Source organism: Homo sapiens, chromosome 20 (assembly GCF_000001405.40).
Source record: "Homo sapiens chromosome 20, GRCh38.p14 Primary Assembly".
NCBI lineage: Eukaryota > Metazoa > Chordata > Mammalia > Primates > Hominidae > Homo > Homo sapiens.
Genome location: NC_000020.11, coordinates 10,859,992 through 10,932,080, shown reverse-complemented (window position 1 = coordinate 10,932,080; position 72,089 = coordinate 10,859,992). Strand labels below are relative to the sequence as shown.

The window sequence follows — 72,089 nt, the reverse complement described above, 5'->3', positions numbered from 1 at the left end:
TACTGTAGCCTTGTAGTATAATTTGAAGTCAGGTAGAGTGATGCCTCCAGCTTTGTTCTTTTTGCTTAGGATTGTCTTGGATACACGGGCTCTTTTTTGATTCCATATGAAATTTAAAGTCGTTTTTCTAATTCTGTGAAGAAAGTCAATGGTAGCTTGATGGGAATTGCATTGAATCTATAAGTTACTTTGGGCAGTATGACCATTTTCATGATATTGATTCTTCCTATCCATGAGCATGAAATGTTTTTCCATTTGTTTGTGTCCTCTCTTATTTCCTCGAGCAGTGGTTTGTAGTTCTCCTTAAATAGGTCCTTCACATCTCTTGTGAGTTGTATTCCTAGGTATTTTATTCTCTTTGTAGCAATTGTGAATGGGACTTCACTCATGATTTGGCTCTCTGTTTGTCTATTATTGGTGTATAGGAAGGCTTGTGATTTTTGCACATTGATTTTGTATCCTAACACTTTGCTTAAGCTGCTTATCGACTTAAGGAGCTTTTGGGCTGACATGATAGGGTTTTCTAAATATACAATCATGTCATCTGCAAAAAGAGACAATTTGACTTCCTCTCTTCCTATTTGAATACTCTTTATTTCTTTCTCTTGCCTGATTGCCCTGGCCAGGACTTAGGAGTGGTGAGAGAGGGCATCCTTGTCTTGTGCCGGTTTTCAAAGGGAATGCTTCCAGTTTTTGCCTATTCCATACGATAATGGCTGTGGGTTTGTCATAAGTAGCTCTAATTATTTTGAGATATGTTCCATCAATACCTAGTTTATTGAGTGTTTTTAGCATGAGTGGATGTTGAATTTTATCGAAGGCCTTTTCTGCATCTGCTGAGATAACCATGTGGTTTTTGTCATTGGTTCTGCTTATGTAATGGATTATGTTTCTTGATTTATGTATATTGAACTAGCCTTGGGTTTCAGGGATGAACCTAACTTGATCATGGTGGATAAGCTTTTTGATGTTCTGCTGGATTCGGTTTGCGAGTATTTTATTGAGGATTTTCACATAGATGTTCATCAGGAATATTGGAAAAAGAAATTTTCTTTTTGTGTTGTGTCTTTGCCAGGTTTTGGTATCAGGATGATGCTGGCCTCATAAAATGAGTTAGGGAGGATTCTCTCTTTTTCTATTGTTTGGAATAGTTTCAGAAGGAATGGAACCAGCTCCTTTTTGTACCTTTGGTAGAATTTGGCTGTGAAGCTGTCTGGTCCTGGGCTTTTTTTTTTGGTTGGTAGGCTATTAATTACTGCCTCAATTTCAGAACTTGCTATTGGTCTATTCAGGGATTCGAATTCTTCCTGGTTTAGTCTTTGGAGGGTGTATGTATCCCGGAATGTATTCATTTCTTCTAGGTCTTCTAGTTTATTTGCATACAGGTGTTTATACTATTCTCCGATGGTAGTTTGTATTTCTGTGGAATCAGTGGTGATATCCCCTTTATCATTTTTTATTGTGTCTATTTGATTCTTCTCTCTTTTCTTCTTTATTAGTCTGGCTAGCAGTCTATCTATTTTGTTAATCTTTTCAAAAAAGCCAGCTCCTGGACTTATTGATTTTTGAAGGGTTTTTCGTGTCTCTATCTCCTTCAGTTCTGCTCTGATATTAGTTATTTCATGTCTTCTGCTTGCTTTTGAATTTGTTTGGTCTTGCTTCTCTAGTTCTTTTCATTGTGATCTTAGGGTGTTGGTTTCAGATCTTTCCCACTTTCTCATGTGGGCATTTAGTGCCATAAATTTCCCTCTGAATACTGCTTTACCTGTGTCCCAGAGATTCTGGTACGTTGTATCTTTGTTCTCACGGGTTTCAAAGAACTTACTTATTTCTGCCTTAGTTTTGTTATTTACTCACTAGTCATTCAGGAGCAGGCTGTTCAGTTTTCATGTAGTTGTGCAGTTTTGAGTGAGTTTCTTAATCCTGAATTCTAATTTGATGGCACTGTGGTCTAAGAGAGTGTTTGTTATAATTTCTGCTCCTTTGCATTTGCTGAGGAGTGTTTTACTTTGGATTATGTGGTCAATTTTATAGTAAGTGTGATGTGGTATTGAGAAGAATGTATATTCTGTTGATTTGGAGTGGACAGTTCTGTAGATGTCTACTAGGTCCACTTGGTCCAGAGCTGAGTTCAAGTCCTGAATATCCTTATTAATTATCTGTCGCATTGATCTGTCTAATACTGACAGTGGTGTGTTAAAGTATACCACTCTTATTGTGTGAGAGTCTAAGTCTCTTTGTACATCTCTAAGAACTTGCTTTATGAATCTGAGTGCTCCTGTATTGGGTGCATATACATTTAGGATAGTTAGCTCTTCTTGTTGCATTGATCCCTTTACCATTATGTAATGCCCTTCTTTGTCTTTTTTTTTTTTTGTCTTTGTTGGTTTGAAGTCTGTTTTATCAGAGACTAGTTGGAAATCCTAAGATATATAATATTTGACTGTTTTCTCAGAGTTCTACCTCTTACACCCAGAATGTTTTCATGTGAACTATAGGATACCTTCCAGGACATTGCAGAGCCCTGAAAGCCAAAGATGACACTGAGCCTGTAATTAAGTCTCCAAGAAGGAGTAAGATTAGATACCCCAGAGCTGGAGGCCAATTTCTAGAACCCAGATGGCTCCCATGAAGAGTCCAGTTCATCTACACGAGACAATAACTTTGCTCCTCAAAAGACCATCGGGGAGGTGTATAGTCTGCTGTCCCCTAGAATCAGGCCCTCAAGGGCTGGCTCAACTTTCAATATGACTTAGAATTACACAGTACTTTGCATCTTCAAAGAACTATGCAGACTTTAACCAATTATCCTGTTCTTGGCCCAATGCCGGGTTCCACTATCAAGATTTGACAAACTCTTTGTACTCTCTGTAGTTCTGTAGGAACATAGGTTTGTCTATTTCAATCAAAACTGAAGCCAAGCTGGGACCTTCAGCTGAAGGAAGCCTTGAGGATTTAATATTTAATACAAACATCCTGTTCTCATAAACCAATGCTCTTTAACAGAAAAAAAAAAGTCATTAGAACACAGCTGAGCAAAAGGGGAAAAGGTTATAAACTTTGAAAACAACAAAATAGTTAATGTTTGGAGCTTTTAAAGTGTTTTCAACAGATAGTTGTGCAGATGTGGTAACTTGGGAGGTGGTGGAGGAGATTTCACTTCATCTGCTTTCATCTGCCTATGGGTGCCTATTATTAAAGTTTTACATTTTGTTTATGCTTTCTGTGATATGCAGATATTTTCTTTCCCTTATGAATTTCCTCTTTCTTTTCCTCTGTGACTTTCTTGCCTTTCAAGCACTGGGCTGATGAAGAGCAAGAGAGAAATTAGTCCTACAAAATAAGGCTGTCTGCTTAAAACAATATCCAGCACTATATAGGAAGCTGCAGCCCAAATCGCCCCACCCTGCCCTTTCTCTAGCCTAATCGCTGACCCAAGGGGACCACCCTCTCATTGGAGCTTTTCCTCACGGCCTCCTCTGTGAGTCATGCTTCAAAACGAGCCTTTCATGATGGAAATCAAGGCAAGTGGCTACAAATGCCAGAATTTCACTGTGGCAAAAATATCTCCACTTATCTTCAGACTTCTGAGCATTAGACAACTGGGGAAGAACCAAGACCTACCAAATACTGTTTGCCATCTGGTTTTAATTTAAAAGCCACATGGCATTTGCACTTCTCTTTGAACGACAAGTTCGATCACAACCCAGCCCTGGCTTTCCCAACCCACTTGTCCCTAGGACTCTATATAATTTAGTAATTTTGGCATTGAATGTGCTCCTAAATATCCTACCGTGGAATGGAGCTATATGATCATTTCTAAAATATAAGGGGTCAACCCTAATAAAATTGTGTCACAATCAAAGATAGAAAAAAATGAAAACAACTTGGGTTTCACATAGCATTGGCAGTCAGCGAGTCATTATTTCATGGTGGGCACTTGGTGATTAAAGTTTCCACTAGATACTTCAGCACTGTTAATGGCTGACATTTAGTAAAGCATAAAAAAACAGAGGTTTGTAAGAATCCCAGAAAAATTCCCTCCCACAGATTCCCATGCCCAGAATTCCGTTTAACAATGTATTGAAATCATATTCTCACTTAAAGGCTTGACTCCAGCGACCCCAGTGTTTTTAGCGTTTTCTTGTTTCTTAAATCCCTGTATTAGCTGTTATATATGGTGTGTATACATATGTATCTGTCCTTCATGTCCTACTGTCTCATAATATTGTATTACCATATTATTCATGATTTTATTTGTAAGAATATGTTTTGTTTTTTCTGTCTTAGCTGTGGGAAAGCAGAACCTGAAACAAGATGTGAACTTAGTTGGCTTTTTGGGGAAAAGGCCTTGGAATCAGGAGACAGAGAACAGAGAGAATGAGATAGGGAGGGAGGAAAAGCTAACACAAGAATGCATTATCAAGGTTGCTGCTGTAGACACCAAGGCTCAGTTCTATGAGATACACTAAGAAGCAGGCAAATACCTCCCAGAATTGTCAGAGTAAAAGGTAGGCCGCCGGAGTATCTACTCACCAGATCTCATCCCTCACTGGTTGAGCATCACCTCCTAGGGTATTGATTCCACAGGTCTTCTGAGTGGCACTTAAAAGCCAAATGAGCTCAAGTTGCCATGGCTTGGCAGAAAGCCCTGGGACAGAAAAGAGAAAGCCACTCAGCATACCCTTGAAATGAGAAGCTGACAGCTGGAGTTGAGCCTTTAGTTCATGGAACTGTCCCCCTCATGTGGGCTGAAATCAGAGGTGAGCTGGGAGTCTGAGATGCCAATACCAGAGTCATTTGCCCTGTGTCTTTTCACATCAACTTCGACAGCAAGTTTCTCAGGACAAAGCTGGTTTCCACAACTCATGCCAGTCAACAAACCCAGCACAGTGCCAGACATTTGGAAATAGCTGAGATAAATATTTCTTGACAGGAACAAGTTTAGAATAAATCGATCACTTGGCATGTATCCCCAATGCCTCTTTTCTCTTTTTTCATCTTTCTTATTCCGAATTTCACTTGCCATGCTTCTTCTTCTTCTTCTTCTTCTTCTTCTTTTTTTTTTGTATGACAACGAAAAAGCAGAGTTTAGTATGGAAAGAGCATTGGAATGTAAAATGTACAAGCCTGGGTTTGAGTCTTAGATCGACCTTAAACTGACATTGGGCAGATGAAAAACCTCTCTGAGATCTGATTTCCAAATCTATAAGACATTTTCCTCATGAGACTGATGTAAAAATGAGCATATACCTGTGTGAAGCACTTAGAAGCCATGGAAGTGAATGCATACGTAAGGGACATTCCTCCCCCTCATCCCCATGGACAGCTGCTTTCTAAGTATCTACTCTTCCAGTCAAAAAGTCATGAGCATTCCTACCTGCTGGGGAGTCACAAAGCACAGGGAAGTAATATAGTCTGGTAAGGGTCCTCTGCTTGCAGATAAACCCTGAGCCATTTCACAACTTCTGGTCAAAATTCTTCCTCCCAGAAAAGTAGATCTCATCAGTACCCTTTAGTAAGAAAACACTGTTATGCAAAGAAGCCCAAATCAGCCACTTCATTCTTGGAATCTTCACTTATTTCCCAAAATAAGCTTTCTTTTATATTATGTCATTGGTATCAGTTACCTACTACCAAAAATAATTCTTGTATAACAAATCATCCCCAAATTTAGTAGCTTAAAACAATGATCACCATGAAAAAAGGAAATGGATTGATAGATGAAAGGAAGGATGGTGGTGGATGGATGGATATGTGATTTAAAAAAATAAACAGTAAAATATTAGGTATATGGTTGTTCACTCTACAATTCTTTTAATTTTTCTGTATGTTTGAAATTTCTCATTAAGAAATGTTGAAAGAAAAACCAAGAATTTATTTAGTTCACAAATATATGAGTTCCTCTGCTCTTGGATGGGCTAAACTGATCTTCACGGGACTTGCTCACATATCTGCCCCATTGCAGGATAGACCTACTGGGGCCTGAGTAGTCTATGATGGACTTAACTGGGATGGCTATTCTCCATGATTCATCTTCCTGCAGGAAGTTTACATGATGGTCACAGGAGTCCCGGAGAACAAGTGGAAGTGTTCAAGGCTTCTTGTATCCTTGGCTTAGACATGTCACACTATCACTTTCACTAGACTTTTGGCCAAAGCAACTCATAAGGCCAGCTCAGATTCAAGAGATGGGAGAACAAACAGGAAGGGTGAATAATTCGGGCCATTTTTGCAATCTTCCACATCCACTCTGCTGGTTGCTAATCATTGTTTCTACAAAGCAATGGGGCCTCTACAGTCAGACTTACTGACTTCCTACATTTTTATCACTCACCAGCAGTCATATGCTTAGGACCCTCAGAGTCTAGAAGTCCTCAGATGGTGCCTTAAGATCTATATATTGGTCAGGTAGGACTTCAGACCAGGTAAAGTTAGTAATTGCCCTCCTGAAACAATAACCAGGAAGTGAAGATACTACTATTCATATTCAGGTTTGGGGTCCCATTATCCCCAGCCATCTCTATTATTCAATCCTATGGCTTGCCCTAAACCCATATATCTCCCTCTGCCATCCCTTGAAGAACACACCATCTCCCTATTTCCCTTCATCTACTGCTGTGGGCTACCCTTTATAAACTATGATGAGGTAACTGACCCATGTTTCCCAGCACATGGGTCTTCTTTCTGCCCAGCAGAGGTTTCAGGGTCCATCAAGCCAGCCATCTGCTCTCTCTCCTGGACCTCCTTATGTTCAAGGAAATTAGGCCATCATGAGCTGTGCGGTCTTAGGTCAGAGAATAAACTGTCTTTTTGTATGGAGTCCTACACACATGTCTGGGGTGAAGCCTCCAACATCATTAGCATCATACTCATAGACAACTGGCTCTGACAGCTGACAGTGAGTTATAGCAAATACAAGACTAAAAACTGGGAAACCTAGTAAGCATGGCCCTCTTCAAAGCTGAGCCATGTGGCAGTTCTTTCAACAACTGTACAAGTCTCAGTAAAGAGAAGCAGACAGTGAGAGCTACTTCCTAATAAGGACCATTGAGTTCTTAGTAAGCAGGCTGTGGAATCAACCCTTTCTTCTTAGCCACTCACCAAACTCAAAAGACTGTGAGATTTATGAGTTTTTAATTAGCTTTCATTGCATCATTAGTACCTTCTCCACTACTGCAAAGCAGAAAGGTATAATTTTATAGTGTTTACTGATCATGTTATTTGATTGAGGATGACAGCTAGCCTGCCTAGCATTCTTAAGAGCTGAGGAAAGGATTGTGAAAGCTCAGAGTCAGGAGGGGTGGGAAGGGAGACATCAGGGAAAAGCAAACACTTTTAGCTCCATATGCATGAAATCACTGACTCCTAGCCCATTCTGTTTGGAATAAAAGATATTAGCATGGCCTGTCATAGGACTGCCTTCGTTTATTAAAATAAATAAATAAATAAAGGGGGGTGGAGAAAGAGCAGGGAAGTGAAACATTTGCAACAATGATTCATTTTATATCAAATCATAGGTCAGATGTTGCCAGAGACTCAAGTCACACCCACCATAAATACAAACCAGACACCTCTGTCCACTGGACCTCTATTTAGACTCAAAGAGCAGGCACAGTTGTCATGTCTTACTGAGCCCATACACACACCTTGCTTTCTTCACCTGTGAAATGAGGGGTTAAAACTAGGTCCTTCCTCAGATGTTTTCCATCACTAATCACTAAGATTCTGGGATCCCAAAGCCAATATCCAATACTTGTCTTCTCCATGCCAGTGCCTGTGCCAGGAACTCTTACCAGTGCCATGAGTCCCAATAACCCTGGAAGGTTGGCATCATTCTAAACCCCGTGTTATTAAAGAAGAAACTGAGACTTACGTGGGTTAGGAGCCTTGCCAGGTTCTCTATTTCTCACAGCCAGGTGCAAGATGACCAGGGTGGGCAGCCTTAGGCCCCACCCACACCTACTGAATCAGAATCTGCATTTAACAAACCCCCCAGGTGATATGTACCCATGTTAATGTCTAAGAAGCAGTGCCCTAGGTCACAAAGCCACTGAATGTCAAAGCCAGAAGGCACATTCGAATCCTCTGATGCTGCATCTTGTACTTTTTCTACCCATACCACATCCATGATATCTCCTTCCAGAAGAAACTTATCCATTTAGCTCTTCTTATCAACCCTGGTCAGGATGTCATGCAAATCTCAGGATACCCTCTGCAGTCTTTCTCTTGGTATTATTTAAATCCATCAGGCACTACCAGAATAATTCCCTGGATGGTTTGCATTCTGCTGCCACTCCTGCATAATTAAATTAAACTTTTTAAAAATAGATTTAGGGGGTACAAATGCAATTTTGTTACATGGCTATATTACATAGTGCTGAAATCTGGGCTTTCAATATAACCATCACCTAACCATGGAATACTACTTAGCCATAAACTAATCATTAATCAAAAATGATAGCATTGCCAGTGGCCTTGGAAATAATAGATAAACCAACTTTTCAATGACATCAAGAATAAGGCCTAAGGATACAACCTAAAAGAGAAGCAAAGATTTTTTTATGTCTCTTTTGCTGATGATAAAGCAGCAAAGAACCACTGTGGGTACCAGGAAGATCTTTCTTTAATGAGGCTTGTCTTTGGCTTCTCTCTTGATACTTTGGCTTAAAAGACATCAGAGGGGACCTCCACTGTTAACAGTGATGGTCTCGAGACCCCCAGGCAGACCAGCCCCCCATTAGTTGGGTTACTCTGGAGTTGTAAACACGGTGCTCTCCCAATCTGTTTTCCAAGATGAACTGTATATAAAGCATGTGTGTGGCAGGAGATGATAGCACACTTGAGGCTTTCAGCAATCGATGTTTACAGACTATAATGGAAACCACAAGTTTCTTCTTTAACTCAAGTCAGTATACATTCCTTCAAGCCGCAGGCAAATTGGAGCAGGGAAGGGGGTTGGGAAGGCTTCACAGTGAGTCATCATTTCACATTTTTTAACAGCTTAATGAACATCCAGAAATGCCGCATTAGCCAGCAAAAATACAGTCCTTTTTTTCTCCCATCAAATTCAGCAATGACCGTATTTGGACGTGGGATTCCTTGAGCATCTACATTAAGTGACTTCCCTTACAGAAGGTAAGTGACTAAATGTCTAGTCTGCCACACAGTTACAAGCAAAAGCATATGAAGAGCCCATAACTAAGTTAATAACCTGCCTTGAAGTTAATAACCTGCCCTTGTTTTGCCCCAAGTTTGGGAGCAGGGAAACATTACTTCTAGGTTCCATTAATCCCCTGAAAAACTCAGCCCAGAGTGCTTGGAAAAGAAGACAGAATTCTCAGATCTGCAGAGCAGCTCTCAGCCAAGATTCATGGTGCTAACAGACAGATGGTAAATAAAGCTGGGTTCTAAGGCTACAGCTGTGTGCCTCTGCATCTCTCAGATCTATGTGTGCGATCATTAAAATTTTTTAGATCATCTAAAATAGCAGTCTCTGTGTAACCTTGGCAACTTTGCTATTTCTGACATTCTTTTATATTTTATGTACAGAGGTCACATGCATAATGTGGGTAAAATAATGAAAAATGTGTGTGTTTGTGCATGGATATTTTAATGCTATATTATGTAGTCATTAGTCTTTTAATGGCTGTTTGAATTAAGAAGGTAGAAACTGAGTTTTTTTCCAAGTTTCGTCCTGAGGCTCGCATAAATTGTCTTTTGTCTTTTCACGCTTTTTTCTCCATTTCGCCTTAATACTATAGGCCATATGCTAGCACTCAAGCCAACTACAAGATCTGAAGGATTCTACTTGTCCCATGAATCAAAATTTGCATTTTTAGATCACCTGTGAGAATTTTGCATGAGCCTGAAAGGAAAGAGGTTTTGAATCACTCAGTCTCATAAGAATTTTGTAAGATTTTCTTGAATTTACAAAAAATAAACTGCAAGCATACTATTTCTGGAATGATAGTAGGATATGTAACCTTGAAATTTCATGGACACTTCCTCATATCCCTACAGATTGTCTTTTCAGCTACCTGCTATTTCAAAGTAGTAATTCATTAAAAGATTGAATTATAACTCCTGTAATATTTGTGACAATGGATAAAAACATTCCCGTTACATAATTTTATATGAATTAAATTGAAGTCCTGCTCAAAAGAATCTGAAATTCTTTTGATAGGTGCTGATAGAATTAGAGATTTTAAAAGTAAACACATTTTTAGTCTGCTTTTACTTCATAAATTACTCTAAATAAAGCTGATTCAACCTTTTTTAATTCACCTAACAAAAAAAAGGTTGTCTTTGTATATTTATCACTCAGTCTTGTTAGAACATGTTACTAGTTAGCATAGTTTTCTGAGGACTACTTCAAGATAATTTCATAACTTTTAGCTCAGTTTTCACATTTTTTTCATTTTTCTTGAGCAAGAAGAAAAGAATCAAGTCAGGAGTCCTATGCATTATGGGGCCCAAAAGGGAGGTTTTAAATATACACAAGTGATATACAAACATATTTGTCCTTTCATTCATTATTTATTCTTTCAGTAGATACTTACCGAGGATCTAGCACCTGAGTGCTACACCAGGTGCTGGGAGACTCTGATGTACGAAATTGACAGAGACTGGGTAGCACTCAGGTAACTTCCATTTTCATGGGGCTTTAAAGGGTGCATACAGATGATTAACAAACTAATTAACAAAACAATAAACAAATTAAGTAATAAAAATATTAAATGTCTTTATAGAAAATTAAAGATATATGGACTTTATTTGGATTCTGATTGGAAAGCCAACTGTAAAAGACATTTTTGAGACAATCAAGGAAAACTGAACACCAACTGCATATTCGATGATGCTAAAGAATTAATATTAATTGTGTTATGTGATAGTGTTTTTGTGCTGATGCTAAAAAGAACATATAAATAATGTCCACCAGCTTCATCCATATTGTTGCAAATGGCAGGATATTCTTTCTTAAGGTCTAATAATATTCCATTGCATATACATACCAAAATTTCTTTGTCCTTGAGGACTATAGTTAATAATATTGTATTATACACTGAAAACTTGCTAAAGGGGTAGATTTTATAGTAGATTTTATGTTGTTACCACAAAAAGAAAAAGGCAACCTGAGGTAATGGATTTGTTAATTCGCTTGACTGATGCTTGAGCATCCTTCCTGCTTCCTGACACCTCTCTTTCCCTCTCGAGCATCCCATGCTTTTTAGGAAACAAACTGGACTCTTGGGTTACTAGTCATGCTGATGTTCTTTCCTATCCACCCACCTTTCCAAACAGAATGAAATGAAATGAAACACTCCATGATATAGAAAGGCAGAAAGAACTGAAAACCAGCTGGCTCATTATTTCCCTCCACAAACCAGGGAAGGGCACAAATAAACAAACACAATATTGCTGATGGGAAGCCAATGTAGCCTGGGCCTGGTTTTCTCCAAGAAGTGACCTCCTCTAGCAAATTAAATGCCCGGAGCCTCCCAATCTCATCTGGTCCTGATTTTCAATCAACAGTAAACTGATATCTTTTTTTTTCACTTTCATTATAGCTTGTTTTCATCTAGTTTATATTTCCAAACGTACTGGTTTTCAAGCCTGAACTGTCATATTAAACACACACACACACACACTCAAAAAAAGTGCAGGCTAGGTGACCCAGTGGCACCAGGGACGGGGCCCAGCCCTTGGCTTGTGGGAACTCCTTGGAGGTTTTCTTTTCTCTGAGCTAATCTAATTGGGAGCCACCAAGTTGTTGGATAGGATGGAAACTGAAGGAGCCCGAACTCCCTTTCTTACCCCTGTATGGGGTGCCATGCTGAGAAGGGAGAGAAGAGGATGGAAGAATCCCTAGAGATCTCTGCACACTGTGCACTCAGGCCTATTCTAGCAAGGGCACCAAGGAACTTTGAGGGAGTGGAAGGTTGGACAGAGGGGTGGCCAGTCTTACAGCAGAGATTTGTAAACCTGCCTGATGATGGAGAAAAGGGCTGACTCTCCCAGCTAGTGAGAGTGGAGGCTCATGTTTTGTGCACAGAAGGGAACAGCCAAAACCCTTCCCTCTGACTAAGTCTCAAAATAATTAGTCAGCAAATGGAATGAACACAATCGGGAATGAGTTATGAATATTCTCAGCACCCACCCGAGGTGCTTGGACAACACACCCTTCAGCACGACAAAAGCCCTTGATGGTGACCCTCATGGACCTCCGCCAGGCCTCCAGCTGCACCATTATCAGAGGATCTGAGCTCATTCCCTTGGGCAGGTGCCTCCCTCCTCTGAGCTCTCTGCAACTGGGTCAAGGCAGTCTTTCCTCCCCACTGCAAAGGGTATGACATTAGCATGGGTTGCGGGGAGTGGTAGGCACAGGGGCCCAGGCAGCCCTCAAGTCTGGAAGAAGATGTGGTGAATTTGGATTCATCATCACACAGCCTCCATTTGCTTTAGCTCCTATGTACAGTTCCAAGATGGCTTTTTCCTTTGCAGAAATGATTCAGAACATTCTTTTCTTCCAAGTTTAACTTTTCATGTAGCAGCATAAAAACATAAATCTTTGAAGTGTTGGCCTTCACGGTGTTTCTCTGAATTTTCTTTCCTCCTGGTTGATTCCAAGGCTCATTCTTTCTTCTTCTCTCCACCTCTTTTGCCAAGGTTCTTTCCATCCCTGGATGGCAGCCCTCTCCCTTCTAAGGATGCTTCAGATCTTCGCTTCCTGGTCTCTTCTTGAAGCTTCCATTTCCGTCTGGTATCAAGTTCAGAGGTCACAAAATTTTCTCCAGTTGCCATCTTTTAGTAAATGCCTTTGGTAATCTGACCATTCTCTCTTGCTCTATTTTCTCCATTTTCATACACACACACACACACACACACACACACACCCCTCCCTTTACCAATCTCTCTCCCTGCATTTTTCCCTCCTCTCCCCTTGATCTTCAGAAACACAGGGCAGCACATGCCATGCAGAATAGACCTAAATATCATGTAAGAGAAATTTGTCTCATCATGAAATAGTGGAAAAAAATAATACCAGACATCAAGAATATGAGTTCTTTATAATAAGTAGTAAAACTAAGTTTTCAGCCTCTGTTAGATATTGTGCTTTAGAGGAATTATCTGTTTCTCAAGTAATTCTGTGGGCAAGAAACCATATCATGTCCATTTGGGGATTCAGAGAGGTTAAGCAATTAGGCTGAAGTCACATGGATAGCAGGTGATGCAGTCAGAATTCCAATCCCAGCAGCCAAACTTCAGGTTCTTACTTTAAAGACACGTTATGTTAACACATTTTATGTTAACTCCTCCTCCCTCTCGAAAGTTTGGGAAAGGAGCTGGTAAACTTTCCTCTGGAGCTGAGCATAAGTTGCCTATGACCACAATTTGGCTTAGTGCTTGTGATCTGAGAAACGTTTAGAGTTCTGTTGCACAGAGGTACCCTGTTCTGTAAGGAATCCAGACATCTGCCTCCTAATAGAGAAGCCATTCTTGGCTGCATTTGGGCATGGGGCTTTTAAGAATCCCAATGCCCAGTTCACACCCCAGTTAGATTACATCAGAATGCCTGGGGTTGGGAGAGGCAGAACCTAGGCATCAGTATTTCTTAAATCTTCTCTGGTGATTCCAATGTGCTGCCAAGAATGAGAATCACTAACTTAGTGAAACATCAGGCAACATCAAGCAAATTAAGAAGCTTCTTTTCATGAGTGGCAGAGCTATCCCTAAATCTCTGAAGTCATAGTATTAAGTAATCAAATTCATGATCTTCCTCTATAACAAGTAAGCTAGGGAGAAACCTGCCTCACAGTATCCAAAATTGTACATGGCTGTAAAAAATATAATTTTGATCTTGAAATCCAGAAGACATGGGTTTGGGTTCTGTCTTGGTCTGTTTAGGCCACTGCGAGGAAATAACATAAACTGGGTAGCTTATAAACAACAGAGATGTGTTGCTCAGACTTCTGAAGACTGGGAAGCCCAAGATCAAGGCGTCAGCAGATTTCGTGCCTGGTGAGGGCCCACTTTCTGACTCATAGATGGTGCTTTCTTGCTGTGTCCTCACACAGTGGAAGGGACAAAGAGGGCATTAATCCCATTCATGAGGGCTCTGCCCTCATGACCTAACCACTTCCGAAAAGCCCCACCTCCAAATACTATCACATTGGTGATTGGTTTCAACATTTAATTTTGGAGGGACACAAACATTCAGACCACATCAGGTTCCATCACTCTTGTCATGCGTTAGCTGTGTGACTTTTTAAAATTGCAGCAAAATACACGTAACCCAAAATTTACCATCTTAACTATTTTTAACCGTATAGTTCAGTGGTATTAATTACACTCACATTTTTGTGCAACCATCACCACCTTCCATCTCTAGAACTCTTTTTATCTACAAAATTAAAACTCTATATCCATTAAACAACCCCCTATTTTTCCTCTCTCCAGTCCCTGGCAACCACTATTCTATTTTCTGTCTCCATGAGTTTGACTACTATAGGTTTCTCATATAAGGAGAATCATGTAGTATTTGACCTTTTGTGACTGGCTTATTTCACTTAGCATCATGTCCTCAAGTTTTATCTGTGTTGTAGCATATGTCAGAATTTTCTTCCTTTTTAAGGCTGCGTAATATTCCATTGTTTTCATACACTATATTTTGTCAATCTATTCATCTATTGATGGGCATTTAGGTTGCTTCCACATTTCGGCTGTCGTGAATAATGCTGCTATGAACATGAGTGTACAAATATCTCCCTGAGACCCTATTCTTAATTATGTTGTATATATATTCAGAAGTAGAATTATTGGGTCATGGGCTGTATGATTTTAGGCTATGCATTTAAATCTCTCTGGGCATCTATTTCTTCATCAGTAAAATGTATGTTTATTAAACGTGGTTCTAGGTGATAGGGATACCACAATGAACAAGACAGGCAACGTTCCTGTCTAGAAGGAACAATTTCTACTTCCAGGTACCATAAAATGAATGAGATGATTAAGGTTTTCTGACTTTCATTGAAGATTTGACCCACAAAGGTTTGATCTTCTCACTAGGTGTTAAGGACTTTTATATCAAGAAACAAAAAGTAGTTCAACTGGGAGTTTAAGAGTGATGAGGCCGGGTGTGGTGGCTCACACCTGTAATCCCAGCAATTTGGGAGGCTGAGACAGGTGGATCTCCTGAGTTACCTGAATTCAGGAGTTCTAGACCAGCCTGGCCAGCCTGGTCAACATGGTGAAACCCCGTCTCTACTAAAAATACAAAAAAAAAATTAGCCAGGCATGGTAGTGGGCACCTGTAATCCCAGCTACTCAGGAGGCTGAGACAGGAGAATCTCTTGAACCCGGGAGGCGGAGGTTGCAGTGAGCCAAGATTGCACCATCGCACTCTCTAGCCTGTGCAACAAGAGTGAAACTCCATCTCAAAAAGAAAACCAAAAAAAAGTGGTGAATGCAGAAGGAAGAAGGGCTACTGTTTTATCTTTGAAGAAGGAAAACCTGGGTCCTGGAGTTGTGGCTGGATGAGGAAACTGCCAGTCCCAGCCATGTTTTCCCATGGGCTTGGCTTAGCAAGAATTCATTCCAGGACTTAATTAGACATTTCAAAAACCTTTTCTCAAGGAGAAAGATAAAAAAAAAAAAAAAATCCCAAGCTTCACCCACACACAAATATCCTGCACTCTTAGATGCATTTTGGAAAAACTTCTGAGACAGCCTACAACAATATAAATCTATGAACTCTGCAAGCCAAAAATCACTATGTAACCAAAAATGAATGGGCTCCAAATGATTTTTTTTAAAGTCGCTCTTTCACTCATACATCCAAATTCAAGTTGATTATTTTCTAAAGCAACAAAAAAGGAGGGTGAAATATGAGGGTAAGAGATAAACCTGTCAGTAAACTCCAGGCAGGCACCTTTTAAGGAAAAATTATTCTTTTAAAAATACAGAAAAATACTGGGATACTATAACAAACATCCATGATCCAATCATTCTCATTGTTGGTTTTTCATACACCTAACTGGAGTGCAAATTACATATAATAAAATGCACATTTTGCATTTTTGATAAATATGCACACCTGTGTAACAGCCTACCTCAATCAAGATACAAAATATTTCCATCATTCCAGAAAGTTATCTCATTTTCCTTTGTGGTCAGCCGGCTCTTGGCTCCAGGAAAAAACAGATCTGACTTCCATCACTGTAGATTAATTTTGCATATACTGGAATTTCAATTAAATGGAGTGTGCAGCACATACTATTTTCTGTATGGTTTCCTTCCCTCGTATAATGCCTGACTGATCCATCTGTATTACTGCACGTATCAGAAGTTCCTTTTTTTGATTTCTGAGTTGTATTCCCTCATCCAGAGGAAATTTCTGTATCCATTATTTTAGTTTGTTTTCAGTGCTTGACTATTACAAATAAAGCCACCATAAATGTAAACAAATTGTTTGGTTTGTATAAATTTATGGAATACAAGGGCATTTTTTTTCTTTCTTTTCTTTTTCTTTCTTTCTTTTTTTTTTTTTTTTTTTTTTTGAGATGGAGTCTCACTCTGTTGCCCAGGCTGGAGGGTGCAGTGGCTCAATCTCAGCTTACTGCAACCTCTGCCTCCGAGGTTCAAACAATTCTCCTGCCTCAGCCTCCCGAGTAGTTGGGGCTACAGGCGCGTGCCACCATGCCCAGCTAAATTTTTTTTTATTTTTATTACAGATGGGGTTTCACCATGTTGGCCAGGATGGTCTCCATCTCTTGACCTCGTGACGCACCCGCCTCGGCTTCCCAAAGTGCTGGAATTACAGATGTGAGCCACCACGCCCGGCCCGGCATTTTTTTACATACACAGATTACATAGTGGTCAAGTCAGGGCGTTTAGAGTATTCATCGCCCAGAGAGCATACATTACACCTACTAAGTAATTTCTCGTCATCCAATCCCCTACCACCCCCTCACCCTTCCAAGTCTCCATTGTCTATCATTCCACTCTATGTCCGCGTGTACACATTTTTTAGCTCCCACTTATGAGTGAGAAGATGGGATATTTGTCTTTGTCTGACTTGTTTCACTTAAGATAATGGCCTCCAGTTCCATTCATGTTGCTGCAAAAGACATGATTTCATTCATTTTATGACTGAATAGTATTCCACTGTGGGTATACAAATCTTTTCTGTGAACTTAAGTTTTAATTTATCTTGGGGAAATATCCAAGAGAAGAATTGCTGGATCATGGGTTAAATGGATAATTTAAATTTATAATAAACTCTTAAACTGTTTTCCTAAAGAGCTGCACAATTTTACACTCATATCAACAATATATGAGATATCCAGTTGCTCCAGATCCATGTTGAAACTTGGTATTTTCAATTTTTAAAAATTTACTGTTCTGATGTATGTATATATATTGATACCTCATTATGTTTTTAATTTGCGTTTCCTTCATGACTAACAACATTGACCATCTTTTCATGGGCTTACTGGCTAAATCACTCAGCTTGGGCTGCCATAACAAAATACCATAGGCTGGATGGCTTAAACAACAGAATTTTATTCTACTTTTTACAGTTCTGAAGGCTGAATGTCTGGATCAGGGTACTAGCATGGTTGGGATCTGCTGAAGGTTTCTTCCTGGCTTGCAGTTGGCCACTCTCTTGCTGTGTCTTCACATAGTAGAGAAAGACAGAGAGAGAGAGAGAGACAGAGGAGAGAGAAGCGTTCTCTAGTGCCTCCTGTTATAAGGGTTTGTCCCATCAAACCAAGGCCCTACCCTCATGACCTTGCCTAATCCTAATTACCTCCTAAGAGCTCCATCTCCAAATACAGTCACACTGAGGGTTAGGGCTTCAACATATAAATTTTTGAAGGACATAGATATTTAGTCCATACCATTAACCACTCCTATAATCTCTTTTTTGAAGTGTCTATTTTTGTATTGGGTTGTCTGTCATTTTATTATTGAATTTAAGGGTTATTTATATATTTTGATAAAAGTTCTTCATCAGACATATTATTGCAAATATTTTCTCTTAAGAGAATTATGAGGCATTTTCTTAATAACATATTTTGAAAAGCAGAGGTTTTAGTTTTGATCACATACAGTAATCATTTTTTTCTTTTAAAATTAGTGCTTTTGAGTTATGTCTAAGAAATCTTTGCCCATCCCAATGTTGTGAAGACTTTCTCCTATAGCTCCTTGCAGAAGTTTTATATTTTTAGCTTATATGTTTAGTTTTACATTTTTAGCTTTTATGTTTAGGTCTAGAATCCAATTTGAGTTAGTTGTTATATGTGTCATGAGATGAGGTTTAATGTCCATTTTTTTCTATGAAGATATTCAGTTGTTCCAGAAGGATTTGTTGTAAAATCTATTCTTTTTCCCCTAAATTATGTAGTCACTTTGTCAAAAATCAATTGACTGTATACACATGGGCCCATTTCTAGACTCTCTATTCCATTCAATTGATTGGCATGCCTGCCTTTACAACAATACTACAATGTCACTTATTGTAACTTCAGAATAAATTTTCAAATCAATAGGGAAAGTCCTGCAATTTTGTTCCTTGTCAAGATTCTTTTGGCTATTCTAGGTCTTTTGCTTTTCCATCCAAATCTTAGTTTTTAAATTTCTAGTGAAGAGCCTGCTGGTATTCTGATTAAATTAGAACAATTTGGGGGATATTTAATAGATATTTTACATTATTGAGTCTTCCAAAACCATAAACGTGGTATATATTACCATTTGTTCAGATCTTTCTTAATTTCTCTCAGCAATGTTTTGTAGATGTTACCTGGAAATACAGTCATCTAAAGATTTGGCTGGGAGCTAGAGAATTTACTTCCAGGTAACTTGCTGCATTGTTGGCAGGTTAGTGCTGGGGCCGGCAGGAGTCCTTAGATCCTTACCATACGGGCCTTTCCACATGGCTGCTTGAGCATCCTCTTGACATGGCAGCTGGCTTCCACAGCATGAACAAACCAAGAGGCTACAATGCTTCCTCAGAAGCCACATGTTGTTGCGTCTACAGTATTCTATTGATCACTCAGGCCAGCCCTGTACTGTAAGAGAGGATTGTACAATGGTTAGAGTATCAGGAGATTAGGACCAGGAAAGACCATCTTGGAGGCTGGCTACCATATCAGTCATTATACCCACCCAGAATATCCTGTATATAGCTGGAAATACAGCTTATCCCAATTTGGTGGTGGCAATGTTGAGTTTTCATAGTTAAATCTTGGACTTTGAATTGAGATGAACCTGGGTTCAAATCCTGACCCTGTCCTTTGGGAAATGTAACCTCTCTGAGCCTGTTTTCTTGTTGGCAAAACCTGGATAAGAATGCCTATATCATAGGGTTGTTGTAAGAATTAAATAAGTCAATGCATTTGACATAGGGTGAGCACTCAATAAATGATAAATTCTATAATTATTACTTCTCTTAGAAATTAAGGAAATTAAAGGCTATAGTTACCTAGTTATTCCAAAACACTGGGAAGAGTTACATGAAGGAAAGGAAAAAAGTGAAAAAATATTGGGCGCTTATCAAAAATAAGGGCTTTGGCCTTGGCCAGGAGGCTGCCTTAACGGTCAGAGATGGTGGTTATATCTGATGCTCCCAGGTTCCTACCAAAATTCACGTGGCCAAGAGAGCCTGCAAGGAGTTCCTGTTCAGATTGACCATTTCTCTCTGTCTCAGTCTGTCCAAGGCTCGTCTTAGGTTATGGGAGGATGCTCTATCAACCTAAGGCAGGCTGAAAAGTCTCAGCTAGAAGGTTAACAACTCAGGAGCAGCCCTCTACACAAAAGGGACCAGAGTTGGTGGCTAAGTGCCTGAGCTGCTCTATCCCACAATGGATAATTTTCAGTTGTGTTTTGCACAGTGGCCCAGAGGGGTCCACCAGGACTGAGCCTTAAGGAGTCAATCGTTTCTTTGCAACCCCTTATTGGCTTTCTCTATTTGCTCTCTCACTTTTCCCACTCCTTCAATATGCTTCCTGGGATCCACTCCCAAATAATCTTCTTACACCAAATTATTATCAGGATCTGTGTTTGTGGCAACCCACACTAAAACACAGGCTGGCCTCAAAAATGCAATGTTTTAGACACATATGGGTGCCCTGAGTGAAAAGTGACCCTCTCCAGAGAAGGAAGTAAAGAAAGGAGATGTGCAATTTATCCCAAACCAAGAGCCCAGGTTAGAAATAAAGTTGAGAAATAGTCACTCAAGGTAGTTTTGATGCCCTGCCCTCTCCACAGTATCACACCCATAGGGTTCAAAAGTATTTGTTCTGGAGATTTCTCAGCCAATGTTCCAAAGCCCTTGGCAAAAACACCTTGCTCAAGGTAGAAGTCACATGAAATAGCAGAGTAATGTCTGCTTTTTCTATGAGAAGCAAGCCACAAGCCACAGCAGAGAAGCCACCATCCCAAACACAATTTGTCAATACTGAGGGTTTTCTTTGAAAGGACTGTACAAATACATTTCTTTCACTGGGAACTTCAATTGAAGATAATTATTCTTTTCTGCCTCATAATATATATTAAAAATGTTCACATGTGGCTTTCCAGGGAATTCTGCCAAATATTTTCAGGCACCACATCCAACTTTACTAATTTTATATGGCCTGCTTAGTCTATTATAGAATATCCTTTCGTGCAGTATGAATTTGCTAAAGAGGCTAAAATATATTCTTATATTAAACAACTAGTTTAAAAAAAGTTTTCAAGATTGGGGACTTACGCTCTTCTTACTTATCTCACAATGAGATAACCACAGAAAATAAATTAAGGCCCTTCTGAAAAATTGTACGTTTTTCTAGACTTTTACTACCATCAAGAAACAAAATAAAATAGACTATCACCTTCAGGAAATGCAAAGCACACTGACATGAAGGTTGTTTTCAGATAAACAGTGTATTTCATTACCACCAGGGCATGCAATATCTCAACCACTACCCTTCATGGCCTTTTTCTGTTTTTATGAGTTCATGCCAACAACAAGCAATGAGCACAAAGGCTGTGCGAAATGCTGCATTTGTTGGAGTGTTTGTGTTGGCTTCCTTCAAATCGGCTGATTTCCAAATCTCCTTCTCCACCCCACCTTAGTTATATTTATACTGTTGTGCAGAAGAAACTTGGATCCATATTTAAATATGAAATGCTTTGTGGCCATTCGTGCAAATCTCTTTATCGGGGTCTCGCACATTAACGCCCTTCACAATTGACCCACAGGCCAATTGTTTAACATAACGTTTCCACAGGGCTGCTTCCACGGAGTCACAGCCTTGTTTTTACTTTTCTTAGCTTTCCTGGACAATCAAAAGGAAGTGGAACAGAGCCGGCTTGCTGAAAGCTGGAGCTGCCCCAGTGTCTCCTCCTACCTTCTGTCTCGGGTTTTGTTTTTCTGCTTCTTTTTCTTTTTCTTTTTCCCATCATTTTTCACGGTAGAGAAGCCTGAGCCAGACTATGTAGCTAGAGCCTCTCAGTCCTCGTGTCTGCTGCTTTTTCCCTCCCTGCTCAAAGTTAATGTGAAGGCTGACTACGACCAGTCTCAGGAAGCTAAATTGTGCCACCTTGATTTTAGCAAAATTGGGTTCTCTGTTGATTCACAAAAGTATTAAAGTAATACAAAGGTGTGTGTGTATATGTGTTGGAGGTGGGAAGTGGAGAGACGGAACTCTCAATGGGAACTCTCAGCTTATGAAATGTAAATTTCTTCATTCCTCTTTAACTTAGGGGTCGCTTTAACCTAGAGAAGTCACACTACTTTCCCCCTTTTTAATTTTTTTTCTTTAGAAGAGAAGGGATGCAATCTGTAAAAACTGAAATGGAAAGACTCATGACACCCAAGTCACTTTTTTTAAAAGAACATTCCCACAGGTGCTATAGTCAGTAATTTAGTCTCTAAATTGCAGCTTTCTCTTCTGTAAGCTGAAGATTGATTTATATTTATGGAGTGCTTACTGTAACTACTAGATACACTAGGTATACATATAACAGACAGTAATATGCCTGTCTCATATGATGATTGTGAAGACTTTTAATAAGCTATCTCACATACAGCACAGAGCACAGAGCAGTAGTGAGTGAGTATACAGAAATGTCAATCATCACTGATAATTATCATCATGAATCATGGTGAGACTTAAGAGGTCTAAGGACTGAGAATTAATGTCTCTATTATGGTTAATAAAGTGATTGAGAGCCCAAGTTTTAGAGCCTAGTATGCTTTGACTCCAAGCTCCATTCCACTATTTCCACATATGTAACTTTTAGTAAGTTATTTAAGCTCTTTAAGCCTCAGTGTCCTCATCTGTAAAATGGAGTTAATAAAGCATTTACCTCAAAGCATTGCTATAAGAGTTGTGCTTATATATGTGTACTTAGCACAGTGTTTTACATATCAATATATGCTTTACAGATCATTATATGGTATTATTAATTATTAATATTACCTGCTTATTTAATGTATTTTTATTTTAAAGATATAAAATTGGCCCAAAGCACAAATGTATACCTACTCCTTCACATACCTTAAAAATACAGATTATTTTCATAATCAGTTGGTTTGATAATAAACATATTCTTCAGTCCTTGGAAATGTTTCAACCAAAGTGTCACCAACTCATATAAGAGTTGAACATGAAGAGAGCAATCAAGCAGAGAAACTAAGCCTGGGAGAACATTGCATGGTGCATTAATCAAGGACAGCAATCTTTGCAGTTGTAACAAACAGCCCCACATCATAGTGGCTTAACACAAAGTATAGTTACTTACTGCCCACGTTATAGTTCAGTGCAGGTCTGCAGGAAGGGCCTGCCTCCACTCATGCAGGTACCTGGGATCACCTGTCCATTGGCTACACTGCCCTTTAGGGCCTCCAAATCCCCAGCTGAATTATTCCCATCCATCTAGTAGGAAAGGAAAAAAGAATGTTGAAGGATCATGCAAAATGTTTTAGGGGCCAGTCCTGGACGTAAAATATGTTACATTGGCTAGAATGCTGTTACACATTGCCACCTATTTCAAGAGATGCTGAGATTTGGAGTCTTCTTGGGTGCCCAGAGATTTGAGTATCACCTAGCACTGTTTCTGCTTCAGGTGAGTAGAAGGAGCTCACTTTACATCCATCAACCTGATTTAAATAACTAAACAAACAGCTACAAGCTTCAATGAAAATGCCTTACCCAGACGGAGTATTTCATCCTTGCAAAAGGTGCTCCCATAATATATGGTCCAACCTAGAACAATTTTAAGAGAGAAACAAAGTGGTTAAGAGTGGTAATAAATCTAAATGATATTTTGAAATTTTAAAAATTAATTATTGATTTTAATTTGTTGGTGGAACTATAAAATAGTTCTAGTCAAAACTATTTTTGAAAAATAATATTTTTTAATCAACATAGAATATATCCATATATATTAAAATTATTTTAAATACAATGTTTATTATATGAACATTAAAAATAACGTAAGCAAAACAGTTTTTCTTGGTATATATTTATATATATTAATTGGGGTTTTTTTAGCCACATGGGACTCATACCATATTACTGGTATTTTAATATGTCTTCAATATTATTATTTTTCTTATTTTTATAAAATGCCTGAGATCTTTTCAAAATCACATGATTAAAGTATGTGAATTTCTCTATTGTTTTAAAGAAAAAATATCCCTTGACATTGGCTGTGATACCTACCAACCTGGTAATATGTCTTCAATATTATCTTATTATTTTTCTTATTTTTATAAAATACCTGAGATCTTTTCAAAATCGCATGATTAAAGTATGTGAATTTCTCTATTGTTTTAAAGAAAAAATATCCCTTGACATTGGCTGTGATACCTACCAAGCTCACAGTAAGTTTTGCTAAATGAATATTGTACAAGTCAGTTCAAGCTTATATAACAAAACACCACAGATTGGGTATTATTTCTTATAATTCTAGAGACTGAGAAGTCCAAGATCAAGGTGCTAGTGGATTCAGTTTCTCATGAAGGCTCTCTTTCTGGTTTATAGACAGCCACTTCTTGCTGTGTCCAAAGGGAGAGAGGAAGAGAAAGCTCCCTTCCTTTGGGTCAGAGCTCCACTCTTATGACCTCATTTAACTTTTATTACCTCCGAAAAGTTCTATCTCTAAATACAGTGACACTGTGGGGTAGAGCTTCAAAATATAAATCTGGGGAACACACAACTCAATCCATAGCAATGCTATTATTCTTTACTAAAATATAAAAATGTTGTTTCAGCCCTAAAATATGTACTGTATATGTACTGACTTTTTGCCTGTCCTCAGAGTGCTTGTATTAGGCAAATATTTTACAAGCAAAACTTATCAAAAAAAACTTTATGATACTTTTGAATGTTTCGCTAAACATAAATGTAACAGAATCACAGACCTTCTCAATTTTATTTTATTTCAGTATATGCAATGCAACTTTATTCTGTTAAAAACAGGAGGTCTATCAATAGTTTCTTACCACAAGGTGAGTTTTTCCATAGCATAATTATAGACTTTCAAATGGAAATTGTACACGCCATTTGAGCTTTCACTGTTTAATATGTATATTGTGTAGAAATAAATTTGAATATCTTCCTGCCTGCAAGCTTTGTTGTCAACAATTGCAGGTCCCTAAGAGTTTCAACTGCTGACTTCTTGACACTTAGTCCATTGAATACTTTGATTTAAATATTCCCAACTGATTTTGAGCAAGAAGCTCATTTACAAAAATATAGTTTTTCTTTGTCAGAGTGAACTTCTAAAACCTTTACTTAAATTCCATGAACTAGGTGAGAAAAAAAACCATTCAACCCATTAATGGAGCCACCTTAACTAATCTCTTTGAAGCATGCCTTGCGAGCATCATACAGTCAGCCTCAGGAGAACCATGGCATAACTGGTTGGAAACTGAATGTCCAATAGGGACAGAGCCTTGAGCTCTTCTCCCACCACTATATCCAGAAAAAGTTACCCAACAGTAGCTACTTCTGCCTGACTACACAATGCATGCTTCCCTTGAAAGGGATATGTTGATTTTGATGCATCTGGAAAGAGTTAGGAAGAGAAAAATGGATCATCTCTGTTTCTTTTCAGATTTGACCACTTGTTGAAATGAAAACTCTGTTTATTTCATGTGCGTCTCACTCACTTTTAGGCAAGGTCATGGAAGAAGTGAAAGCACAATGCAGAGGTCTTCCAAGTCTATCCCAGGTTATTTTAACACAAATACTGATAATAATTTTTCACTTAAGGGGAAATATCTTGGACAAATGCTAACCTGGATAGATAACAGGACAAAAGATGTAGAGCTGAATGTCCCAGACAAACTAGTACATACAGTTGATATGGTCACTCTACCTTTGTACCCCTTCCCAATTAATGCCTTAGAGGTTTCTGCATGAAAATCAAAAAGTGTATCTATCATCCAGGCATTCCAAATGGGATCTTTTTTGCACACAGCATCTGCTATGTCCTGATGAAAACTCAGTTGCTTCACGAGGGCTTTGCTAGTCATTCTCTGTCCTCTTCCTGTGATCTTTTAGATTCCAAGTGGATAGCGGAGGACACAGCACAAACTGGACAAACTGGCTAAAATTACCCAGAGCCCTCTAGTGTGGAAAAATACAGCAGAGAGGGCGAAAAAATCATTTTTAACACTCAAAAAGCAAGGGGGTGCTGGGTGTGATGGCAGGGGTGTGGGTGGGGGCCATGGTGGTCCTGAGCATAGGATCTCAGTTATGCTGCTTTAATCCCCACCTATATTCCTAATGCACTTTGGGATTCCACTGGCAAAGCTACCATTGACCTGTACACCAAATCTTAATTTTAAAGACAAGGAGATACACTCCCTGCATGTAATCCCCAAAGCTCAAAACAGCTAGTTTTAGAACAAATTAATAAAATTCAGCTTTCCACCCCAGATGGCAAACCCCAGTATTATTTATTTCAAGAGCTAGTTGAGACTGAAAAGATAAACAGGCTGAAGAAAGAGAAATAAAGCAAACAGGCAGTTTTGTTATAGTTTACATCTGCAATTCTATCCCTGAAATATCTCTTCTAGCAGCTTTCCAAGATAGATTATTGTCTGCACTTAATCAAGACATTTCTTTTTTTTTTTTTAAACTGTCACCAGGAAACTAAGACATTACACCAAATCATTCATTTACCTATTCATTCACTCTCAAATGTTCATTCAACACACATTTGTCAAACACTTTCAGAAACAAATGCTACCTCAGGTTCCACAAAGCCACAGTACTTCCCAGAAGAAGAAAACAAAATTTGTTAAGGTTGTGGGGTGTTTCTTAGATACAGTCGTGGGGATATTCACAATATTTAACAATCATTGCAGCATGGGCTCCAGTCAATCAGAATGACAGCCCTGCCACATAACCAATAAGGAAGGATAAAGCTTATGGATACAATGTGGCCACTGAAACAGCCCTGGAGCAAACCCAATTCCTGAGAATGGTAAAGACAGATCTTAGTGAATAACACTTCTAAATGCTGTGAAAGCAAAAGTAGGTTGAGCCTTAGTGTCAAAGTTATCATGCCTTATTTTCAAAAGAACCAAAAGGAAAAACTGTTTAGAATAGACACATCTCCCTTCATTTCCTTGTGTCAATTCGAGGTGAAAACTTGAGAAGTTAGTGGATGCCACTTATATATAAACATGGTACATGTCCCTTCCTTTTATAATCTCTAATTATCACGACTTTGTCAGTAAATATTACTTAACCCGTCATGCAGATGACAAAGTAGTCCTAAGAGTTTCTGTGTTTTGCTCAGGTCTCACATCTAGATAATGATGGTGGGTTTCAAAATCAGATCTACCTACCTTACTCAGAACATCTCGCGCTTCATTCTAATTTCCTTATGGGAACTAACTTCTCCCACATTCAGCTCACTCTTAGGAGGAGTATGAAATTGGCCAGCCCGCCCCTACTCAAGGAGTAAACCTATGATCCAAGCAAGGTTTAATGAATTGCAAAAATGGCCACCATTCTTCTCCACCACTGCCCCACATCTATTCCACTTTGCAACATGAATCTGGCAGCTCCTCTCATCAAGAGGTGGGGTTCCCACTCTTTAAATCTGGGCTGGCCTTGTAACTTGCTTTCGCCAATAGAATATAGCAGAAGTGACATTGTGAAGGTTCTGAGCATGGGCCTCATGAGACCTTGCACACTTCTACACCCCTCTTGGATCCCTGCTCACTTGCTGTGTGAACAAGTCCTTGCTCACCTGATGGAAGTTGAGAGACCACATGGAGCAAAAACAAACCATCCATTTGGGCCGTCTTAGATGGACCAGCCTTCACTGACCTGGCAGGGGATGGCAGATGCATGAGTGAACCTGGCTTGATCTGGCCCAGATCTGTAGAAAACTTCAGCTAAGTCCAGCCCAAATTTTCGACCTACAAAACCATGAGCTATTAAAAGGTAGTGGTATTAAGCCACAAAGTTTTTTTACATAGCAAAATTTAACCAAAAGGCAAGAATAGAAAATACTTATGATAAATCTCAGAGGCAGCCCGCGACAAGATTTTTAAGTACCTCTTGCTTCCTGGATTCCTGGATCTTCCCTAATTCTTGCCCTCTCTGAGCCTGGTTCTCTAACAGCATTTTTCATACCATGAGCCACCTGTGTCCTCATGACAAATTCCTTTGGCTTAAGTTTGTCAGAGTTTCTGTCAACCAAAAAAACCTCTAAACTCTAACTAATCTTAAAGGCTTTGGTGCAAACTCTACATTTTGCTGCTGAAAAACTAACAGGCAGAGGCCAGGACCAGAATCTAGACAACCTCACATAGAGAACAGGATCATTATCATCAAACAAGGCCATCACCCTAGTCATGACATAAACCAATCCAGTATTAATAAAGTAAGGCTAGCTGCTATGAAAAGCAATCCCTAAATCTCAGGGACTTGACATGATAATGCTTTAATTACCATGCCTGTCACTGGCCAGTAATGGACTTTTCTGGTGGGGTAGGCTTCCATGTGATCATCCAGGGTCTTGGGCACCTTCCGATTGTGAGTCTGTCCTCTCTTAGGTCTTAGGGACCCTCATCATTCAGTCAGATGGGAAAGGAGATGGCACATGAGAGGGCTTTATAAGCCAGTCCTGGAAGTACCACCCATCACTTTTGCACACCTTGCATTGCACAGACCTCAGGCACATGACCACATCAAGCTATCAGAGAAATATGGTCTAGTAATATAAACCCAAGGATGAAGTAAGAGCAAAAATAGGGTCAGATCTTTCCCACAGACTCTTAGCTGATTTTATTATACAGAATTGTATTATTGAAATTAAGCTTTTTGCATTAGAATACCCAGAAACTGAAATTCTTACATTCACTGAAACTCGCTAAAGGGAAAGCTCTGTTAGAGACAGGAAACCCGGCTCAGAGGACACCATTGTCCCGCCACAGTATTCTTTACTATTTTCATTCCTTCCACAAAATAAGCCTGAGATTTGGGGGCAGGGATTCTACAAGCAATCATTTGCTTTCCTTTGTCTGATGAATAGCAACTACAGCAGTTTATTAACCACTAGATTACTCTTAAGATTTTGGCATATCCTCAGAATCATGCAGACACAGTTAGGGAAAAAAATATTTCTCTCTTTCTCCCCTCCCCAGTGGATTTCTTTTCCCCTTCCAATTTCATAAGAAAGTCCCCAGGAAAAATATACTTATAACAGTATCAAATTAATGGATGGATTGAGCTTACATTTTTCTTTTCCCATGATGCATTCTAAATACCAAAAAAAAAGACTAGACAGACAGTGGGACCCATCCCTCCACATTCCAAGACATGCTCCAGTTACCCAGTCATTACAGAGCACTGCCAGGAGGCAGAGGCTATGATTTAACTAGAATTCAGCTATTTTCAATATATTCTAGTTACTTAGTTGATACTGAAGGCTATGATCAGTTTGTAGCCAATGAGCTTTTCTAAAGAAACTGCACAGTGGCATCTGACTTGCTGTAAGTTGTACCAATTTGCACCACAGAGCGTGCCTCTGAACAGCTGAGATTACAAAACAAAGCCTTGGAATTCATATGCCTTCATTCACTGTTTTCACATTTCTCTGTTCCAAAATGTTTGGCTAGTGTTTCTGCCTCCCTCCACCCTCAGCTCTTTCTTAAGGACAGAGAAGAAATCTAATTCTCATGAAACAATTGGTTTTTAAAGTATGCTAAGTATTTGGAGATTTATTAGAAACAGTTTTAGTTCCTCATTACTCTAGAGCAAATTATTATTGATTTACAACAGATAGCTCATCTGATATCCTTCAGGCAGTCATAAAAAATAGTCAGAACATTAAAAATGGTTGATGTCTTTCTGGCAAAAGCAGCTAAACTCAGCCAATGACAGCCCCTTCCAACTGAAGGAAAAATAGCCCATTCTCACTGTGTGTTCTGTTCACTTTTGTGTAAGTATTCCAAAGAACCTGAATTCATATGCATTTATTTTCATATTAAACTCTTTTATCAGAAAGATCTCTTCTAGATACCCCATTCACACCAGAATGATTTTCAAAGTCAGAAAGAACATTTGCTAGGATTACCATGTACTTAAAGCTGGGCATGTTTTATTATAGAGCATTTAGAGTAAGGGTTTTTATTATCATTAAGCAATCCCACTAACAACAGGTCAAAGTTTTGCTGTGAACATGCTATCTAAGAGCATCAGCTCCTTAACAGACTGCCAAGTTTATGTCCTGGCTCCATCCCTGGAGCAACTCTCCTACCTTAGCAAGCAAGCCTCAGCCTTCTCCCCTGCAAAACGGAGCTATCAAGAGCATCCATTTCAATGGTAATTGATTTAGGGGAGGATTTTAATTTTATCACAGCACCAGGCATATAGAAGATTCTCTATTGATATAAGCTACTGGCATGGGACCAAGGCTATTAATAGATGACTAGTAGCAGATTTGCCCACTACCTGCCAGCTAAGAGGATTACACTTTGCCAGCTTAGTTTCTTCTTCTCCTCTGGTTTCCCCAGAAGGGTCTGGACTAACCAGACTAGATCTTTGGGGCTTATGTATTGCAGAATAAACATAAACAAAGCAGAGGAAAAAAAACCAAAAAGAAGCGTACAGGCCAAGGCAGATTTAGGAACTTTAAGAGGTCCTGAGGAGAAAGGATCTGGTCTGGTATGTGAGGAAATTTGTTGAAGTTGGTTGAAAGGAAAAAGGAGATTTGTAGTTATGTTCTCATAGTATTTTTTTTTATTCTTCATGGAATTCAAGAAATGTAAGTAAAGAACTGTATTATTTCCAATTTTTTGTTTTTTTCAGCTTTATTGAGGTTCAGTTGACAAATAAAAATTATATATATGTACAATGTATGACATGATGTTTTGATATATGTATGCATTGTGAAATGATTACCACAAGCAAGCTAATTAACACATCCATCACTTCACATAGTTACCTTTGTTTGTGTGTGTGGTGGGAACAGTCAAGATCTACTCTCTTAGTAAATTTCAAGTACACAATGTTCCATTGTTTACCATAGTCACCATGCTGTACATTAGAGCCCCAAAACTCATTCATTCTGCACAATTCAAATTTTGTACCTTTCAATCAACAACTCTCGATTCCCCTCCATCTTATCCCCACTGGAAACCACCATTCGACTCTCTGCTTCTATGACTTCAACTGTTTTCTATTACATATACAGTCAGTCCTCTGTACCCCTGAGTTCCCCATCCATGGATTCAACCAACCACAGATTGAAAATATTTGGAAAAAAAGATGGTTGTATCTGTACTGACTATGTTCAGACTTTTTTATCTTGTATTATTCCCTGAACAATACAGTAAAACAACTACTTATGTAACATTTACATTCTATTAAGTATTATAATAAATCTAGGGATTACTTAAGTTATACAAGAGGATGTATAGGTTATATGCAAATACTACACCATCTTTATATAAGGGACTTGAGCATCCATGGATTTTGGTATCTGCAGGAAATTCTGGAACCAATCTTCCATGGATACCGAGGGACGATTATATAAGTGAGATTATAAAGCATTTGTCTTTCTGTGCCTGATTTATTTACCTTAGCATAATGTCCTCCAGGTTCATCCATGTTGTGACAAATGACAAATCTCCTTTTTAAAAGACTGAGCACTATATATACACACAATGGAATATTATTTTAAATATCATATTTTCTTTATCCATTCATCTGTTGATGGACACTTAGGTGGATTCCATGTCTTGGCTGTTGTAAATAACGGCATATCTTTTAGACACTGGAGTGTGTATGTGTGTGTGTGCACACGTATGCATATGCGTGTGTGTGTGCGTGTGCATGTGTGTGTGTGTGTGACTATATCCTTATTGGACTGGACCAATTGGATTATGGAATTATGCATTATCACTACACTTCTACTATTACTACTCTTATGGTTATCAAATGTTCTGGTTTAAACTGGCTGCCCTGCCCTTCGTCATGTAGCACCTGCTTTCATTTTCAAAAATATCCCAGTTTGTGCAAATGAATTTTATGGTCACCGTCCTACTGTTGCTCCTGTCACTGCTGCTGTTGCTGCTATTTTTTCGTCTGCAATAGAAATAATCAATGCAAATATTTAAAGTTTACATCATTCTATGTACACTTGGAAAAATATTTCCCATAGATCTTAGTAGCAAATACATTAATTCCTCAGCCAATTAAAGAACTTTTTAGCAACTTGCTCCATAAATGCCAGCTTCTGGGTGAAAGTAAGATTTTTACTATGTGACCCTAACTTATCCAATAAACTCATCATAAACCCAAATGATATCTTCAAATAGTCTTTCCACTAAAGTGTACTCTCCTCTTTAGATTTCCAGCATTGAGGACAAGGTAACAGACAAAGGACAGGTACAAGGGCAAGGGCAAGTAAGGCTATATCAGGTTTCTATTGTGTGCACTTTGTCCCTAAGAACAGGGATATCTAATTTAATATGACAAAGCCATTATTACTTCCAGATCTTCAGATACAGCAAGCATCTTAGCAGCAGGAGCAGACATCTTCTCTAAGCTTAATCATCATCAACCTCATATTATTCACTTTAGTGCCTTATTCCTTAAATATTCTTCAAAAATTATAATAGGCATAAACTGGTCAGACTATTCTACCAAGGAAAAAAGCAAAAATAATATTTTAAGTCAGAAATAGGCTGGGCGCTGTAATCCCAGCACTTTGGGAGGCCGAGGCTGGCAGATCACCTAAGGTCAGGTGTTTGAGTCCAGCCTGCCCAACATGCTCAAACCCTGTCTCTACTAAAAATACAAAAATTAGCCAGGTGTGGTGGTGAGCGCCTGTAATCCCAACTATTCAGGAGGCTGAGGCAGGAGAATCCCTTGAACCCAAGAGGCGGAGGTTGCAGTGAGCCGAGATCGCCACTGCACTCCAGCCTGGGCAACAAGTGTGAAACTCCGTCTCAAAAAAGAAAGAAAGAAAAAGAAAGAAAGAAAAGAAAGAAAGAAAGAAAGAAAGAAAGAAAGAAAGAAAGAAAGAAAGAAAGAAAGAAAGAAAGAAAGGAAGAAAGAAAAAAGAGAAATAGTAGTTCTTGTAAACTTGATATCAAATATGTTAGTTTTTCCTTCCCAAAAAGACGTTTGAAAAAATTCAAATGGCTGTATTTACATTTTGTATTGAGCATCTTAAGATGCCAGTTAAAGATTGTTTATTTTCAGGCCCTTGAATTTAATGATTTTACAGAAATATATGTGAAGCACATGAAGAGGGCATTACGAATTTAATTTTGAAGGTGAGAGAGAGGAAGAAAACACTATGAAACTCTGAAGGCAATTATAGTAAAACATTTATTGTTCTATACCCGGGAATTACTATAAGGATTTTTTGCAAAAATATTCCTTACAAAGGAAATGATTTAGGATGTAATATGGACATCTTTCCAGCCAAATGGGCATGTTTCTATCTTCAAGGGGAGGGAAATGAAATATGGAAACAAAAAAACAATTCTGCTTTTGCTAAATAAGTTACCATCAAAGGTCAGGTCCATGGCAATGCATTTCGGCAGCTTTTTCTACTGCTCAGAGTCTCCTCCATTTTCTAGGGATATCTGAACCACATCTCTCTCTCCATCTCTCTCTCTCTCAGCCTCTCTCTACTTAAGTTTCCAGAATGTTTCCTTGGCTCAGTCCTCTAACACCACTCAATAATGTGTTCAGTACCTTGGGAGTATCTGTGGTCATGTAATTCCACAATCATATTCCTAGATGATATGTCACAATTTGTTTAAGTTGGACTTAGAACTCAGTATGAGCTCACAAAGATGTCCATGAGAGGGGTCAACGATGACTTCATTATCTTAGGATGAACTCACCAGCTTTTCAGTGTCAGCACAGCCTGTCCCATTTCAATGACAAACAGAACCTTAAGGTATGAAGAAATCCTAAGAAATCAGGCACCTCTAAAATGTGAAAATAACTCATTGCATGAATGAGTATGGAGCAGGGAACTGAAAATGCTTCTTTGGCTGGCATTGCCATGGAAAAACAAGAATAAAGACACCACTTTTTTCAAGTTACGATGAATTCCCAGGGCAACACAACAGAATGAAAGCAAAGTGTGCAAAGCTGTGTGAAGGAGACTGATGAAAAGTTTCAACTTCTGATATGTACATAATCTATCAAATATGATCAGATCTATTAAATACACAAATTTATCTGTATACATGTGTCCAATTCTATGACCATTTTTATCTTTACCTAAACTATACCTGACTTCTCTCTTCTTATGTCATGTCCAGGTAAGTTTTGTTAAATTATTTTGTTGTCAGATGCGATTACTATATTTTCTACTATGCGATTACTTTATTTTCTGCTATTTTTAATTTTAGACTTGTCATGACAATATTTGGAGGATGATTCTACTTTGCTAAGCTGCATTTTTTATTGCAAAGTTTTTCTCTCTGTAATTTGTCTTCCAAAAGCTTTAAAATCATTCTTAGGCTATTGTAATAAAATCACATCATTTGCCTGACATTCTCTGACATTATTGTATTTCCTCCCATTTATCTAAGAAGGACAACTGGAACACCCATGCCAAATCAAGCAAACATTGCAGAATCAAACTCTTAAGAACATCGTTCTGGAAAAGTATCTAGTAGCCTTCAGGCTACCTGTCAAAGGGAAATAACCAAACATTTGGTTCAGTTCTCTTTTGTGCTCCCTAAAAGCTCACCTGGCAAGATAAATATTATGGAATGAAGAAGGGGGAAATGTTAGGCAATAGAAAGACATTATCTAAGAGAAAGAGTGCTAAGGCCATGTCAGAATATGGCGGCCTCAGATGGGAATTACCATAAAATTCTAGCCTTGGGTTGGGTAGAGAAAAATAAAGTGTCAATAAGAAAAAATTATTGTCAAAAGAAAAAAATGTGGTACCACAGGGAGTGGGGCATTAGGAAAATTGCTTGAGGGTGTAACCACAAATGGCAGATGGACAAAGTTAGGTGGAGCCCAGAAATAAAGTGAAGCCTTTATTAGCAGACTTGCTGATATATAGATCTCATTGTTATGTAAGACCCAAGGAATTTCTCCCATGCTCCACACCCTTCTTAACAATCAGCCTGGTACCTGGTTAAGATGCAGGTCTTTTCAGGTTCTTTGAACTTACAATCATGCCCATCGTAGACCTAGCTGTGTTAGAAGCTTAGCCAATAACTCCTTGCTCCTGACACCCTCCCTACAGTGGAAATTAAAACAGAATAAATATTCTTTTCAGTCATTATGTTGATAGGGAAACTGGACACTGCCCCATGAAACTTTACTGAGACTCCCAAACATGGGTTAGATGTAGAACCAACACCCTGTCCTCAATGAATTTTCTCTAAACGAAGTTTCTTCATTTAGGGAAATGGAAGTAGAACTCTGAAGCTAAATCAGAGGACTCCAAGCAAATGAAGTGACTGAAAGTAAGCATGTTCCTAACTCATGAGCTTTTAGGAAAACAGCAAGTCTTACTGTTTACCATTTGCTACTTTCTGTAATAACCCATGCAGCTATTCTGTGATTTAAAATATGTCATTTATGGAAAATCAAAAGGCAACTATTACAAGAATCCAAATTGCTTGTAGAACCAGGCAAATTATTCCATTCAATTATCTCTGTAATATAATAGAAACACATTTAGAAACAAAAAGAAGTAGAATCTGAATATCTTTGGGATCTGCATAGCTGATTTCAATTTGAGCTAAAATATAACCACATGCATCGTATTAAGACTGTCTGTTTCTTCGGAGTTTGGGGGTTTATTTTTGTTTTTTGTTTTTTAGTTTAAGGAGAATACTGTGAGGTTAGAGTAGTGCTATGTTCTCCTCCTTGTCTATATCCCAAGGCTCCAGGAGGGTGGGGTAACATGGATTATAAAAGCTACAAATCAAAGGCCTTGGCTTTCCCAAGAAAATTCCAAAATGTGGCATTGCAATAGATATTTGTTCAGCAAAGAACAAGCAACAGAATTTCACACAGGCACTTAGAACTTCAGAGAAAACAGGCAGGCCTGGCCTACAGCAGAGGAATGAGGTAGTATAGAGGACATCTTCTTCCTTCTATTCTTTCTTTCAGCTTCCATTCCTAGAAAAGAATTGGCACTCACTGTTCTCCTTTAAATATTTTAGGCAAGAATGGCTCATTGCCCTTGAGCTACACAGAAATGTATAGGTGGGTGTATTGGGTCGGTTCCCTGGAAGCACAACCTCAGATGGGGATTCTTGTGCAAAAGATACACGGAGGAAGAGCTCAAGGAAGTAACTTGCAATGAAGCAAGGGGAGCAAGCTGGAGCAGGAGAAAAGATCAGGCAAAGGCATGCTTTCAGAAGTCTAGCCTCGGCCTCATCCACAGGGAGCTCCAGAGAGTGAATGGTACCATGCAGCTGGTCAACCTTCTTGGAGGAGGGAGCTGCTGATAGCCTTCAGTAGACAGCACTTGCACTAGCCAAGGGATGAGTGCACCAGCCCAGTGGAGGGGATCTGGGTAGAGCACCTATGCCATCTGCTATAATAGGTAGGTGTACCCATTGTAGAAACATGGAACATCTTCCAAGACAATCAATTTTGCTCAATATTTGAGAAGTCATGGTTTGTTGAATTTTTTTGTATTGGCAAAAACTTGTTCTTTGTATCAGGGCAAAATGATGTATTTTTAAAGACATAACAAGCTTTGCAGTACCAAATCAATCATGTCACATCTTTCATCAAAATTTTCCTAAGTTTCTTCTCGTAGACATATTTATGATCTCCTCAAAGTTTCACAGTTCAGTGCCCAATTTCCATATCAAAATTATTACAAAAAGAATATTTATTCTCTTGTAATTTCTACTGCAGGGAGGGTGTCAGGACCTGGGAGTAATTGACTAAGCTTCCAACACAGCTATCCAGTATCTCCTTGGGGAAATGCCCATGGAATTTAAGTGGAGCTCACTTCACCAGTTCCAGGGATGACCGTATGACCTGTCAATCAAAGTTGACATTCCTTTGGCTTCAGTGATTGGTTCAGATGAAGGAACATGATCCAAGCGGAGTCAATGAGAATTCTCCCTGGGATTTTTATGCAGAGATGTTACAAAAAATGTTACTTTTTTTTTTTTGTAGAGATTGCCAGATATAAGCCTAGAATTTTAGTTGTGATATTTGCCTAAGAATGAAGCTGATCCAGAAGAATCACTGTTAAGTTTAGAAGCAACTCGATATAGCTATCATTTAAGTCAGACACAACCCTGGACTTCCTAGGTGCCAATAAATGACTTTGCAATTACTTTCAGCTAAAATAATATAGATCACTAGAGTTACTCATCAGCTGCAGGATAAAACCTAAACTCCTTTGTTAAAATAATATGGCCCTCTATTGACCCACAAAAATCCTGCACCTATCAATTCTTCCCATTCCAATTCATGTCCTAAAAATACTGAAAAGCTCAGCATTCTTCAGTCTCACACAGTATCATTTCACGCCACAAGGCCTTTGAGATAGGTTTCCCCATTGTCCAGAATGTCCATCCCCTATTTACCCATCCTTCAGACCTCTGCTAGATTACTACCTCCTCTACACAAACTTTTCTGAAGGTCTCAGCCTCCTTCAAGGCTCTTTTGCTCCATGCTCCCTCCCCTCGTTGGGTTTTATCACAATGACTGTCTGACCCTATTGTCTCCTCATCAGACTCTACGTGTCTTCTAGGAAGGACATGCTTTTCCTTTTCGTATCCTCTACCTGAAGCAATATATCACGTACTCAGCAGACGCTCAATAAGTGTTTGAGAAATGAAGAAACAAAAAGACAGAGGGAAGGAGAGAAGAAAAGAAACAAGATTACAGAAAATTCTAAAATACTCTTGGGCTCCAAGAAATGCATCTTCAAATAAGGAACTTCACATACTTATGCTGAGCAATGAGAGAGATATTTTGAGGTAGGGGTTTCTCTTTTCCCTCACACATCACATTCTTTAAATACTGGTTTTATCTATTTATAAATTAGATTATACCTCCCTACAAAATGCTTTTATATTAATTTTTATTTCTACCACAAAAAAAGCCTATGAGGCCAGCACCTAAAGCTTGATATCACTCTCCCAAAAGCTCAGAATACATTGCATTCCACTGACGTTAACAAAATTGGCCAACATAAAGGAGAGTCATAAAGTGCTTAGCTTGGACTCAAGTTCCTTCACAGTCTGGCCTGGTACTTAAATTCTCTCATCTTTAGGGTTTTGTCTATGAAATTAAGAATGACATGACTTTCCTATAATGTTGTTATGAAGAACTCGATGAGATGGTGACACATAGTAGGACTTAATATTGACATTATCTTCACTAGCATTTGTATATGTTGTTGGATGTTAGACGGTGCATCCGTCCCTGCCTCCCCTACTTGGAGTGTCAGTTCCAAGTACCACTTTTCTCATTTCCTGTCCTTCTACATAAACCAGTCTTATAACACACCACCTTAAGGTACCTTCATGACAATCAGCATGGCTTTGAATAAATCTCTTTTTCAATCCTTAGAAACCTGAAAAAATAAGAGAACTTTGAGTTTTCAGTGCTCTGGAAATGGCAAAAAGGTAGGATATTTTAGTCATGCATTGGAAATTAAAAGATTGCCTCCCATCTACACGTGGTTATGTTCTTTTCTCAGGTCCTGCCTGCTAATATTCCATGTGATTTTCACCACTGATATCTAATGCAATATGTTGGATCCTCTTTTATCCAAAAGCCAATCCACCAAGAATTCAAAAAGCTAAATTTCCCCCCATGGACTCTAATCATTAAAATGATTCCCATAGGTTTATAAAGGCCTTGGGAAAGGTCAGAAAACTTAGTTTTCTAAAATCACCTCAGTATATTCTAAGCCTTTAGCCTGGGAAAACCAGATACGGTAACAGGATGAGTCCTGGTTAACTGAATAGTTAACAATTTACCATAATGCCCCCTGTTCCTTAACTATTCTTAAATGGGATTTTCCCATAAATCCTTACCTTTTCCCCAGGTTTAGTGAGAAAGTTATGGTGCTCAAGTCATTGTGTGACAAATCCCTTCCATTCACACTGGCAATGTTAATTATCTGCCAGGTTTCTGTAATCCTTCTCCACACTCCTGGGAGAGGGGAATTGCAAAGTGACAAGTGACTATGAGGTGTCTCCCGCACTAACCTCAGGAGAAAGGGGCCCCTTTTCACTCACATCGCTTCCTCTCACCCTTGGGGTAACAGGAGTGTCAGGGAGCTGTGGAAGAAATAGTCCAGACCCGAAAAGTTCAAGTCAAGGCCCACCGGGAGGAATTTGCTGAAGCCTTCCAACCCTTCTTGCTGTTGCTGAGTAATTTTGCCCTGGAAATTATTGCATACCAAATCGAACATTCATATAGAAACACTTTGTGCAATCCAAAGACTCCAAGTGAGGGTCTGTAATCCTATGGATTCCTTTTGGGAGAGCAAAAAGCTTGACTTACAAGAGTCAATTGGGTGGTCCCTCCAACTCTGATCTTTGAACTTCTACTGATTCTAAGACAATAGTCTCTGAGTTGACTCTCAAATTCCAAATAGCTGCTTTGTCCCCAAATACTACCAAATGGAAAGTAATAGAAAATATTTACGAACTATATTACTTCTGAACACTTCTATTTGTACTACAAGATGCTGATAATTAAGATCATGATGATCACTTATTTTGTCTATTTATTGAAGACTTATTATGTACTAGTCATTTTATGGAGAACTCTATAGGCATTTTCTCCTTGCTTTCCCTGAAATATTATTTCACATGAAAGTCTAAATGACCTTTGAAAAACACAATTCTGATGATGTCAACACCTTCTAATATCTTTCACAGCCTCCCATTATTATTCATACACTAAAATTTAAAGCTGAGCATCATGGTATCAGCTACTGGGGAGGCTGAAATAGGAGGATCACCTGAGTCCAGGAATTTAAGGATGCAGTGCTTTATAATCACACCTATGAATAGCCACTGTACTCCAGCCTGGGCAACATAGAGAGACCCCCGTCTCTAAAAATTAATAAGCCAATTTTTAAAATATTAATAATAACAATAATATAGCTAACACTTGGTGAGTACCTACCTACTATGTATACCAGACACTATGCTACAAGATTAACATGTGTTAACTCATTTAATCTTTATTAAAATTACATGAGTTAAATACTATAATTATTGAATCCCCATTTTACAATGAAGAAGCCAAGGCTGAGAAGTTTAGCAATTTGCCTAAGGATGCATAATGCAAATAATAGTAAACCACTTACTTGACTCCAGAAAATCTGGGTCCAGAGTCATCATTCTTAACCACAAGACTTTATGGTGAGTCTTTGAATATAAATGCCTATGATATGGCCCATAAGAGTGACCACATAGTTCCTAATCCAAATCAGAACACTTTCTGACAATAAAAGAGGGTGCTACTAATAATTACAGCAGATCACACAGGTAGACCAGAAATCCCCCAGGCAAAGCAGGACTTATAGTTGCCCTACACAGAAGGTTCTACTGCTCTGGCTACCTGCCTGCCAGCCCCACTACATACGGTTCTCCAGTTATTCTCTGGGTCCCTCTTTCTGTCTCTTCAATATGCCATGTTGCCTTTGGATTCATTATTATTTCTGCACAAAATGAAATGCTCTCCCCATCTACTCTCTTCCCTTTCCTCTGCTGTTTAGCATGTATTCATCCTGTAGCCCCACAGCTCATGGTGGTCCCCTGAACTAACTTAGGAAAACGTTTATATACTCTATGAGACAGCATTGCTGTGATTTTAGTTATTATTCTCTGCTACATCCTGGTATACTCCACATGGACAGTGTCAAGATCTATTTCCCCTCCCCTGGTTATCCTTATACCTGGCATAGGTTAAGTGCCTAACAAATATTTGCCAAAAAAAAAAAAAAAAAAAAAAGGAAAAGAAAGAGGAAGGAACATAAATGGCAAGACACTGGTTTTTGTTCAGATCATATAGATATGAATTTATTCACTAATTTATTCAACAAATATATATACCAAGTACCTTTTCTATTCCAGGTACCATTTTAGGTGTTGATAATATAGCTGGAAATAAAATGGGAAAAGTTTCTGAGAGTATCCATTCTGGATAACAATCATTAATCCATTAACAAATAAGCAAGATAGTTATAGATAATTCAGAAAGCAATAAAAAGTAAAAGAGAATGATATGGTATGTATGGTTTAATTGGAGGTATATTTAAATTTGGTAGCTGCTGTGGTCTATATGTCCTTCCAAGCTCATGTGTTGAAACTTAATCCCCACTGTAGTGGTAATAAGAGATGGAGCCAGTTGGGCATGGTGGCTCACGCCTGTAATCCCAGCACTTTGGGAGGCTGAGGCAGACAGATGACCTGAGGTCAGGAGTTCGAGACCAGCCTGGAAAACATGGTGAAACACCATCTCTACTAAAAATACAAAAATTAGCTGGGCATGGTGGCTCATGCCTGTAATCCCAGCTACTTGGATGCTGAGGCAAAAGAATCACTTGAACCCAGGAGGTGAATGTTGTAGTGAGCAGAGATCAGGCCACTGCATTCCAGCCTGGGCAACAGAGTGAGATTCCATCTCAAAAAAAAAGAAGATGGAGCCTTTGGGGAAGTGATTAAGTAATGAGAGCTCTACCTTCATGGATGAATTAATGCCATACTAAATGGCTGGTGGAAACTCACTTAGGCCCCTCCCATTTGCCTTTCTGCCCTTCCGCCATGTGAGGACACAGCATTCCTCCACTCTGGAGGATGCAGCAACAAGGTACTGTCTTGGAAGCAGAGAGCAGCCCTCACCAGACACCAAACATGTCAGTGCCTTGATCTTGGACTTCCCAGCCTCCAGAATTGTGCAGAAATACATTTTGGTTCTTTGTAAATTACCTGGTTTCAGGTATTTTGTTATAACAGCACAAACCAACTAAGATGGTAGCCAAGAAGAATTCTCTAGGTAGGTGACATTTGTAATAAATCTGATGACCAAAAGCCATGAGAAGTCCTGCCAAAGAACACCAAACAAAGAGAAAGCTCGTGCAGGCTGAAATAGATAAAGACCAGCTTGGCTAAAGAACAGACCAGGAAGAATGGTTGAGAGGGGTTGGGAAGATGAGCCACTTCATATGGGACTCTTAAGTGATGGCAAGTTCAGATATTCATGTGCAGTGCAGAGCTTTGGGTTTTAAAGAGCAGTGTAAATTGATTTCAGTAATTTTTCTTTTTCTTTCTTTTTTTTTTTTTTTGAAGACCACTCTGGTAACTGAATTGAAAATAGGCTAAAGGAGGACAAGAGCAGAAGGGAGGAAAGAATTGCAATAAACCAGGCAAGAGATGGCAGTGAATAAAGAGGTATTTCATGGAGGGGCTTCTCCAAGTTTAATGTGCACAAGAATCACTGGGAAGCTTGCTGAAGAGCAGATTGTAATTCTGCAAGTCAGGGACGGGGCCTGAGATTCTGAATTTCTAACAAATTTTCAGGTGATGCTAATATTGCTGATTTGATGACCACAGTTGAGAAGGAAGACTTCTTGAACTTGCTGATAGGTTGCATTTGGAAAGCATAAAAAGAAAAGAATCAAGTGTTGTTCTGGATTTTTTTTTCTTTGAAAACCTACATAGATAGTAGTGGCATTCATTGAGATGAAGGTTCATCACATCCCTGCTTTCCAAGTCACCCCACTGCAGCCTGGTGAGGCTAGAAAACTTTTTAGGAGGATTGTATAAACACTGGCTTTGGAAAAATTGGCCAAACTTGGGATGATGATAGTGGAGCACATTTCTGGCCTTAGTAGAAAAATGACACTCGAGCCAGGAAGAGTCCAAGCTCTTAGCAATAAAATGACCCATTTCTGATGAGCGTGCATGCATTGCCAAGTACTTGGCTTAAATGAGTGGTTTATATATCATTCTTTTCCCAGAGACATCAGGTGCCCTCAAAGCCTGCTTAAAAAAGGTCATAGCACAGCTGAAATAAATGGGACAAAGAAAATTATTCTTATACTTTTGCACACACTGTCCAGCGATTGTTCATGTGTCCCTAACGAGCCCACAGTCTTCATATTCTTAGTAGAACTTGTTTAACTCTGTAATCAACAATTTTTCATCTTTACACTTTATTGTGCTCTTTAGAAAATGAAGGCCGGGTGCAGTGGCTCATGCCTGTAATCCCAGCACTTTGGGAGGCTGAGGCAGGTAAATTGCCTGAGGTCAGGAGTTTGAGACCAGCCTGGACAACATGATGAAATCCCATCTCTACTAAAAATACAAAACTTAGCCAGGCGTGGTGGCGGGCACCTGTAATCTCAGCTATTTGGGAGGCTGAGGCAAGAGAATTGCTTGAACCCAGGAGGCAGAGGTTGCAGTGAGCCGAGATCATGCCATGACACTCCAGCCTGGGCGACAGAGCAAAACTCCGTCAAAAAAAAAAATAAAAAAAGAGGTTCATGTGACTGTAATTGCAGAAAATTTGCACAGTCCTGCTTTTCTTCAGAATGAATATGAAGTGAAACTAGCTGAAAACGCTCCGCTACATACCCTGGTGATAGGGGTTAAAACTACGGATGGGGGTTTTGGTATTTATGGTCACGTTACTTAACATATTGTAAATGACTTTGCCAAAGACAGATTTTATATAAATGAGAGAGGACAGATACTTACTCTGGAAAAACTTGATCGAGAAACCCCAGCGGAGAAAGTGATCTCAGTCGGTTTAATGGCTAAGGATGCTGGTGGGAAAGTTGCTTTCCGCACAGTTAATGTCATCCTTACAGATGACAATGATAATACACCACAATTTCGAGTGACCAAATATGAAGTGAATATCAGACCCAGTGCTGCTACGGGGACTTTAGTCATTAAAGTTCTTGCAAGTGATGCTGATGAGGGCTCCAATGCCTATGTCACCTATGCCATTGAAGCAGACTCTGAAAGTGTAAAAGAGAATTTACACCAAAAACAGACAAGCAGAGAGCCAAATCATGAGTGAACTCTTATTCACAATTGCTATGAAGAGAATAAAATACCTAGGAATACAACTTACAAGGGATGTGAAGGACCTCTTCAAGGAGAACTACAAACCACTGCTCAAGGAAATAAGACAGGACATAAACAAATGGAAAAACATTCCACGCTCATGGATAAGAAGAACCAATATCGTCAAAATGGCCTTAATGCCCAAAGTAATTTATACATTCAATGCTATCCGCATCAAGCTACCACTAACTTTCTTCACAGAATTGGAAAAAACTACTTTAAACTTCATATGGAACCAAAAAAGAGCCACATAGCCAAGACAATAATGGGCAAGAAGAACAAAGCTGGAGGCATCACACTACCTGACTTCAAACTATACTACAAGGCCTCAGTAACCAAAACAGCATGGTACTGGTACCAAAACAGATATATAGACCAATGGAACAGAATAGAGGCCTCAGAAATAACACCACACATCTACCACCATCTGATCTTTGACAGACACAAGCAATGGGGAAAGGATTCCCTATTTAATAAATAGTGTTGGAAAAACTGGCTAGCCATATGCAGAAAACTGAAACTGGACCCCTTCCTTACACCTTATACAAAAATCAACTCAAGATGGACTAAAGACTTAAACATAAGACCTAGGACCATAAAAATTCTAGAAGTAAATCTGGGCAATACCATTCAGGACATAGGCATGGGCAAAGACTTCATGTCTAAAACATCAAAAGCAATGGCAACAGGAGCCAAAATTGACAAATGGGATCTAATTAAACTAAAGAGCTTCTGCACAGCAAAAGAAACTATCATCAGAGTGAACAGGCAACCTATAGAATGGGAGAAAATTTTTGCAAGCTATCCATCTGGCAAAAGGCTAATATCCAGAATCTACAAAGAATTTAAACAAATTTACAAGAAAAAAGCAAATGACCTCATCAAAAAATGGGCAAAGGATATGAACAGACACTTCTCAAAAGAAGACATTTATGCAGCCAACAGACATATGATAAAATCGTCATCATACTGGTCATTAGAGAAATGCAAATTAAAACCACAATGAGATACCATCTCACACCAGTTAGAATGGTGATCATTAAAAAGTCAGGAAACAACAAATGCTGGAGACTTTGTGGAAAAATAGGAACGCTTTTACACTGTTGGTGGGACTGTAAATTAGCTCAACCATTGTGGAAGACAGTGTGGTGATTCCTCAAGGATCTAGAACTAGAAATACCATTTGACCCAGCAATCCCATTATTAGGCATGTATCCAAAGGATTATAAATCATTCTACTAAAAAGACACATGCACACGTATGTTTATTGCAGCACTATTCACAATAGCAAAGACTTGGAACCAACCCAAATGTGCATCAGTGATAGACTGGATTAAGAAAATGTGGCATATATACACCATGGAATACTATGCAGCCATAAAAAAGAATGAGTTCATGTCCTTTACAGGGACATGGGTGAAGCTGGAAACCATCATTCTCAGCAAACTATCACAAGATCAGAAAACTAAACACCCCATGTTCTCACTCATAAGTGGGTGTTGAACAATGAGAACACATGGACACAAGGAAGGGAACATCACACCCAGGGCCTGTAAGGGTGCGGGTCAAGGAGAGGGATAACATTAGGAGAAATACCTAATATAGGTGATGGGTTGATGGGTGCAGCAAACTACCATGGCACGTGTATACCTATGCAACAAAACTGCATGTTCTGCACATGTAACCCAGCCCTTAAAGTGTAATAAAAAAAAAAAATGAAGACTGGTCACTGAACAGTGCTGAGCAACAGTGAAGTGCACTTACAAATGAAGCCTTATGCTATTTACAAATCTGAAAGCTGTCCTAGCATTCTCTGACTTGCTCAGAGATGCTATACAAAGTTGATTGACAATCATTTGGCTTTAGATATGCTTCATAGATTGAATCTGACTTTATAGGTTGTGGAACTTCCCTGGTTGCTCTTCAGAAATGGAAAAACATGGCAGGTCCAAGAATCCTTACACTATTCGGGTTCTTTTTGTGTCCCTTTTCCTGTGCTTCTCCCACCTCTCAGGGGCTATTTATCTGCTACCTGCTGCACAGCTCACAACTGGGGTGGGACACACATACACAAATGCCTGAGTTTAAGACTCCCTCAAAGCACCATTTCCAATAAGCCAGAGTTTTTTTCTGATTTTGAGGATCACCTTAAGCCTGAAAAGATGATTTTCTGTCTCCAAGAAAAATTCTTAAAGGCTTATAAAAGTTATCATAAGACTCTTCGTACATCAACTAGGCCTTCCCAAAGAACATCGAGCAAATGAATCAGAAATATATGGATTTAAGTTCCCCCTAAATTAAACGTGGGTTTCACAGAAGGGCGTAAAGGCAGGGGTTGATGTGGGAAAGAATATGACAAAATGATTGTGAATCTTTGATAAATCAAAACTATTTGAAAAATCCATTTTTAGAAAGAATAAAAATGCTGCTTATATTTCCAGTTCATTCTGGTTTGAGATGTTAAGTTTGCTTCGGTTTAGAGAGCTGTTCTCTGATCTTGATCTTCAATGATGATCTGATAGATCAGACCAAAAACACAGTTTTCCTGGGCCTCTTTTATACAGGTTCAGTGGGTTTCATTCACCAGCTTTGATGGAGGCTGATAGTCTGCAAGTATTATCCTCTTCAGGAATAAAGTCTAGGAAACATTTTCCGTGATGTTGATCTAGTAGCATTTGCAATCATAGTACCTTCTCCAGTGGACTTGGAGAAGATTAAGGAAAACACATCATTACTTGAGAATGGAGAAATAGATCTGCATTTAAGACTTGCAGTCTCAGTACCCAGAGCAGAATGTTGAACGAAAAAGAGATGTTCTATACTTACTTCTTGATTCATTTTAATAGCAATTACAATACAAACAAAATCCCAATAAAATGACCTTGATAACTCTCCCTGTGTATAACCAAGGTCAAGTCCAATTTACATTCTTTTCTAAAAATGCTGCTTTGTCACATTGCCAAGGACAAAGGAAGGTTGAGTCCAGCTATATATCTTTTAAAATCTTGGGAAGGTTTTAACAAAGAGAAATTTTTCTCATAATTACCATATAAAATGTCTGAAATCAATGCCTGCTATGCTTCTGGAGTTTGAAAACAGTGAGATGTCCTTTAATCCTAAATTTTTCCTTGTTTATTTTATTAATCTGCTTAGTAAACCCCTGTTTTTAATAGACAATGTTAAGGCAAACCTAAGTCACGGTCTGACAAATTGCTATCTTTCCCATCTTAATGCAGATCCAAGAACTCATTTCTACAACTGGAATACAAGATGGCCCAACTTCTTACAATGTTGGACTCCTTTGTGCATTATGCCCACTTTTCCACCCTTTTCTTACAACTCTCCCAAGTGCACCACAGGCTTACCAGACCTCATTCTGTTCTTCAGAGGCATTGAGCTTTGGCCCATCTTAGGGCTCTGACGATGGCCATTCCCTCTGCCAAAATGTTGCACACTCCCATCCTTGCACGGCTTGCTCCTTATCTCTGCTCAAGTCCCCATCCCTGACCATTTAACCAAAAGTGCTTTCATTGGGCCTGCCCTTTGCCCCAGTCATTCCACAACCTATTGAACTGCTTATCTTTTCTCTAAGAAAATCATCAATCTCTAAAGTTACCTTGTTGCTATAGTTATCTACTGGTTTACTTCTGTATTCTCCTACAAACTGTAAGCTTTATGAAAATAAGGCCTTATTCAACTTATTCACCACTCTATCTGAGGAACTTGCACAGACTAGGGATTCAACAAATATATATTAAGTGGACGAATGAATGAATAAAGCCATGTAACAATTACATGCTCTTAGTGCCCTTTCCAGATCTGTTCACCAGTTCCGTGCATCCTCAGCTGCTATGTGGTCCATGTGCTCTGAACTCATGCCTGCGACATTCTCTGGAGGATTACTATTGAGCAACTGGAGCCACCTCACCTGCAAGGAGTTTACAATCCCCCTGAGCCATCCCATAGTCAACGAATGACTTGTGAAGGAAGGACAGACTCTCAATTCTCAGGTAGAACAAACTGGTGGTGCCATTCACACGCCAGAGCTCCTTGCAGGATCAGGCTGAAGCTACACTTTACCCAAAATCTCATCTTTTTTATGCTTCTTCTCATTTCCTGCCCTGTTCCTCTCCTTCCCTCCCTTTCTTCTGAGAGCACTCCCTCAATAAATAACTTTTCCCCAAATCCCTGTCTCAGGCTTCTAGGGAACCCAACCTAAGACAAGCCATAAATAACAGTTCATAAAGTCAGCATTCATCCCGCTGATAATTTTAGGCAGTGCCCAGTTAACATTCAATCTGTGTTATAAACAATTGCTACTGTGTGTTGTTAATACCACTGGGGACAAAAGGTGCAGCTTTTACAACAGTGATCCAGGAGTCCTTGGATTAATTGACAAGGACTCATGGATTGATTTTCACACCAAGCTTTATCTATAAACATATATTAATAATATGTTTCATACAAATATATACCCATAACAACAAATACATATGGGTATCATGCTACTGAAATACACTTTATTATAAAACATTCAATTCAGAGTAAGACTTGATCGTTTGATATTTATCAATTTTAATACTCTTGGATATGAAAGATTGTTTGAATGTTAAAGGGAGATTCTCATTCTCTGAAAAGGGAAGGGGGTGTATTATTGATTTAGAAAATAAATTTCCAAAGTAAAATAAAGAAAAACACTATGTTTAGAGAATCAACCTAAGGTCCCAGGGTCAAATTCCAAGAAAAAGTTGCTTTATCTGCCTCAGAATCTCTTTTTGTATATGCTTTCCTAAACATTTTCACTCATTTTCTTATCAGCTACAATCCCATAAGTTGAAAATTCAGTCAAGCTAATGTGAAGGTTAAGGAGCTGGTAACCATTCCCACTTTGGTAAGAAATTGCCAAGCCATTGATTCAATAAATATGTTTTGAGAATCCACTCTGTGAAAGGTATTAAGAGAAGGACAGGTCCTTCTCTTAATAAACAAGTTTTTTCTTATCATCTGGCTAAACTAAACTAAGGTAGAACAGTAAAAGAATAAAAGGTTGGGATTGAAGAAATTATATGAGGCTGGAAACAAGCAAGTTGGAGGCACGAAACACTTTGGGTTTGGGGAAGTGAGAACCCTGTACAAGCACGAGCCAGTGGTGGGGGGATGGGGGGAAAAAGAGGTACCAGGAAATGAGGATGATGACAAAAGAAAATTTGCTCTGATCAGAAATGTTGCCTATATCATACAACAAGGAAGTTTCCTGACCTAAACTGGTGCTCCCACCACTCACCACAGCGACCTTTCTGAATAGCAAAGCTGTTTTTTAGACCTACTTATTAATATAATATATATATATATATATATATATGAACATGTCTTTCAACCTATAGAGTACTAGGTCTTTGTTCACAGGTTTGTGATGATACTATTCATTGAAAATGAGCTATGATTTGGGAAATAGGCCAGCATTTTTCCGTATGAAGTAACCTCTGTATCGGCTAATAAAAACTCCCGTTCAACACAGCAAGCCTTTGTTACCACTGTACCTCATTGGTTTAAATCCTATCTGGAGGTTTGAGGAGAAAGTTAGACATTCATTCAGAAAGCCATGTATTGATCACCTATTATGCACCAAGAGCAATGCTGTATACTGGGAACCTGAAGATAGATTAATGAAACATCTCACTCTGAGAAAAATCACAATTTGGGATCCTACAGAAGCAACAATTAATTCTGCCTAAAGGAGTGGGGAAGGCTTTGGAAGGAGCTGATTTTCTGGTTGGTCCTTAAAAAATAAGGAGGTGGAAAAGGAGGTCAAGTCACCCCAGGTAGGTTCAAAAATCTGTGCAAAAATACTGAAATAGGAAAGTATGGCTTAATTGGGAGTAGTGAAGAGACTAGTAAAGCTGAAAAATATTGCCTGCACAACTTTTCATGCATTTAAGGACCATTGGCATTTGGATGTGCTGTTTTGTAAAGTACCTATTGAAGTCTCTGACTATTTCACTATTGAGTCATTTGCACTTTTCTTATTGATTAATAGAAGCTCTCTCTATATTCAAGAAATGAGTTCTTTCTCCAGATAACATATACTGTAATTATCTTCTATGTGTTGGCTTTTCTCTCTCAACGATGTCTTTTGAAAGGCAAAAGATTTTAATTTAACATAGCCAATTTATCAACATTTCCCTTTGTACTCGGCACTTTGGGGCCTTGTTTAGGAAAATTTTTCATTACCACACTATTTATCATTCCCAAAAGCTGGACGCAACCCAAATGTCCATCAAGAGTAGAATGGGGCCAGGTGCAGTGGCTCATGGCTCATGCCTGTAATCCCAACCCTTTGGGAAGCCAAGGCAGGAGGATCATTTGAGCCCAGGAGTTTGAGACCAGCCTTGGAAACATAGTAAGACCCCATATCTACAAAATATTTAAAAATTGACTGGATGGGGCGTTGCATGCCTGTATTCCCAGCTACTCAGGAGGCTGAGATGAGAGGAATGCTTAAACCTGGGAGGTTGAGGCTGCAGTGAGGCCTGATCTTGCCACTATACTTCTACCCGAGAAACAGAGCAAGGCCCTGTCTAAAAAGAAAAAAACAACAACAGTAAAATGGGTAAATAAATATCCCTTCAACGAAACATTATACAGTGATGAGCATGAATCAGCTCCAACCACATGCACAATATGGATGAAACAAACATCATGCTAACTGATGCAGTAGAATTCCTGCTGCATGGTTCCATCTATTCAAAGTTCCAAAAAGATAAAACTCATCCATGGGATTAGAGGTCAAGACAAGGATTACCCTTGGGGGAATACTGACTAGGAGGGACGTCGAGGGGCTTTTGGGGTGCTGGTTGTATTGTGTTTCATGAGCCGGCTGCTGGTTTCATGCACATGCAAATTGTATAAGAATTCATCAACACACACATTTTTCTACACTTATGTTATACTTTTATAAAATATTTGCATTTAAAAACGTAAGAAAAGACCACCTAAGGAAGAATGGTAGCCAAGTTTTGTTTCTTAACAAAAATTTCAGAATTTGAAGATCCCTATTAATAAGTTAGGGGTGTATTAGAAAGTTTTCACATTCTGGGCTTTAGAAAGACTAACTTGCTGTGAGGAGTGGGCTGTGTGGATATAATGGGAGGTAAGGAGACCCATTTGGAAATGCTACAACTATCCAAGCGAGAGATGAGGAGGCCTTGTTAGGAGCAGAGGCCATGGCAATGTATAGAGATGACCTTGAGCTTTTTTCACTGAATGTTTCTTTAAAATCCATGCACCAGTGTCATAAGACCAGAAGCACCTGCACAAAGTGTGGGGGGCAAAGGCCTACGAGTCTTCAACAGATGTTGAGTTTTCAAACAATGCTAGACCTTGATAAACAAACCTCTCTCCTAGATTTATTAAGTCCAAGCATTTTTGTCTGGCTCTTGTCTTAGACTGTAAGACATGAACGCTGGTACAAATCCACATAAGGATTAGCGGAAAGTTATAGAACTGACATAATATTGTTTTGATACATTTTTCCTTTCCTCCTTTTCACCACCCTCCCCTGCACACTATTCAAGTCCTCTTGCTGGGTGGTTTTCACTTGTCTCCTTAATTCCCTCCTCCGTCTGCATACTCGTTAGGAGAAACAGTGATTCCTTTTCTGGGAAATGAGAAGCACTGGAAGGCAGCAACTGCATAGGGAACTCAGGTAGGTAGAACGATGTAAGATGGATCATGGCCAGGCCTCCAGGCTCAGAGAGTGCCACAAAGTCTCCCGTAGGCCCGGTGTCAGGACCACATTTGTGCCACCTCCAAGAGACAGTAGGGATGGGACAAACCCCTTGCTGTCATCAGTGTTGCTCCATTATGTTCATTGGCAAATATTTATTGGGCATTTCTGACTGAGCCACCCACTCAATTGCATGCTTCGTGGGAAAGGGCAGGAAGGAAACATGAAATCTATCCCCACTGCTTGAAGTGAAATCATGATCAAAAGAACCAGTGTGCACCCCACTCCATCCTGCCTCAGGCCCTGCAAGAGTAGGCTCTGCCTGCCCAAGATTTTATTTTAAAAAGGAAAAAAAAAAAACCAGTGCATAAAAACTTAAACACAGTATCTCCAAGAGCAGAGCCATGAGCTGAGAAGACACAACGAATTGCAGATCAAGCGATGGGGTCTGGTTTCCTAATCTTTCCAAGGTCTCTTTTCAGACCTGATATTCTCACACCATCTTCTAGATTTTACCATGAGATGGTCTCTCATTTCCAAACTCTCTTCTATGCTTTGTATCTTGCCACCTTATTAAAAGGCTGCTCATAACACGGTTCGAAACCGACTCCAAACTACCTTCCTGAGTTTGCTGTACCACCCTCTCCTGGGAAGCTGAGATGTCAGAATAAAAGTCACTCTGCCCAGAAAAAAAGCAGGACTTCTCTACCTGCCTTTTCTGAAGGAGCACCATCTCTGCAACTCATTGGTCAGCCCCAAAGACTCCCACTTCTGCTGGACAAAAGTGTCATGGTTTTCTCGCATGAGGAGATGCAGTCTCACTCACTGACCTGCGATAATTCCTGAGTCCAATTCACGTCACACACTGACAGTTGCAGAGTGGCTGCAACATTAATAGTCATTTAGAATCATGAGAAGGAAGGTTTCTCCCAGGCCCTCTTAAGCCTGAAAAGTCCCCAGGACTAAACAGCCTCCAATTTACTCATGAAACAACATAACTCTCTTATTTCCTGGACAATGAATCTTAAAAGCCACCATTCATTTCCCGGGCGTCCACTCAATCACTTCTTAGAAGCAAGCTTCGAGTGGCCATGTACCAGACCTGTCCCCCTCATGAGATATAGCAAATCTGTGTCTCCCTGAGGTGAATTCTTCACTGTTCCAAAGAATATGGTGAGCTATGTTTTAGCCAATTATGCAGTAGTCACCTAAACTTGGAATACTATTGGCATTTTCAGTCTCGGAATGAAAATGGCGCTAGAAGTTTTCCCATCTTTTCCTCCCTCCTGTTGCACATTTATTTTGAAGCCTTGCTTATGTTATCTTCTGAACTGGTGGATATTATATGTAGAAGTGTTTCTCAGACACTTCCACCAAAATTATCCTTTTAGCATAAGAGAACACTTATGCTAATGGTTTTACTAATAATACTAAACCAGAGGTTTGAGGGGTGAACTCATAACAGTCCCTCATAATTGCAATTTTTTTCCCTGAAATCTCGTGTTTATCTTTAAAGTTCATGTACTATTTATTTACTCCTCTACATTATTGTGCCCTTTTTAATATAAAACTAGTAGTACAAATTGCATAGCATCATTTTTAGTTAATGCTCAAGAAAACTGCACCCAGTTCTATTTTATAGATAATATTGCATGGTTTTGAGAAGCAAATGACAAATTTCATAAGATCCTTTGACAGATAGAAATAATAACTCATTTTAGTAAGTGTTCTTTAGTATGTTAAATTGAGCATACAGGAAAATGCTTATAAGATGTCACATGTAGATTGAAGTAAAAGAAAAGAGAGAGGGGGAAAGAATGAAAGAATAATGAGAGCTGATCCCTTGCCCCCTGCCCCGTTTTTTAGGAGAAAGAACACTCTGGGAAGATTCTGTATTGCACTCCTCCATGAAAACATCAGGATGGAATGGGCCTTTGAATTTAAGTGGGTGGCTGGTTCTTCCGCACTTACAAGCCCAAACCTACACCTCCAGTAATTTTTCTTTAATTTTTTAAATTTTTATAAATTAAGGGAGTGAAAGTGCAGTGGTGTTACATGGATATATTGCACAGTGGTGAAATCTGGGCTTTTCATGTACCCATCACCTGAATAGTGTGCATTGTACCCAATAGGTGGCATTTCATCCCTCACGCTACCACCCTCCTGCTTTTGGAGTCTCCAGTGTCTATTATTCCACTCTGCACAGCCATGTGTACCCATTGCTTAGCTTCCACTTATAAGTGAGAACATGTGGTTTTCCAATTTCTGTTTCTGAATCATTTCACTTCAGATAACGGCCTCCAGCTCCATCCATGTTACTGAGAAACATGATTTTATTCTTTTTATGGCACCATCAGATAATTTTATCTTGTATCTCTTTCTGGAACAAATTATAGGAATCCCGCCATGGACGACCTGCTCCTTGCTCCAGCCTGGCCAGTGCTTTGTAAGCATACAATTTCATAGCTATCATCCTAATTCATCCCCAAAGTCCTGGGGACAGTCTTCTTTGATGAGTGTGGAAGGAAGGCAATTGTGATAACAAAAAAGTGGATTTCTACATAGTCAAAAGATTTGACTATGGAATGGAATTTAGTATGGAGAGTGTCTTGAGTGTCTTGGGTGTCTTGGGTGCTGGAAGACTCTAAGTCTAGTGGGTACTAATTTTTGTAATGATCACATGGCTCATCAAAATCTATGTGTGGGATGTGTATTTTACCACAAGCTCAAACTAAGATAACACGCGCTTATTTGACACACAGACCTCAGTAGCACAGAGCCCACTATGGCGGGCTCATATATGACGTTGTCTAAGGCCTTGTTGTCATCTCAACTCCTATTGAACCCCTCCAGCCTTTCCCCCAAACAGAAACTTGAATGGAATCAAAACTACACCTACCTGTGATGTTTACCCTGACAGAAAGTCCAATTGCCATGTCTCAAAATCTCTGGAATTGTTCATGGTTCATTTCTCCTTCCTTTGTATCTTAAGTCAGGGTCTAGAAGCAGAGCCCAAAGTGAGGATTCACTTGGAAGTAATTTACTGATAAAGGAGAAAGGAAAAAAAGGAGAAGCAAACTAAGGGTGTGGTCTCAGCTGGAGCCTAATCTCAATCTGATCCCACAGGGAGCACTGGAGCATGGATTGCACCACAGAGTTGCCTCCCTCTCTTTGAGGCAAAGGGTCCTTTTGTGCCCCTGCATCAGTCAGTCCTTGGCTGCTGGCCACTCCCAGGGGCAAGGGAGTTGCATAACTTCCCAGGCAATTCCAGGCTAGGCAACTCCCATCTGGCCAAGAGCAATTCTCCAAAGAAAGAGGCAGCTGTAAACCATTAAGAGCCAATGCTAATAGCACGTGGATATGGAAACACCAGTCTGGTCAAGGGGATCTGAGTGGGTCAGCAATCGCATTCCCATACGTACCATCTTACTTCATCCCTAAAGATATTCCTTTGGACAATGTTTGGGTTCCTAACGCTTCCTTTAAACAATTCTAGTGGAGCAGAATATAATAATATACCAATCCATAGTGTTTTATTAAAAGCCTGCTGTGTACCAGTCACTTTTCTAAATGTATTGTGTTTATACAATAATCTATAAGGCAGGCTTGATTATTACCCATATATTACATATGAGAAAATGGAGGGACAGAGTAACTAAAAATCTAATCAAGTTAGTAAGTGGCAGAACCAGAGTTAGGACCCATTTTCTTAATATTGCATTACACTTCCTCTTGCTTGTAGCCAAAGAGTAGCAGCAAAAGAGAAAGAAAAATAAGCTCAGAGCTAAAGTGGTAAATTTCTACTATATGAGATAACCACACCTAACTAGGTGAGGAAAAATAGCCCTTTTGAATTATGGATATAAGAGCTTGAGGATGGTTGTTAATACTCTTTTGCGTGTATGTGAATTTCAAAAACATCTTGCAGTTTTATCCACTTGGTTGATGTTCACCATTTGAACTTTCAACATTTAAATCCCATGAAAGTGCTGTTGCATAAGATGTGACTCTATGCCAAAGGAAATAATAGCTAACACTTGTTAAGCAGTTTCTGTGTGCCAGGCACTGTTCTAAGCCATTTACATGGATTATAGCATGTAATCCTCAGAACCTTGCCATGAGGCAGCCTCATTTTTAGATAAGGAAACTGAGGCACAGAGGGTATAATTAATTTGTCTAAGGGTATATAGATAGAAAGCATCAGGCCACATTTCCAAGTGAGCAGTTGGGCTTTGGAGCTTACGTTTCTACTTTCACTACAGTGCTGCTAGAAGAGTCATAGATGGTTGGAGCTAGGAATCATATGGGAGAGTCTAACTTTCCAAATTGAGAGATGGGAAACTGAGACCCAGAAAGAGTTGGTGATTTCCACAAGGTCACACAGACCCAAGATGCTTAATTTTCGTAACAGTACTCTCTATATTTTGACAAATTTTGTTAAAGAAAAAATATATAAACCAGAGACAGTGTCATTTAATTGACTAGAATTCAGGGGTGAGTTTTTAAATGTCTGAAGTCTCCTTTTTTCTTCTCTCCCAGGAAGTGATAACACCAAGAGTTGCTGTTTAGGAAGGCAAGGAAGAAACATCAGTGTCTCGTCTAGCCTCAGAAAAAAACGACTTCCTATTTTTACTACTGTTATGAATCCCTCACTCATGGACACCTTTGTGACGTGACTTCCAAGTTGCTATTCTATTTTCTGGCTGGAACCTGCAAACTCCAATCTGGAAGTATATCTCTTTAGGGAAAGGGAAGGAAGACCAGAACCAGTGTTTATTAAATACCTACTAAATGTCAAATTTACTATGCATAGCTCTACATATGCTATATAAATTACCCATGAAAAAAATCACTGGCATCGCAATGTGTATCAGCTAGCATTTGCTGCATAACAAACCAACCTAAAACGTAGTGGCTTAAAACAACCATGTATTATTGCTGATGAGTGTCTGGATCAGCTAAGTGGTTCTGCTGAGCCATGCCAGGCTTAACTGATTCCAGCTGGATTCACTCATGTTCCTGCAGGTAACTACTGGATTAGCTAGGGGCTGGCTGGTATAGGATGCCCTCAGCTAAGGTGGTTCATTTCTGTTCCATATTCTACAAAATGATATTCCATGCACGTTCACATGGCAGTGGCAGAAGAGAGTAAGCAGAAGCCATGAGGCCTCTGAGGCCTAGGCTCAGATTGAATCATGGCCTTTGAGGCCTAGGCTCAGATTGAACGCACCATCCCTTCCACTCCATTCTATTGGCCAAATCGAGTCACAGGGATGGCCTAGATTCAAGGGGCAGTGGGAGGGGAAAACAGATTCCACCTCTTGATGGAATAAGCTGCAAAGTCACATGGTCAATGGCATGAACACAGAGAGTAATAGAAAATTTGAGACTTTTCTGCAATAAACCAACCACAAATATCTTGGAATATTCTAGATCATATAAGTTGTATGTTTTCCTCCAAAAACATGTTTCTCTTGCATGTCTAGACTACCTTTGAAGATTTTTGAGTTCCCTTTAGTTTCACTTACAGAAAAATTCAGGAAAGATGCTGTAGGGTTTTAAGATGGCATATAGAATTTTCAATTTACCCAAGTAAGACAAATGACCATCTAAATCCAGTAAAAGCCTATGTGCTTTTATTCCAAATAACAGCAGGACAGAGTTAATTCTACTTCTCCTCTTTTCATCTACTACATCACTCACTGCTTGAAAGAAGAATCAACTAGACAGGAAGCTTTCTACTCCTGCCAGTTGGGTTTGGTAAGAGACCAGCCCAACAGCTGAGTGTCTGCCTTAAGGGAAGCCCCGTGGCCTCCACCAAAATGAAAGCACACATTGCCCTGGTGTTTTGTTTTGCAAATAAAAAATAAAAACATGTTATTAAAAAGAAACCCTCTAAATCAGAGATCATGGATAGTTTTTATCCTATATGCCAACTCCAACTGGTTAATAGAAGCTTCCAGGAGTGCTATGTTGGAAATATTAGGCTTCAGGCAATTCTAACAAAATTAGTATAGCACAAGAACTTTCCAGCAATAAAATATGGTCACACAGTGACTGATTCCCGCCATTAGATTAAATTTACAGGGTAAGCTGATTCTCTTCTCCTGGGCCTCTTCCCCATTGCTTCTTTCCCTCTACTTCTACCTGGGCTGTTTTTGAGAAAGGCAAGTAGAGTAGGGTTTCAATCTGCTGTTGGGTTTTTATCACAGGCTCTGGAATATGGACACAATGTGACTTTTTTGGCCTTTTCAAGTGTGTAGATGGTAAAGATCATGGAAGAACAAAGGTAGATCTACGATAAGGGCAATCTATTCCAAAGCTCAATATATTGATTCAGACTAAATCTAACCCCAGGAGAAATTATCTAAAACCCAGAAATAATTCAAGAGCATCACAGCAGAGTGCACACCCTTTGGGCTCACTCTAAGTCTACCTTGACATGTTTCTCAAGATAATATCAACTATCCACTGAGTTGAGAGGAGCCTGAAGATAGATCTGGATGGTCAGGCTCCGCATTAACTTAAGGAGAAACATCTCAGACCCAGAACAAGGGTTATCAACAATGCAGCAATGCACATGGTATGGTGAAAAGAATACAAAACACAAGGATTCAGATTCTGCCTTTGCAAGTTTTAACATTTCTCCCAGAGTCTCAGAAGAGATGTAATACAACCATCTCAGAGTTTATGGTGAGAATAAAATGGGCAAATATGTAAAGCACACAGACTAATAACTGGATCATATAGTTAGGGAGTCTAGGCTCCCTAACTGTTACTATTATTATTAATTGCAAGGCAATAATAATAATTTTTATATAATTACATATAATAAATATATGTAATATATAATAATATAAATAATAATATAGTCATAGTAATAGCAAAAGCAAATCAGTTAAGTTTCTATTATGCGCTAGGAACTGGGTTCCATGCTATACTAGAGAAAACCAAAATATAAAGACTGTTGTTTATCTTTGGGAAATAGAGTCTGTTTGGAGACAAGGTGAGTATATATAAAATAAGTAAGAGCTGTGGAGAACAACATATGAAATACTCAACTAGACTCTGAGAACACTGAGACTCTAGGATCATTGCTTCTACCTCTTGTCAAAACAACAAATTAGTTTCTCAAACTCATTGACATTTCCCTTTTCTTAGGACAGTTATTTGAAATGACTCAACGATCCAAACTTGTTTCATCTGATCTTTCAATATTTTTATTTGTACTTTGAGGGTCGCCAAATCATTGTGTCCTGACAGATGTAAAGAATGGGCCATCCTCAGCTAAACAGAATGAAGCCACCACTCATCACCCTGTACCCCATCTTGTACTTTATACATCATTATCATCACCCCCAGCTGTTGTATCATGGGCCCTCAATAAGGTAGAATAAAAATGACAACAGGCCAAGGCCTGATGCTTTCAAAATTTTCCGCTAGATGCCAATGCTTTTGAAATATCATACTCTCTTTCCATTACTCAGATGTCATTATGCACGCAAAGCATGTTCTTAATCGCCCACAGTAGGCTAGAGGCAGGATACATTGTTCAACAATAATTCATGTCCTATTAAATGTGAAAATTGGACTCACGTGATTCAGTCACTGCCTCACCCAGTTGCAAGGTGGAAAATGTATCTAAGCTAGCACCTTTGTGAACCATGGCAGGGAGGTGATCCCTGAGTCCCAACAAAAATCAGGAAACAATGACTGAAGCATGAAGATGAAGGCCTTTGTCAGCTCATAAAGCAGAAGTGATTGCAATTAATTGCTGATAAAATATGAAAGAGTCTCTTGTTGCTAGAGATCAGGTGCTAAGACATAGTACAGCTCTTCCCTGAGAGCTTGGGAAAGACATGTCTCTGAACTGTGCTTGTGACAAGGCCAGTGAGTTGATCTGTGTTTTGGGTGTTTCAGGAGGAACAATACTGAGAGCCATAGAGGATGGAGAGACATCCCAAAAGGCAGGCTCCCTCCCCAGGTTGACATGAACCACCCAGGCTAACATGACTCTTCTAGCAGAAAGCTGCTTTTGAATGATTTCCCCAACCAAATAACAACAGGAACGTTGATGGTGAAAGAGCAAATCCCACAGGTGATTGGTTATCACAAGAGTAAAAAAAAAATAAAAAATAAATAAATGGTAATGTGAGTAAACATTCACAAATCTTTGGAATATAAGTTTTTGGAACACATTTTAGATGTTATTCACTCTAAGATGATATTTGATTAATCCAAATATACAAAAAAAAAGGGTAAAAAGCAGGTGGTAGTAAATGCATTTCTAGAAAAGGTGTTCAAAGTGTCTTTGAAGTCTAAAATATACGGTCCCTAACAGTCCAGCCTCAGGCTCAGGATGATTGTATTTGTGTATTTAGAATGGGAGGGTCACTTATGGACATGAGTTTTCTTCAGTACATTGAACTTCACAGTGGTTTAGAAAGTAATAAGAAATATACAAAGAATCAATATATACGAAGAAAATAACAATTTAAAATAAAGTTTAGAAATCAGATCATATCAGATCTAATTTAATATTTCCTAAATGACTCAGGCAGTAGTTTCCTAAAATGGGTCATGGACTGAATAAATCGAAATTATCAGGGTGTCATCAAAATACTAATTCCCAGGCCTCCACCTACATTAACCAAGTGGGAGCTCTAGGAAGGAGGTTCAGAAATGTACAGTTCCAGGGGCAGTGGCTCACTTCTGTAATCCCAGCACTTTGGGAGGCCAAGACAGGAGGATTGCTTGAAGCCAGGAGTTCAAGACCATCCTGGGCAACATAGCAAGACCCAGTCTCTACAAAAATAAAATAAAATAAAATAAAATAAAATAGTAGCTGAGCATGGTGGTACATGCTTGTAGCCCCTAGCTGCTAGGGAGGCTGAGGTGGGAGGATTGCTTGAGTCCAGGAGTTCGAGGCTATAGTGAGCTGTAATCATACCACTGTACCCTAGGTGACAAAGTGAGATCCTGTCTCCTAAAAAGAAAAACAAGTTCCCAAAGTAATTCTGACACACAGCTTCATGTGTAAGTGACAGTTTTCAGTCTTGCAGCAACTAAATTGATAATTATGCCTTCAGTAGGAAAGAGCACAGGATGTGAGTCGGGGGAACTGGGCCCAGTTCAGCCTCTGCCTCTGAGAAGCACTTATCCTACATGCCTGTTCTTTTAAGTGCAGTCTGTGGACCAGCAGCATCAGCATCTCTCAGCAGCTTGTTAGAAATGCAGATTCTCAACCCTGCCCCTCACCTACTAAATCAGGATCTCCACCTTAACAAGCTCTCCCTGTGGTTCCTGGGCACACTGAAGTCTGAGAAGAACTGTCTAGACCACATCATTCAACCTCTCAGAGTTTCATTCACAAACAGATGGACTTGAAGCAGATATCTAAATCCTCCTCCCAGACCTAGTGCTGCATGCTGACCATCGGAGTGAGGACACAGAGGGAACACAATAGAAAGTTCTAGATAGGATGCCAGAAAAAAGAGTGTGAGATTAGGTATACACACACACACACACACACACACAGAGAGAGACACACACACATAATTTTATAGAAACCATTTGCCTAGGAAAAACCCTAATCCCATGACGCACACAACCTCATATGAGATCCTGAGACTCTGCTCAAGCGGGAGCAGTCCCTTGCTGGGGATGGGAAACTGAGGAAGTGAGAAAGGTTGTGGATAACCCGACGCCCCAGGGCAAGTCCAGGGGAGAGGACAGACTGCAATCCAGGTGTCTGTGGGCCCAGCCCCAGACCACCCTGTCTTGTTATCTCAGCTGCATCAGGAAAAATTAAGAAAATAAGAACAGGACATCATAACAAAGAAAGCGGGTGTTTATAGGAGGCGGTATATGGACATTGCTCCTCAGTCCCATTCTAGAGCCATATCAGTCTTTGGATTGTTATTTTAAATTTATTAAAATTCACATCATTAAAATTGAGCATTAGGGCCCCCATACTCTGACAACCATGCTAGCCCTCCCTCCATCTCCTGGCCTGTATAGTTTCACTTTGGAGGAACCAATGTCAAATAAATATATCCTGCTAGTTCCCAAGAGTCAGATTTCATGAGTCCTGACTGCCACCTTTGTTTTCAAGATTCTAGAGCTCAGTTTCCCATTGTTTACCGTTCCCTGGGCTCTGTAGGTAAGTTATGTGTGTCCTTATTGTGAAATTCCCATGTCAGGAACTCAGACATTTACACATGGAGTGATATACCAATGTGGATTCACTTACCCTTTCTAATTGCATAAGAAATTTATGAATATTAATAACATTCAACCCCATAGAAATATACAACATAAGAGATGACATTCCCTTTCCACACAGGTCCCCATTATGCTGTTACCACTAACAGCGCAGCACCAATGTGCCACTCTTTTTAAATTTTTTATGCATAACTTTTTTTAAAACAAGAGCATATCATACATACTATTTTGCAAATTGCTTTCTTTACTGTATATCTTATGGTCATCTTTTTAAGTCCATTTATAATGCTCTCTCTTCTTCCTCATGTCTACATGGCATTTCAACATTTCCCCAACCATGAACCTAACCATGGACACTTGGATTGTTTCCAATTTTTGTCTATTACAAACTATGCTGCACATTTGAACATATAACACCAGGAGTGCCCACATGAAGTGGCAAGCTCTTTGGTATGTTGTGTTTGCAGATTGCTGATTTGTCTGCTGGTGCACCTTTCAGTCTTCAGCTGGGATAATGGTGGTGATGGAAGGCTGGATTTATTGGAGGTACCAAGGATTTGAAATTATGATCCCCATTGTCTGAAAACCTTGCATGCACTCTGCAGGAGTCCATCTTTGCTACAGAGATCCCTTGCCCATACCACAAACCCCTATCCCACACAGCCTCACCACTCATCCCATGGAGCCAGTTCCTTCATCCAACAAGGCTTCAGGTACCAGCAAGACAGACCTGGTCACTGCTCTGAAAGAGTCTATAGTCTAGAAAGGATGTTAGAGAAGTAAACAGAAAAATAAGAATTTCAGATGGAGATATATGGTATGGAGAAAATATTACCAGGTCATGAGACGAACAGTGACTAGAAGCGGTAAGGGGAGGTAAGTTTTCAAAATATTTTTTCGTAGATAAAAATCACTTGGTTAAAAATTCTAAAAGTATTAAAAATAAGTATAAAACCTTATGAAAGTCAATCTCCTGCCCTTGGGCCCTAAGGATCTAGTTACCCTACCCTCTGAAAACCCTGACAACAAATGTTTGGTTATCAGGACATCTTATGTAATCTTTAGAGATAATTTATTTGTATGTGTGTGAGAGAGAAAATGTGTGGGCAAATGTATAAACATATGTATACATATCTTATCCTACTTTTTTACACAAATGGTAGTTTCCATCTTATCTACCACTCTATCTTGCTTTTTCCACTTAATGTATTTCAAATACTATTTCATTTCAGTGTAATGAATGAATCATTTTCTATTCTTTTTTATAATTGAATGGTATTTCACTGTGAAGATATCCTATAATTATATAGCCAGCCCTTTATTGAGAGCCATTTACTGCATCAATCTTTTGCCAATCACTAGAACAATGAATATCTTGGATATATGTCAAGTCATGTTTATGCAAGTGTATCTGTAGGAAAAGAAAATATGGATTCAGCAGGTCAAAAAGGATTTGTAATTTTGATAGATATTGCCAACTTGTATGGCAACAGGTAAGGACATTTTTTCTATAGAGGGCATGAAAGCAAATATTTTCAACTTTGCAGGATATACAGTCTCTATCACAACTACTCATATCTGCCATTGGCGCACAAAAGCAGCCATAGACACAAATAAAGGAATGCGCATGATTTTGTTCCAATAAAACTTAAGGCATGAAATTTGAATTATACATAATTTTCATGTGTCACAAAATGTTTTATTTTATTGATATATACTTACAGTATACAACATGATTGTTTTCATACACATATGTATAGTGAAATGATTAACATGTTCAAGCAAATTAACCTATGCATCACCTTCCATAGCTACCTTGTGTGTGTGTGTAATAAGAGCACCTAAAATCTATTCTTAGCAAATGTTCAATATACAATACAATACAGTACAGTAAAATACAATACAATACGATACGATACAATATTATTTTGATTTTTTTCAACTACTTAAAAATGGTTCTTAGGTCTTGGGCAGTACAAAAGCAAGCAGCAGGCTGAATTGAGCTCACAAGCCATCGTTTGCCAACTTCTGCCATTTACATCCCCACTATTTGTATTTGAAAGCCTGTTTGTGCCAATACTGTGGCCAATACCAGGTATTACCAAACTTTTGAATCTTTGCCAATTTGACAGGTGAAATTGTATCTCAGTTATGCTTTGCTTTGCATTTCTCTTTTTTAAAGCAATGTAAATGATCTTTCTTTGTAAATTTCCCTTTGTATAAACATGACTATTCTATTCTTTTTCTGCTATTTGTTTGATATTGGTCTTTTTCTTATCAGTTTGTATGCCTCCTTTAAGAGTAGAGAAATTCACACTTTGACAGAATTGCAAATATTTTTCCTGGCTTGTCATTTATCTTTGAACTTTGATGTTGGTGTTTTTCACCAGGTGCAAGTACTTTATTTTTAATCAATCTTTCATTTTATGACTTATGGCCTTTCCCTCCTCTGTAATTATAAAATAATTTTTGTACGTGTTTGTATTTTCAGTATTTCCTTTTTAACATTAAATATTTTCTTCATTTGGAACTTATACTGTAGGGTGTGATGTGTGACTTAGTTGTCCTCATTCCCTGATTAATCTTTCTTTACTGATTTTAGATGTAAACTTTGCCTTATATTAAACTATTGTATGTATTTAGGTCTATTTCTAAACTTTCAATTCTGTTCCAATGATGTCTTTTTATTCTTATGCCAATACCATGCTGTCTTAATGAGTTTTTATAAGATTTAATAATAGGATAGTCACTTCTTGCTACCCTTCTTTTTCAGAATGTTACTAATTATTCTTGATTATTTACCTCTCTACATAAATGTTAGAATCAGTCTGATTTTTTCAAGTTATCTTTTATGTCTTCATATCTACACTCCAAATTGTTCATCCATGTCAAAATATTTTTTACAAAACAACAGTTTATGACCTTACATGTAGTAAAAGTATCAGCTTACAAAGGGAAAGTGGAAATTACCCAAGGAAAAATGCTAGTCTGAAACACCTAGACATGAACCCTCACCAGGGAAAGATGATATAAATAATCTAACCCACACTAATTCTTATAATACAAATTGTTCTTCTCCATTTACTGAAAAAGAGGAATTGGCTCTTATAGCACTTAACATAAAAGAATTTCCTAATGGTAAGAGGATAGGTGGGTGGGTGAATGGCCGGATGAGTGGGTGAGTGGGTGGATGGATGGATGAATAGATAGATGGATGGATGGATTGATGAATAAATACCAGATTACGGAGGGAACTTGAATCTCTGCATGTCTTTTGTCCATTCCTCACATTGAATCAAGCATTAATTCAATTCAACAACTTCAGGATTCCACTACGGCATATGGAAAAACAAAATATTGGTTGGTTTTCCTTCTTATTTTCTTTATTAATGGAACAAAACTCAAAGCAAATATTTAAAACTAAGATTTATTAAGGAAGAATGAATGTTGTTCTCCAGTGCTTTCTCTACTGGGGTTTCACCTTAATTGATCTTTCTCCCAATGGACCATAATCCAACTGGCATAAAGTGTTGCTGCAGATGGAGAGAGAAAGTAAAAAACTTGATTTAAACCACTGATTGATTTTATATTTCCTAGCTGGCCTGTGCCATGTGTTATAGAGGGCAATGGAAGGGGTGTGTGTGGTTGGGGTGGAGGTGGGTGGATATTTGGTTTGCTGAATTTTAACGAGACCATTTTGGTTTCCCCATGAAAACTAAAACATGAGCCCAGTTCACTGCCATATCTCCACTGGAAACCCAGAGCCCAACACAGAATCATTGCTCCAGCTTCTTCAAATTCAAGCCACTATCATATTTGTTAATCTCCATTGCAGTTGTGTTGGAAACTCCTTGCACTAAAAGTAAATTGGCTCAGGTGGAGTTCTATTATAACCAGAACTCTCCCTGATGCTTCCATTTGCGACCCAAACTCTACAGTCATCCTTCCAGAGTTTGCTCTGCCTCAGAGCAGACCATAGTAATGAATGGTAAGAAATAGGAAGAGGCAAACTTGGCCAAGGAAAGGATTTTTCGATGCCCCAGGATGACTTGTCCTTCATTAGAGGGTTGGAAGCACATGCTGTAACTTCCATTCTAAAGATGTGGACATATTAGGACCAGGATTCTTTACTAAAAACGCTTGCAACTTCTCCCTTAGGACTTTTTTTCTGGAACAAAAGTGTTAGGAAGTTAATGCCCTCAAAAGCAGCCCTCACCCAGTGACTGATGGCAACTGGTGGATAAATACCCCAACTTCCTCACCTCCCAGATGAGTTCACTCTGAGGCACATTTTATACACTGATTTCTAGAGTTCACCACTGGGATTTTGCTCCATTTGTCCATGTTGGTATCTTAATAGCACTTCCCTGACTGCCTTCCTTTCCCTTCCTGTCTCACTTTCCTGCCCCTCTGCTAAAGTTTCCTAGAATGACCTCCCTAGTAAACTACTTGCTCTGGACTCTTTCTATCTGTGTCTGCTTCTGGGGAAAACTCAACTAAGACAGACTCTGTAACCCAGTACAGGGCTCTGTACACGGATTACTCTTTTTAAATTACAATACTCAAATAGTCAACACAGAAAAATTTGGTGTGGGTTTGTAATGGAGTTGAGAAGTGAATGCATGTTATGAGGATGGGTAACTCCTGTCTGCCCCTTCTGACCCTGTTCTCTTCCATTTTATTGCTCACTCATCATTGCCCAAAGGCTCCAATCCAATCAGGCTGCCCTGTTTTAGAAGTCCCAGACACATATGTGCATTCTCACCTCCGTGCTTTTGTGCATGCCATTCTCCACATCCGAAAGCCCTCCTACTCCTCTTCAACCTGTCCAGATGGCACCAATCCTTGAAGACCTGTCTCAAGTTTTGCCTCTTCCAAGATGTCGCTTGTGTCATCGCTAAGAGAATCACAGCATGGGTAGCCTGTTATTCACAACTCACCACTTAATCATAGGCTTTTGTATAGCTTTTAACTACTGCACGTGTAATTGTTCTTGTCTCCCTAATTAAAATGCACTTTCCTTGGGAATAATCACCACACTTTGTACCTCTCTACTCCTCCCAGGGCCTAAAATAGTCTGATAAACACAATTACTTGCCAATGTATGATTTATGCTTTTAAGTAATAAAACAACATGTATGTGTATGACCAATAGTAATGAATCATTTTTAATGATCTTCAGAAAGGCCTCTTTCCTCTTATGCAAATTGCCTGGCAGACAGTTATCAGAGCATCCTTCTTGGTGATCCTTTCCAGAAGTTCACAAAAGACAACAGGCCACAGCAACACCTTGGTTTATGCACACAACTTCCCCACGCTGCTTTAAAGGCATAATAAAAGATAATGCTTCTCGCTTACAAATAAAAAGTGCTTAAATGTAATTTTGACAAAATGTGTCCCAGGGGTGATTGAAGTCTTTTCCTCTCTGTTGTGATTGTAACTGTTATAAATAGACAACCGTAAGAGATTCAAAAGGGGAAACCTTTTAAAGGCTTACTCCAGGGCTTGATACCCTCCCCACTTTATTTTTCTTAGCCCTAATGCTGAAGGAAAACAAACACTTATCGACATACTAATGGTGTTTATTTCCCATCTGTCTTGGAATGGTGGCAATGTGCCAAGCCCTGAGACAGTTCACCACAGCGCCAAGTGAGCTGAAGGCAGCCCCTCCATTCACTGTACCCATGGCTTCCCCTTTGGGGGCCATGGAAAAGTTCAGGATCTTGAATTTATTTTCCCCACCTGTTTCACACTCTGTACCTTTGCCACACCTAAGCCAATTTTCCCAGGCCCGGTGTAGATCAAATCACTTCCATTCTGCTTATGAAGTCACAGCCACCTTCATGCCCCTCTAGAAACAGGTCCATTGAAGTCAGTCGAGGAAACTCAGAAAGGCTCTTTGCTCCTGCTTTGCCCAGAGTCTGATTCCCAACTGCTCATGCCAGAGCTGCCCTAGCAGGGAACAGGAAAGCTGTCGGCCGTGAGCTGGAGCCACACCCACCTCCTCACCTGTACCACACCCTCTGCCCCGTGCTGCACCAGCAATGCCTGGGGAGCTGTGAAGAGCTCCACTCATGTTCCACCACAAGGCTTTTCATCTTCCAGCAAGTCATCCCTTACCAAAGCAAAGTTCAATCGTCCTGTTCAGGTGGGAGGTCCCTGAAAGATCCCAAGAGAAGAAGTGAGCATTTCCTGCTGTTTTTCTGTCTCCTTTCCAAGCAGCAAAGCATACAGAGGAAGTAGCTCTACTTTCTCCTCTCCTTTCTCCAAGTCTTAGCGTTTTTGGCACTGACATGGGAGCCTACGCCCAAAGCAATCATGTCTACAGCAAGATTATGCTTCGGTGGTGATATAATTCTTAATGGCACCTCAGTATATCAGCTGTTCCAGTGCCTCTTATAATCCACTGCAACTGAAACCTCCCAAGTTCTTGAAAATGGACTTCCTCATGGTGACTCTAAAAGACAAGCAGTAATTAGGTAACAGAATCTAATATCCTTTTAGACAAAGTTCAACTCACTTGTAAGGGGCTTTTAGTGATTGGAGTGAACAGGCGGCCCGTCTCTATTTTTGCTTAAAATCCTCTCAACACATGAGAGTCATAAAAGGATATGGCTGAGAAAGTTTTAGTTGCAATCATTCGTTTCATTTGTTTAGAACTGCTTTTTTTATTTTTTCAAATCCATTATTTTAGTTGATTTTCAGATGAATAGGCAGGATGACTTAGTAGTTAGGAATGCTGGTTCCAGATGCCTGCGCTTGAATCCTGGCTCAAAGCCTTCCTGGCTTTGTGACATTGATCAAGTCACCTACCTCCCACCCCATGTCTCTACTTTCTTATCTGTAAAATGTGAATAGCTTTTGTACATACCTCATAGAGTTGAATTTTTAATGTATATATGTATATATACATTATATATAGATAAATATATATATATATATAGAGAGAGAGAGAGAGACAGAGAGAACACACACATTTGGAACTATGCCTGGAACATAGCAAGTGCTAAATAATTATTCTAGTCAAGAGCCAAGAAAATAAAAGGTTAGCAGATTCCATGCCTAGCCTAAGCAATTCCTTCAGTGAGGAGGTCAGATATTGTCTTAGCTTGGGCTCCCTCAGAAGCAGACTCTGAGAGCAGCATTTGGGTACAAGTAACATACGTGGGAGCTGAAACCTCCGTAGAGGTAGGGAAGGAAGGGAGGCCATTAGACTGTGTTTATGAGCAGTTTACTTCTGCAGGAAACTGGGCACAGTCTTACTTGGGACCCTTGAAGTGACTGTGCAGAACATACCACATACTACAGAACTGTCCCTATGAGGCTGAAGGGAGCTGGGGAATTTATTACCAATTCTATCCCTCATTGTTGAGAGCTATCTCTGGGACTGGGACTATGCAACAGTGTCTTCCAGACTGCTCCATGCATAGGTGAAGCATCCTCGGAGGATCATATGCATTTGGGCTTAAGGATGCAGAAAGCCATCAGCACATACTTGGCCTATCTGCAAGTGACTTCCTGGTATGGCCAAAGGAATATGAGCAAGACAACGACAACAGTGAATACAGGAGTGCAATGCAAGTCTTAAAGTTCCTTGACCATCTTGTGCATTCAGACAGAACCAAAACCAAAGGAACCCACCCAGGGAGGACCTATCCTAAATTAATTTCTGGAAAAGGATACTGTACCATCTTTCCCGGTAACTCATTCCAAAGCTTATCGGACTTTATAACATCTCTATTTACCATCAAAATCCCTTTGGGTGAGATCTTTTCTTCTACATTAATTTCCAACGGAGAGAAAGAAAGAGTAAGGCTGACAATATATTTTCATTCATAAAATAAAAAGTATAAAAAAGGACATGGCATGGCTTTAGACCCTGCTAGGTATGCAGAAAAGAATGTTCTTTGAGCTTAAATGTTCTACTCTAAAAATGTAAAAACCTATTTGAAAATGCCTACCTTCAAATACGTTGACCCCTCTGTACAGGACACACTCTAGACATATGCTTCCAGAGTTGTATTTTTGGAAATACTAAAGTTTTGCACAACTATCTTCAAGTTGACAAGTTTACACTTCAAAGACAGAATGCACACCTGAGCCCTTGAAGGCAAAAACCAAACAAAAGTCCTTAACTTTTATGAAATACCTTCTTTCCACTCTTTCCCATTCTTCCAGAGAGAGCTTTCATTTTATCTTAACATCCTTCTGTCCAAAGGCAAAAAAAAAAATTCCCAAATCAATTCATAAAGGCAAGAACTTTTATCCACCATCCATTTCTAAATAAAGAAGGAAGGAATACCAAAGCAAAACAACCATACCTATTATAATTGCTTTCTTTGACTTCTAGCCAAAACTTCTTAATAGGGACAAGATACGGTAAGTGACAAGGAGATGGTAGAATCTGGCTTTTATTTAGAATGTTGGTTAAGCCCATTTGCAAGTAGGCATCTTTACATCTTTTCATGTGGAGGGTTTATTTTCTCTATATTTGGGCAGAGCCCGCTGAAGTAACCAAAAACCACTACCTCTGGGGAGGAGCTGTGATGTAGACCAGAGAAAGTCTTAGTCAAGGTAACTGAGGCCAGAGATCCACAATGAAACTGTACTGTATTATTTCATTTTTCAAACTTACACATTCTCCTACACCCTTTTCTCTGGATATGATTTATGTTCAGTTGATTTTGTTACAGGTCTGGAATGTTTACACAAAGGCTTAATAGACATTTACTTTGGAAGTTACATTGTGAGATAGAATCAAGGAATTGGCCCATTGCCGAAGTCAGAATGGGAGGCCACCTGGAAGTTAATGATCACTTTGCAAAGACCAGGGGCCTGTAACAAAAGGTTCTAGAAAAGTAGAGACTTCATGTAATAACACACTGTACTCAGACATCCATCTTTGGAACGACTGAAGAGAAACCAATGTTTCATAGAGACATCTACCGATAGAGACGTCCAGGACACAATTACTCAATACTTTCATACTTTAATGTCATATTTTGTGCTCTACTTTACAGTTTATATATGCTTTTATGTAACATTTAAAATAATGCTATCCAAAATGATTCCTATAACCCCATTTATCAGATAATCTGCTTTACATATTTCATTCATGCTGAGTTTACCTTTGAGGCAAATATAAAAGAATTATGACTTTCACTTTAGAGATGAGGAAACTGAGACTCAGAAAGGATCAGCAACCTACTTGCTCAAGATTACATCATGCATAACTGGCAAAAACCACAGTCCCTTCAGTAATTTCACCACTATTCTACGGTTGTTTTGTTTAAGCTATTACTTTTTCTATGATTCAACGGTACCCACAAATACTTATCAAGAAGCATTAACATCACCAGCCTGAGCATAGTGGAGGATAAAAGTAAATGTAATCTCCTTGAGATTATAACCTAATTTGGGAGAAAGGCCTATTTCTTGAAGTGGCTTGTTTTTATATTCAGCGATTTCTTTCTAAGAAATTCTCTGTAATACACAGTGCATCGACAACTAAACAAGTTAATATATGTTAAATCCTTCCATATGGCATAGTATGAAAAAGAATTAATGCTTTAAACAAAGTGCTCAAAGGAATGCTTTTTTAATTTTAGTTTTTATTTTAAGTTCTGTTGGAGGATGTGCAGGTTTGTTACATAGGTAAACATGTGCCATGGTGGTTTGTTGCACCTATCAACCCATCACCTAGGTATTAAGCCCAGCATGCACTCTCTGTTTTTCCTAATGCTCTCCCTCCCCGCACCCCACCTCTCAGCAGGCCCCAGTGTGTGTTGTTCCTCTCCCTGTGTCCATGTGTTCTCATTGTTCAGCTCCCACTTATAAGTGAGAACATGCAGTGTTTGATTTTCTGTTTCTGCATTAGTTTGCTGAGAATAATGGCTTCCAGCTCCATCCATGTACCTGCAAAGGACATGATCTTGTTTTAAAGGAATGCTTCGTAATAAAATGATACTTGACAGACATCTGAAGAAGGTAAAAAAGCAGTCTATGCAGGTATCTGGAGAAACACCAGTTCAGAAAGAGCAAACAGCAAGAACAAATTTCCTGAGGTAGAAATATGTTTGGCTTCTTCACAAACAGCAAGGAGACAAATTTGGCTATAGCAAGACTAGGAAGAGATTGTGTAGAGGAGAGATGAAGGAAGCCTGTTCATGTTGGACCTTATATGCCATAGGAAGGGATTTGACTTTGACTCTAAGTAAGATGAGATGCCCTTGGAAGATTTTGAATAGATGAGTGACATGGTCTGGCTTTTGCTTTAAAAGGAATCATCCTGGCTTCTTTGTGAAAGAGTATAGAGGAACAAAGGCTGAAACAGAAATACCAGGCTTGAGAGATGGCAATGGATGTGGTGAGACATGGTTGGATTCAAGATGTATTTTGAAGATAGTTTTCATGGGATTTTGTGGTGAATTGGATGTGAGGTGGGAGAGAAAGAGAGGAGTCAATGATTTCTCCAAGTTTTTTCAGCTTGAGCACCTAGAAGGATGGAGTTGCCACAGCTGAGATGGACAAGACCAGGGGTGGAACAGATTATGA

The 72,089-nt window shown here is 39.2% G+C and overlaps 1 long non-coding RNA gene and 1 pseudogene across 1 annotated transcript; both read left to right on the top strand.

The window, feature by feature from the left end:
- The first annotated feature begins 22,808 nt into the window (after nt 1-22,808).
- LOC101929413 (uncharacterized) lies at nt 22,809-56,748 on the top strand. The gene is made up of 7 exons (NR_109866.1): nt 22,809-23,115; nt 34,914-34,975; nt 35,681-36,066; nt 37,219-37,465; nt 38,061-38,116; nt 53,708-53,757; nt 55,851-56,748. It is a non-coding gene; the product is annotated as an uncharacterized LOC101929413 (long non-coding RNA).
- Nucleotides 42,991-43,513, top strand: FAT1P1 (FAT atypical cadherin 1 pseudogene 1; annotated as a pseudogene).
- Nucleotides 56,749-72,089: the final 15,341 nt, after the last annotated feature.